Raw genomic sequence first — 72,089 nt, forward strand, 5'->3', positions numbered from 1 at the left:
AGGAAAACAGTTCTGATTTTGGCTTTGTGTTTTAACCTTGTGAAACTCCCACTTTTGCATTTTGATGGGAAAACCAGCCTTACTTCTTTTAAATTTTTTGAGGCTTTTAAATTCCCGGACTCAAATAAAATAGCAGAACAGCTAAAACAACACCACCTAAGACCAAAGTAAAATTTATATATTGCAAAATTTATATTTTGTAGACTCCATGTGCCCAAAGACAGTTGGATTTAGCAAATTGCTGTAAAATATACAAACTTGAGTTTTTAGTCATGATTTGTTCTATTACATCAATCATGCTTGCTCACCCAAGCTGGGCTGCAAGATTGACCCAGCACAATTACTTATTGCTACTTTCTTAAGGATGTTTTTGTCATTTGCAAGTTTTACTAACAATGATTCGATATCACTTTTCAGCTACTTGTGACTCAAGAAGATTAATTACACTGAATCAAGAGTATTTCTGTGAAAGACTTGTTATAAAATCTGCTAGTGGAGATCTCTAATTGAAGATAACAATTTTTAATAGTAGATCATAACCCTCTTACACTGAGATTATATTAAGTTTTATAGACTTGTTTGAAATGCATTGCTTTCTGTGTCATTAATTTAAAATATTTTTAAATTTTAGATGGTTTGGTCACTCAAAATAGATGTTTGCTTTGAACTTCTTTCTTCTAACTAATGGGTAAGTTTGCAACTTGATGATCAGATGCACAGAGATAACTGACATTTTTATTATCCCATAAAATTTTAATATGAATGGCAATAAACAGTCTAACTAGAAAGCTTATTGTTAATTTTAACCTGATTTGTGTCCTTTTAAGGACTATGGTTTTAGTGTCCTCTTTAATTTTTATAGTTTATGGTAGATTTTGGTAGTAGAGGTTAATTCCTCTGATAAAGAAAAAATAGCATGTGCAATAGAATGTATTTACAAAGATTAATTTTATTGCACAAATGATTAATCTCCTAAACTTTATGATGATAAATACCAAATAAAGTGCAGTGAGATACAGATTATTTCCTAGACTTTCAGAAATTCTTAGAATGATGAGAAATGGGAATGCATTGGCAATGAGTACTTGGTGATGTATGAGAATACCAACACTTTTCCAAGCACCTCTGAACCTCACCCAGTGCTTCTTGGACTGAAATTCCTGCATTACTAATGAGGGAACAAGGCAATTACAGAAGGAACACTGAAAGAGAAAAAAAAAAATTAAATGCTACTTAATTAAATGTTATTTTTGGGATAATCTTTTGATTCCTATGAAAATCATTTCATCAGGATTTGGAAGGAGGTTGTTGAAAACACCAGCATTGCAGAGCTGCAATCTTTTCAGGTTATATTAATAAAAATAAAGAAAGCTCTTGAAAGGATTTAATATCAAATTATGTATTTTGGTGCAGGTAATTACATACTAGTTTACATCTATCAAACACTTAACTATTCATTTTGATTCAGTGTCAAAATTCTGATTTGAATCAAGAAGTTCTGATGTTGCACCCTGAGTTTTTATCTTCCATCCCTTTCAGTGTGCAGATGCATTCAATGCTTCTGCAAATTGGACTCATAACTCTGAAGAGCACTGAGGGATTCTTGTGGCTTTTATGTTTTACTTGGTTCTCATTTTGTTTTGTTTTCTTTTCTTTTCCTGTCCATTCTCTCCAGGAAGAAAATTAATTTTTTTAAAATCAGTTAATTTAGAAATGGGCTGGGAAGCTACTGAATTGACAATTATAGTGTATTGTTACATTTTTTAATTTGAATAACAAACCATTTTTAATTCTTGGTGATGAATAAATGGTCATAGACTATTCTAAGCCAATGTCACAGCTCAGAGAAAACTACAGAGCTTGCTAAGGACTGGCTGACTGAAAATCCCAGTCTGTTATCTTTGTGAATTCAGGCTAGTACTGATTTTTCACTGAATTTTTGATAGGTCAAGTACAGTTGAGATGTGGACTGATTTTTTTTCACCGTATTATCCTACAGTGTGTTATTGTTTAGCAGCTTTTAAGCTAAAAATAAAAAACATTTCTCAATATACTGGAAAATAATATCTTAAAGTATTCAGAAAATACTTCAAATTATTAATTGTAGCATTTTTTAGACACAGTCAGAGAGCTTGACCATGGTGAGCTGTGTTTAGCCTAAAGCTGAACAAATATTAAGACACAGTGGCTTTATACCAATTGTGTCTTTTATGAATTCAAGGCTTTAGAAAAGGGCATTTTGGCTTCCTCACAACAGGTGCTGTGTAAAAGCAGGTTCAGAGCTGTTCAAATCACGTCTGTGGGATTTGAGAAGCTGTACAAGCCAGAGACCAGTAGTGACACTCGGCTGCTGCCTACATATCACAGGGGGATTTCTGAGACTCCTGGAGGTCATTGGTTTCCAGATGCTGAGCAAAGATGATGGCAAACAGGGACAGGCGAAGGTGGGTTTTCTACCCATCAGTTTCAACAAAGTCTAATTTTATTACATAAAATATATATCTGCTTTAACTAAAAACTTTATTTATTTATGACCCAGACAAATATGAATTGGAAAGTATCACATTCATGATTTCTCTCTGCTGCTTTTTATTAGTATAAAAGTAAATAAATGAACCTCAAAGAATCATAGAAGGAAACTTCTGTGCAAGTGACTTGCATTTGTTCATAAGAAACATCTCTATGATAATAAAAACTGTCAAAAATGTCTACCAGCTTCTTGCTTCATTGCCATCTCACTTTGCCAAAACAACATCCCAAAAAATTCACTCTAACCAGGGTTTAATGCAAGGTATCACTGACTGGAATGCCACAGAAAGGATCATGCTCTTTTTTGAGCCAGGCAGCTTACCAAGCTCACAGGATGCACACTGAACTGAGCAAGCTCTTTTTCTCGGGTGTTTCTGTTGGTTTTATCAAGCAAATGAGCAGAAAGCCTTATAAATTCTTTTTTATAATGCTCTAGCTGTGCAGATTCTATACAAGAAAAATCTCACATTCTTTAATATTGAAAAATTTCTTATAATACCTTTGCAGACACAAAGATCTCTATACAGTGAAGGAACTTAGTGCATTCTCTTTTAGCCAGTGCTACATTGCCTGTGGGAGGACCAGGAGGAGGTAATCTGTGTTCAGTCAGTCCTTTAGCCTAAAAATAATTGAAAATTAAATTAGAAAATACTTCTTCAGCTTCTGCAACATTGTGAAGAAGTAGGAAAAGTAAGACATGGTTTTGTAAATCCTCAACTATTTTGGAGTGCAGGAAGCACAAGTGAACTAGCATATTATTTAAAAAGGTGTTCCTGTAAAAGAGGGATAGCAAGAGAGCAAAATAAAATTGAGCATAACAGGGATGGAAGAGGCAGCTTACTGGAACCAATAAATAGTCTATGTAGGATAAATTTAAATTTAGTATATTAATATTAAACATTTTACAACACCATATCTGAATTTCACTTTATTTTTCCTTTAATCCATTTCCTATTACTTTTTTTCTTTTTTTTGTACAGTCTCTCTGAAAAGGGAAGAAAAACCCCAAAGTAAATAGTTGAATTATTTCTAACCAAATAACTTTTTATTAAGACTCAGGTTTCTAACTAAATTATTTCTTCTTCCCCACTTACTCTAAGTTAGGAGAAAATTGGTTGCTTGAGCTCCAGTTACAGGCCTGCGCTTAAGAAAGATCTGTATAATTCTTATACTTGCTGAGACAGCACAATATTGCCTTAGTCTCTGAAATGTCTCTGAGCTCAATTAATATTTTCCAGAATGGTATTGTCACCAGTGAATAGGGATTCCCAGTGCTGATTTGAGAAGAGACACACCAGGCACTTGGACACTCAAACTGAGAAAGTTACCAGTGCTCTACAGGGCCTGTGGAATCAGAACATTTGCAATGACTGGTGAGATTAATTTTAGATCAGAAGAGTTCCTTCTCCTGACAAAACAGCTTCCTGCAAGTGAACCTGAAATTTCAGTCTACAGCAACTCCAAGCACCTATCTGTTCCCCAGTGACCTTTTATATAATCTAACAGGATGGAATATGAAGAGAGGTTTTCCCTAAGGATCAGCATAAATTTCCTTCTACTTGCTTTCCTCCTGTTACTTATGCTTAGACTACTTCAGGCTATCCTAAACATTTCCACCTATTGATAACACCACCCCCAGTGAAACTTCTGGCTGGAGTTCACTCCTTTCCAGCTTCAGTGCAATCAAGGACAATGTGTGTGCTTGAACCCCCACAGCAAGAAGCCGATCTTTACCAATGGGGTAAAAAATGTGGCAAGAACCAGAAAGATTAAAAAACCCAACCAACCAACCAACCAACCAGCCAATCAACCACCCAACAAATAAACAAATCCAGCATCACCCCCACCAAATCACTTGCAGAATACCTGAGCATGGAAAAAAAAATAAAAATTACTGGAATAGACATGCATTCTTCCAAGTTTTTATGGAGACAATAAACCAAAAACTGGGAAATATGTTCTGATCATCTGTTTTAAGCAGACTCAAAGTACTTGCCTAGTAAAATTATTGCTTTATATAACAGTTTGTTCTTTTTGTTTTGATTAATAACTGTGCTAGTTTCTAGGCAGCAACACTTCCTACAGCTACATTGGAGAAAGCACATTTTTTGGAGCTGCTGTTACCTGCCAGTGAGAAAATGGTTGTCCTGCCAGTGCATTTTACAGAAAGCAATTAAATCTTGTTCTAAAATAGGAAGTATTTCATGTTGTTTTTAAACACGTAAGAATCTTTGAGCATCCTGTTCTTGTTTTTCTAATTCAATTGCATTACCGACCATGTGAATCTTCAGACAAGATAAATTGTCTTTGTTTGAAATAAATTTCCTATATAACACATATTCTCTCCACATATCTTTGGGAACACTCATATTTCCTCACAACTCCTTTTGGTAGCTCAGACAGCTTTTACAGCTTGATTTTTTTTTTTTTTTTTGGTCTCAGTGCAGTAGAAGCACATTGTGCACATGTCTTCTAGTGTTTAATCTTTTTCATTTACAGAGTTTGGTCACAGAACAAGGACTCATGAAAACAGAGCTTCAGTTCACAGGCATATAAACCAAAATGGCAGCATTCAGATAAGGAAACTGAAAGGACTTTGACTGCTGCAGAAGCTTGAATACTGTTGTGACTTTTCCTGTCTAAATCAAGCACAGAAAACTGGCACAGCTACTTTTGATCAAGAAGATGTGTTTGAAATGTGGTGGAAAAACACAACCCATAACCCACTGCTTCCACTTCTTCAGCTCTCATAGAGCTAGCAAATAAGAGTCAGACCAACATCTGCAACCAAGTACAAGCTGCTGGTCCAACCTATCTTTCAAAGAAATTGGATTAGGACAGAGGAACATTATGCTGGAGTTTCAACAATTTCTTCAAAATTTTTAGCTTGTCTTTGAAAAATAGGAAGGATTAGGAAAACCAAACAGCTAATTTTTAGGTCAATCTGCTTTGAATGCAAAAACTGGGAACCAAGTCTTTAAAAAATTATTTAAAGTCTACAGTAGCAAAGAAGGTGTGTTGATTTCCAATTGCCAAACTTCATGGGTAAAAATCTCATAAAAAACTGCATAGGATGCAAAATGCCAAAGTGGTAGTCAGATTTCAAGAGAGCTTCTGCCAGAGATTCATGTTCAATTGTATGAACTGGACACATGGATTTAGTTATATTATGTGAGAAGAGTTTGGAGCATGGAAATAGTACTTCTGTTAAAAGCCAAGAAATATAATGCCGAGGGACTAGGTAAAAAAAAAAAATCTTTCAAACTAAGGCAGAAACTGAAAGAAAAGATCACAGAGTTGTGGGATCTCCTGTCCTGTAATAAAATGAAAGCAAATTTCTCAAAGCGTTCATGAATAAATCCAGAATTTAGTGCCATATATCAAAAATAAATTACTACATTCTGTGTACAGAAAAGGTTAACAGCCAGTCTGCTACTATAAACTTATTTGGTTTTGTTTCTAAATCCTGTTATTGTGGGGTTTAGTTGTTGGCTTTGTTGTTTCTTGGTTTTGCATTTTTTCTTTTTGAGAAACTTCCTACAGCAGAGACAACCAGGCCAGAAACAACTCTATTAGCACAAAGCACATTCCAGCAAATGCCAAAGGCTTTTTCACTGAATACAGGGTGGAGAGGACACAGCCTTCCCACCCGAGAGCCAGCCAACACTTCAAGAGCTTCCACTGCCAGTTATGTATCAGCCCTGGGGTAGGTGGAGTCTATTTTTCACTTTTAACATCTTGCTTGTTGAGTTTGCATTTTGACTTTTATGCTTTGTGCCAACTCTTCCCTCAGTTTCCCAGCTTCTGGCTGCTGCTGCACCTCGATGGATGTCTCCTTATGCTTGTTCTTTCCCAAACTTTCTGTCCCTGGAGGAAGATGAGAGGTTCTCTCTGTTACTTTTCTCTTCTGCAGAACTTGCTAAGAGAGTGATTAGTTACTGTATTAGTTGATTATTGTTCAGATTGGTGCAGGCCAGAAAACACTTTTCTTGGGGACTTAAACTTGCTTATGATGTTATACACCCATTATTATTCTAATTCTTTGCAAAAGATCCTGAGCTGCTTGTTTTCAATCTATATGATCTACAGATTCTACCAGATGAGGTAATCGACTTTCTCGCCTATGCTTGCTCTGATCAGAATGAAAAAATCTTTGCTTGTGCCTTTCTTATTTCAATAAACAGTCATCCAAATTCTCCTTGCAGTTAGATCTCTGCTGTATTTCAGTATCAATGGGCTGAAAAGCATAAAGGGCAATGTAAACACATTGTTATAAACACATAAAATATTCCTAATGAGAACTTTTCATACTAGCAACCAAATTAGCTCTATGATCCTCCAGTCATACCACCTATGTCAGCAAATGCAGTTTCTCAATAATTTCATGCTTGCCTTTTTCCCTGAAATCATGGTCAAAGAACTAATTAAAAATGGTCAAAATATCAGGATCCTAAAAACGGCACTGTAAGACAAATCTGAGAAAATCTGGAGTTTTTAAGCTCTCAGTCAGATTCCTTCAGCCTGTCTGAGGTTCAAAAACAATGTTGTGTTTGATAAGAAATCCTAATGTTTGTCTGTGTATTCTTTCTTCATGCAGCTCTGGGCTCAGGACTTCTAAAAAAAGATGAAGACATGAAGACAATCAAACAAAAACAGGACTGGCAGTGCCCAGCAAAAGTCTGAGGAGCTGTGATGCAGTGTAGGAAAACTACAGAGCAAGTTTGAGTGATGACTTTAACCAACTCTATCTTTGACCTTTACTCAGTCTTTCTAATTATTGTGATTTTCTTTTGCTTTATTGTGGTTTTTCAAAATGTGTCTGCACTTTAAAAATGCTCTCCTTGCTTCAGTAGAAAGACTCAAAACAAACAAGCAAAAAAACTAAGCCAAAAGAGCAACCCCAAAGCTGGAAACTACATATTAGGAGTAGGAATGGCCAAACTCTTACTCCCAGCCCTGTGTTCAGAAGGGAGGAAGCAAACAAAGGCCGTGCTTCTGTGGCACTGCCAACACAAGCAGAGCCTGTCAGTGCCCACACACAGCCCAGGCAGTTCTGCACCAGCCTGGGCTGCCACTGAGCCCACGCTCCCTGGGAGCTGCTGCAGTGCTCTGCGCACCACGTCTGGACAGCCAGGCTGCCTTCCTGCAGGACAGGGCTCATGTCGAAGGGAAAGACAAACTTCTTTCAAACCAGCATTTCTGTATCAATGATTAAAAAAAAAAAAAACATAGAAAGTTTTTACTACTTCACTCAGAAGTAAAACACAGATGGGGAATGAAGAACCATTTTTGGTTTCTTTGGTGGAACATTGCTTTGTGATGTGAAAGCAGTACCTGCCAAAGAGGCTATCACTCACGTGTAGAAGTGAGCTGTACTGCAAAACTGAAAAATTAATTAAACCATTGTTTATTCAATTACATGCTCTGTCCCTGCTCTATCTAGATAAACAAGCTGAAAACTCTCAGCCTGAAGAGCCTGAAGCCTATTATCACCTCTTAAATTAAACATTTAGAAGGCCACATTCTATGAAAGGATATTTCCAAGGACCTATGGTACTTCTAAAACAGCACACCTAAAATATTTTGGCATTTTAAATAAAATTGCCTTGAAATTTTCAAGATCTGAAATGGGCCTAAAAATTAACTACTTCCATTTAATTTTTCCACCAAGTTTTATGTGGTAATTTTTTTTTTTTTTATATATAAACCAAGGGGAATCATCTAATAAAGAAGAGATAGTGTATTTGGCTTTGTAATATTTCCTTACCTGAGATCACAGACCATACCAAAGAGTGTGAAATTCCTCTCTGCCCCTCTACAGGTCACTGTGACTAGGTGTCATTCCAGAGCAGACTACTGGAATTTCACACATTATTCAATGGTGAAAGTAAGAAGGAGACTCAAGCCCAGGACCAAGAGCATTTACAATTAGAAGTTGTGAGAGGCAAAGCAGAAGCTTGAGCACAGAAACCACCTGGCAAGTGTCACTTTACAGTCCTGCATGTGCAGAAATGATTTTCAGATGTGATGAAGTTTACAGCACCACTGGAATCCAACACTTCACTACACAAGAAACTGGCAGCAAGAGCAGCTGCAGGACAGAATTCCATGGGCCAACTACACCTTTTTGGAGGGGGCAAAAAGAAGCTCATGTATTCAGAGGTTTAAACCAGAATATGATATGCATGTGTCATTGGGATATCCATTGGTTTAACAGCTTCAGCCATCAGCACTGAAGCCAGTGTTTTAAATTTATACTTGGCTCTTGGACAGAGACTTTATTAAAAGCCTAGCCAAGAAATAGTGAGAAAAGACGTTTACCACATAAAATTCTTTCTTTTTTTTAAGAGGCATCAAGCATAAAAGCCTATGGAAGAGTTCTCACCTTCTCACAAGGAAAAAATATTGTCCCTACTGAGTAACAAAATAAAAATAAAAGAACTTCAAAATTAGACAAGACTACCTACTTTTTCTGAGTAAGCAAAGAGAGTCAGTATGTGGAGTTTTATACTCATTCCACTGCACCCTTGTGTTATTTATTTATCTGTAAACAAACTCTTATTTTACACAATGCTGAAAGAAGAACAGCAATTTTCCCCATGAGTGGATAAAGGCCTCAGAATCAGACTCCCATTCCCAGTTTTTCTTCATTACTTATGTGATTTTTGCCATGAGGAAGAACACGGCATGTCTCTGTCCCAGAAACAGACTGGAGACTGACATGGGAAGGTTCAAGAAGGTTATTTATGCAAAATAACATTTTTCAAGTATAATGCACTCCTTGATTTAACACTGGATGCAATAATCTTTGCTGAGCAGTAAGAGTGCCAAAGCATCACAGAGCTGCTAATGTAGTCTGAAAAATAAGAGCTGATTTTTGCAACAGCAATGACAATACAAAGGCATGTCAGGACCCTGAGCCCAGAGTGAGTCACAGCATTTTTCCTCTGTGTCTTGTAGCAAGAGGACAGATCCTGGTCATAGCAGAGGCTGACTTGTTTAGCAGGGACTTTAGCAGCAGCTTTGGGCTGAGGCAGTGCCAGGGGAGCTGTGTCTGGGTGAGCAGGGAGGTCCCCAGAGCCATCACTGTTCCCTGGTCTCACAGGTGGCAGCACCAGAGTCTTGCCCTGCACCATCAGGCCCAGGGCCCAAGCTGTATTCAGCACAGGACATTTACCAGCTGCAGTTATTCTGTGTTTGAGAGTGAGTGTGTCTCTAGGCAGGTCACAGCCATCTGTGACTGGCTGCAGAGACATGTATGGTACCACTGCGCTTTGCACAGTGGGAAAGACAACGGGTTTGGCACTGGAGTGTCAGGAGGAAAAGGGTCATGGGTTAAGCTCAGGTGCACAGAGATATTTATTGTCATGCTTGAAACTGAGCACTGTTCAGATTACAGCTCGGACTTCACAGCACCAACACCCTTTGGTCCTTCTTGAACAGAGGAGGCAGAAATCTGACTTGGGTGATTAACTCATTTTATTAAAGTTTAGAAAAGAAAATAAGTACAAAGTCAAACGAAAAACCTCTGGCTGTGACTGAAACTAAGAATTCAATTGCCACCACTCTGCAAACTAAGCAGCCAGGGCTGTGCCCCCATGACTCCCGGGCAGCAGTGATGATCGGCCCTGGCACTTGAAGGCACTGTAAATCATCTGCCCAGGGCAATATTGTAGACCTCAATAGATCAGATTAGCCCTTACTGTCTTCAGAGTAGATTTACTAGGGCACTAATGGGTTTTTAGCCCTTCCATCTCACTCAGTGACACTTCTCCAGGAGTGTTATGCATATTTCTGGATAAATGGCAAACCATGCTGAGCAGTAACTGCTGTGCAGCAGATGTGAACTTGGTTTTCCTTGGTCTCTGCAGGTGCACTGCAGACTTCAACCAACAGCACATTGACAGCTGTCCTTACCTGGCTAGTGACTGCCCACAAATCTCAGTCTGATCAGAAGTTGGGCTGCATTTCTGGGAGGCCAAATATCTTCAGACATGATGCCCTCTAACTTCCCAATGGAGTACTGACAAGAAACAAAACACAAAACAGTCCCAGATTTCTACCTAAGCAGGCTTGCAGCCCAAGTCTATAAAGACTGAAATTTCTATAGCTCAAGTTAAGTCAGGCACAGTACATTGTAGACATGTACTACAAAAAACAACTAACTTTAAACAAGACCTGTTTTTGAAGGGGGAAAATGCAGTAAGAGAAATTTCACAGACAACCTGCCCAAGACCAGAGAACCAGTGTTTCTCTTCTCTACTACATCACCAGCCTGGCAACCTCAGCACTCTAGAGACACAAAAACTTCTTAAGAGGATGAATTTCCATCCCCCATTGTTTTATGTAATTTAGAATCTTAACTGTGACTTTCTTGCAGCTCTGCAGGCTGAGAGGGGCAAAAAGCTTTAATCCAAATATCAAAGTGCCCAAGGAGGTTTGTGTGTAAGCAGCAGAGCAGCTGCAAGCAGAGGGGTTTGCCAAGGCTGCAGGACTGAGGCTCCAGCAGGGAGGCAGAGGGGTCAGAGCTGCCTGCACAGGGCTGCACAGGCAGCTGTGCCACAGCCATCACACGTGGCCCTGGGGCCTGCAGGGCCAGCTTTATCCTCAACGCTTTGTAGGTTGATGCTCACCTCTTTTCCATGCTCCATTATTTTTTTGAATACTCTGCTTTCCACACAATGCTCTGGAACAATATTGATCCAGTGGTGGTGGGTTTTTTTCCAAAGGGGTAACCTTTGGGACTCTTTCTGGGTCTTGAATAACCTTTATCACCACCAGAGCAGCATAAAGAAGGGTTTATGATACAGGCTACTGACCTATTTTTGATATTTGTTTCTATAGAATGACCTTTTCTTTTCCTTGAAGTTTTACTCTACTTATTCCAACTATTCTCAAAGCATTGCACTAGAGATGAAAATAAAAATGGATGATGATAATAATAAAAGAAGATACGGCATCCCTAATTTCCATAAAGTGAAAAGAGTTAATTTTTTAGTCCTTTCCAAAAGAAGATAATCTCTCCTCTTTTATTCCAACTCTGACTGCTCTAAAAGACAGGGAGAAGGAAGACAGCAAGCAATGGATATAACCATCTACCTATTCTCTTCAATCTACTGCTCTGGGCATTCATTTAAATGTCAGGTTTGTTCTCTGCAATAAGTACCAAATTGCTTTTGTTGATTTTATCAGTAGATCTCACACTGTCTATTTATGAATGTGGTTTTTTTTCCATAACCAATGTTTAAAGAAAGAGCAGAAGTGTTCATATGTGCACATTCAGTTTTCTGAAGGTGAAAAATATTACTTTTGTTCTTGAATAGTTTTACCTTACTCTATTTGAGGTCAGTCCAATCCTCCTCTTTATAACTCCACTATAATCTTGGAGAGCTTAAAAGAACTCTTCAACTCTTTTAACTATTCCCTTGTGATTGAACTTTCATATAACCTGTTATTTTCTTGAGTTTGCTTTTTTATTTTCACAAAGGATTCTGAAATAAACCCCTGCCCAAAGCCCCTACATGAAAATCATTGAAAAGACAAGCAAAGTTGACCCCAATAACATTTACTTCTGTGGTTTGTGTAGCCCAAAGAAGCCTTACTTGGGAATTAACTTTTCTCTGATAACAATTGCAGCACATCCAGAGACTACACCTATCTAACAGCCTAACCTGCAAAAGTAATTATAAAACATCAAAATACTTAGCAAAATAATGCATTTATCCAACTTGTCCATTGCTTACAGAACAACATAGAGAAGTGACAAAATATTTCATTACTTTCTTATCTCTGTCCTTTAAACTTTTCTTGAGGTGTGTCTTTGTCCTGTGGAATGGGAAGCTTCCTGTTGGGAGCTAGGTATGAGCAGGTCTTTTGAATGCTGATGCCAGTCAGGGCTTTCAGCATCAGTCCTTGCTCTGCCCCTGATCATCCACCCAGCACTCTCTGTACCACAGCCCTCACTGCCCCTCCTGCAACACCAGTAACTCAGAGAGGCTCCAGTCATTCCAGTATCTCTTTTGAGAGACCCTCTCCAGAGCTGATTGCAGCACACAGACACAAAGCTACAAAATGATCCCTGCCTCAATTTAAGCTGTCAACACTGACTCAATTCAAAGCGGAGGGTGCCTTAGTTAAATTTGCACTGTCTGGCCATGAATTCTGGCTACATTGCTCTGTCCTTCCTGTTCACTTCAAGTGCTCCAGTTTGATCTAAAACAGGACAGAAGGAGGCAGTGATCCATCAGAGCATTTAAGCACTTCTTCAGTTTACAGTCCCTGCACTCTTCCATTGGAGTTAATGTTACACCTCTCCCTAGTAGAACTTCTGGGTATGACTTTGTCGTGCCTTTCCTTGAGTTTAAAGAGTTTTGACACCTGCTTCAATGCTCATGGGAATTGACAGAGAATGGTAACACCCAGCCACAAAATCCAGCCTGTTTTGCATGGTAGTTTTGAATACAAAGATACAGCAAAGAGCATGCAGGGGCCTTGATTTGGGCAGAACGAGTGTATCCTCTCTGAAGGAAATACATGAGATCAGAGTCCAATGGTTTTTCACCTCCCCATATCCATCCTACTAATTTCACATTGGTTTTGCTTTGCAGTCTAATAAATCACTGTTGGCTCTGTTGGCTGATGTAATGTCACTGTAATGCTCTGAGACAAGTGCTGGTGTGTAAGTTATGGAGATGAGAGTGTGTAGGCAAGCACTCATTAGCCTTAACTAATGATCCTCTAACAAAGTCACACACAATTGAGAGGAGCACAAGTTACTGAAGCCTTGAGGCTTATTGCACTGGGTTTTCAGAGAAAGGTTTTTTGTTTGTTTTGTTCTGATTGAGTGAAACTATTTTCTGCCTTCCTTGCTTTGTAAGAGGCCACAGACCCTGAGTATGTTCCTAAACTGAGCTGTGGTTTCTGGGAGACCTGACTTTTATGTGGAACAAAAGCCAGATTTGCCTGGGAGTGATCTGAGGCGCAGTCTCACTGTGCTGCAGCAGTAATAAAACAAGGTGATCCTGCAGAGATATACAGGTGTTCTCTTCTGAATATATGACTGATAGTCCCTAAAAGCTAAATGAAGTAGGTCTTTGTACTCTGAAAAACAATCAGTCCCCTGAAGACCTCAGGGGAAGCACAGATGAGCTTTGGTTTCTGCGGAGGCTGGGAAACACAACAGGTTATAGGGAGGGAGAGCATTGTGGAAAGCTGGCAGGAGCCACTCTCATCTTATGGAGATTGTTTCCCCTGCATTTCATGCTTAATTATAGAAATCTGTTTTCAGTGCTTGTTTAGGGAGCAGTTTTTTCTTTAGATACAGTGATTTTATCTACCTTCCCACTTGAGATGGGAGGATTGTAGCTATTTAATATTTGCATTTTATGATTACATGCTTTTTAAAATTCCTTTAAAAAAAATTCCTTACAAAAATGAATAGGTCAGGAAGAAGAGAGGGGGCAGCATCTTTTCTCAAAAGCTGCTGAGCCAGCTCAGGGTAAGAAGCTCCAGAGATTTCAGGGGCAGGGGAGCCAAGCTGGAAGCTATTTCCATTGTTTCCAGAGTTCATACAGTTTGTCTAAGCAGGTCTCCTTCAAAGCCCTGCTTGAATATGTCCAGGGCTGTAAAAACCTGGCCAGGCATGGAAGGCTGCAAAGCATTTCCAGGGAACTCTGTCATGGCAATGAAAACAGAGAAAAGCTAATGATGGCTCATAAAATCACTATTTTCAAAAGAAGCAAAAGTGAGAGGCCTCATGGAGTAGGATGTGAGTGCAAGAGAGCTGGACACAATTTCCAGCTTCACCAGGTGGGAATTCACTTAACCCATGTCCCAGTCTGTGCCTCCACCCATACACTGGGGATATAAATTCTACTTACTTGGACATTTTTGTTACCAGTGTGACTAACATTGCTAATTTACTGATTGCCATTCCTCAGAAGCACTGAGAAAAGGAGCTTAACTCTTTTAAACCTTTCCAGAAATCAAATCTCCCTTCCCCTCCACCTTCAGTTTGAAGCAATAGGGTGAGCAGGAGCCCTCTCAGAATAGTGGTGAATTCTCTCTGCTTTACTCATCCTCAGCACAGTAGGAGGAAAGAGAGAGTTCCCTGCTGAGCACATGAGGATGTGTGAGGAGAGGATGCATCTTCCTCTTTCTGTCTTATTAAATTAGAATTACACACATAAAATAATGTATTTTTTCCTGCCAAAATAGACTTGCTTTTCTCTAAGTATGGCAATAACATTCTGACCGTGGGGGAGTAAAAACACTGGTGTCTCTGAGGGAACAAGCAGGAGCACTTCAGAGCATAAGTTGTGCACAAAATGAGCCACCTCCAGAAAGCTGGATGACTTAGCACTACCCAGTGGATGTGTAGAATGATTAGGATGAAACACTGCCAGCATACATGGACTAACATACCAAGTAAACCACACACCAGCATAATAAATGAAACTTCAACATTAATAAAGTACATAAAGAAGTGTACCTCTAGCATTAGCAGGCAAATGCTATGTTCAATCTGGATTTCATTGAGGATTCATTTGAGAGTTTGAGTTAGAAAACTAATCATGACATCTCATCTTGATTGAATGACATTTTCTTGGTGTGTTCCTTTATGTGACTGGAAAGTTATATATTCTAGTTTAAAATCCTTGCTAATCAAGACAGTTTGTAGTAGAAAAGAAGGGGAATTTAAAATAAAGTTTCTTCTTGGAACAGTGGTTCTCTCAGAAAGTTCCTTCAGTGCCCTACACTTTAAACCATTGATGAAACCACAAAGTAGATCATGGAACAGCGGGGGTGACATCCTGCTCTAAGGAACTATTCCTGTAAACATTCATCACTGGGCAATGAGCCCAGAGTGTGAAAAGTACAGGAAAACTGTCCCCTGCACCCCCCATATTCCTGGTATGGCAAACTGCACCATTTTACTAAAATTACTGGGTTATATTTCTTACAAATACATAAACTAAAAATGAAATGCTAAAATCTTCCTTTTAAGGGGTGAAGGGAATAAATACAGTATCTGGCTGTCAAATCAAAAAGCCATAAAATCTCAGTGGAAATATAAATTGCCTGGTTTTGGCAACAAACCAACAGAATTGGAACATAATTTGAAAGTTGCAAAAGGGCCAAAACGAAATTGAATACCAGCTCTCCGGTAGCTTCAGTTTGGGATGGAGGAAGGCTCCTGGTGAGGACACACCTCCCTAGGCTAGCAAAGAGCTCCACTTGCTGGCAGATGCAGCCCCTGAGTTATTGCTTCCCACTTAATTAACCAAAGCAGAAATAAACAGCCATAAATCAATTGCTCAGCTCACCAAGCCAGAATAAAAGAATTATACTGCTTAAGAGTACCCAGTGACAGCTCACATACTTTCAAATATCCTTCCTGGTCTGCAGTGAAACTTTGAACAAGAACGTGGACAAAATGGAAAGCGGTTCTTAGGCAAGGTGGAGAAAAAGGTGAAGAGTGATACCAGAGCCGCTGGAGCCTTCCCACCAATCAAGCTCAGCTCTTGGCTGAGCTCCAGAACAAAAGTAAGGAAGACACTACCAGTTTTGACACTACCAGTTCTTTCTGTGAGCCTCAGGTCATTCTAGCCTGGTTCACTGACATTTTGTGGTGAGAAAATTAACGCAGATTATGCATAATCTCCCCATGCTTTCCGATATTTTAGTGCTCAATATACCAAATTTACAGCATGTTTTTTCTGAAGGCAGCATAATGCTGCACAAAAAGATGGTGCTCTCTATAAATTCTTTTGTAAATGGCCTTTATGAGTATTCGCCCACATCTTTATCATTCATTATAACACTATTCTTTTCACCTTTACGGCAAAATTGAATATGGCTGGAAATTTTTGCCCACAGCTCTTCAAAAGCACCTCATCAGCATTCACTCATGTGGATAAAATTATGTTTCATGGTGTACAAAAGGATATTTTGCACAAAATGAATGATCAAAAATGATTTTTCTGTATGCCAGAAGTGTGTATATATATACTAGTCTTCATATTAATTTAATTAAAAATTTAAATTTATTTTCAAATATCTAGTAGGATCCCATGGAATGACACAGTGACAGGGGACTATAGCACTTTTCTAGAAAGGAGATAAGAATGAAAAATGTTCAGGAGAAACAGAACAGGGACCAGAGTTTAACAAAAATATTATAAGGGGCATTTTGATTGCCATTTATATACCGTCAATTCAAATTACAAAAAGTAAATACAAAAACCTTGGCAGCAATGTTTCTTTGATGGATTTGACCAAGATCACTAGGAAGACATTCTGATTTTTTTCAGTTGGCCATCTAAATTTATTTGAGGGGGGGTTGTGTTTGTTTTTTTGTGGGGTTTTTTGGTGGTTTTTTTTGTTTGGTTGGTTTTTTGTTTGTTTGGGGTTTTTGTGTGGGTTTTTTTTTTTTTTGGTTTTGGGGGTTTTTTTGGTTTTTTTTTTTTTTTTTTTTTTTTTTTTTTTTTCTTTTTTTTTTTTTTTGTTTTTTTTTGTGGCAAGGTTTTTCAATCAATCAGTGGGGGACAGATTGTGACACATTGCCAATGCTTCACTCACTTTTTTCGCAGTCTGCTGCACCACAGGGACTGCTGATACACCTGTGGAATCTCTATCCTTTAACTCCATGCACACATAAGCAGATTATCCTGAATGAGACACTGGAATAGCAGTGCTCTCAGTGTCAGGAAGCATTTAATGTAGAGAAATTATTGTACACCAGAAGCAGTGGGAAGGGTTCAGCGAGTTCTGTTCCTCACCCTGCTGTGCTGAGCACTGCTCCTTTCCAAGGAAACCACCCCCTCTTCTGCTGATTGCCTGCAGGTCTCCACCATCATCATGGCCTGTCTTGTCTCTTTCAGGATTCAGGATTTGACTTTTCACACAAAGGGGCATTCTCACTATGCCAGAGATCAGAATCAATGCACACAGGTGGGAAAAGAGTAGTATCTCTGTTGTTTGGTCTGTTTAATTAACTCCTTGGCAATACTACCACAAATGGAAACCTAAATTTTTGGTACCTCAACTGGCTTCTGACATCACTTGCTTTCTAAAAATAGTTTTCAAGGAAAGATGCCTTTAGGAGTTAAGACTGAATCAGTGCATGCAGAAGCTCCTGCTGCATTGCTCAGTTATAAGGAAGAACAAGTTTCTTGAAGGAGAGAAAGTACAATAATTATGCATCTTTCACCACCAGACAGAAGCATTCTGGCAAGATAATAAGCAACAACATGAGATAGATAAGCTTCCTTTATTTGTAGACAGTGAATTGGGAGACAAGTTCAAATCTTTTTTTCCCTACCAAATATTACACAAACGGCCTCTAGAGGGATCCAGGTTATTGCTTTTCTGTTGAAATCCCTTAAGCTTGGTTGTCATTTTTATTGTTGGTTTTTTTTCTTTCCCCTCTGTTACTTTTCAACTAGTGAATCATTCATCTAGAAATAATGATGCAAACAATTTGCATTTAAACCACAGAGTTCATGACCAGGATGAAGGTTTTTTGAAAATCAAGAATTAAAAAACCGGGAGGGCAACGATCAAATTCAGTAAAGTCCAGGCTCAAACAAATAAGCTCTCAGCTTATATCACATTCAATAATAATAAAAAAAAAACAATTCCAAAGAAATGCCTAGGCATTCAGCTGCCTATGTGAAATGCAGCTGAACTGGTGAATCTGCAGAGTTAGGTTAGGAATGTGGTAAGACTTGGACTCAAGTTTCTGCAGAATGAGTCAGAATTTCCCACTTGAGTTCCTAGAGTTCTCACGAAAAAGTATATTGCTTCCAAGTTATTGAATCTGTCTTGGGCTTTGTTTGCCTGAATTACTTCACCTAGTTAGAATTTTCACAGCTAAGTTTTTAGTAAAGCAGGAGTCCCAAGTTAAACAAAGAGCAAGAATTTAATTCCATGATGTCTATATTCTACGCATTCTATACTCTGGATTCACCAAATAATGGGTTTAACAGGCAGCATCAAGCCAGCTTCAAAATTCAGTCTAGCAAGCTTTTTAATGAATGTGCTTCACATGTAATCAAATGTAAATAAAGGAGATGTAATGACCATAGGCATGTGGAAATGACTCTGTGTACAGGTATGAAGGGAAGTCAAAGACATGCTGCCACTCTGTTTGCAGCTTTGTTTTCAAGTTCATATTCTGCAAAAAGAGCATTTTCAGGGACCCTCAGGCATTCATAAAAATATTTGAACCAAACCACAAACTCAGCTAGCAAAACTCAACAAATTCAACCAGGCTTTAGATAAAAGAGAAAGACATAACCTATCTTTGGAGACACCAATGAGAGCTTTTGTCTCCAGCTCAAAAAGAATTTTGTGCAGTTAAAATCTCCTGCTGCTGATTTTTGGTTTAAATTTTAGTTTGCAATGAAAAAACAAAACATTTAATTAAAAATGCCAATGCCAATAAACTAGGGCAAAGTTGCCTTATGCTTTATTATGAACTTTGTATAAAATTAGAAATGCTACAGAATTAAATATTTAAGCTTCTTCTTGAGGGTAAAACAAGAAAACAAACAACGACAATCTGGAGTCTAAACTAACATTTCTTATTCCACCATCACTTCATTACACCTTCTATCCTTTAGTAATCCAGACCACAAAATACCTCTTGAATCAAAAAGCCTCAAAATTATTATTATAATATTTCAACAAAAAAAAATATAAAGTGTTTTTTCATTCATAGATTTAAAAAGAATCCCTTTCTAAAATGGAATTATTTCATTCATTGTACAACTTGTTACTTCCTCTCCCTGTAATTTTTTTATATAATCTATAAAAACAAACACAATTAGTTTTCCTCTAGCTGGAATTCACAAAAATATGGTTAGGTTTCTGTGGCATGGTTTTTGTTGGCTTTTTTACTCTCTAGAAATTGAATCCACATTTCTAATAAATACCTAATGCTTTATTTACAACTATATGGTGCTCTTGAATAGTTTGACAAGCAAATTCTACCTATTCCCATTCCACTGCATTTTCTCTCAAGACCCTAGGAGGAAAAGAATGGGTTTTATGTGATTTTTTTTTTTTTACTAATAAAACTCTTCTTAATGAGGTTCACCAGTGAGACTCATCTCACAGGTTGGGGCTACCTGTCAAAAACAACATCAAAAAATCCCCAAAACCAAAACAACCCAACAAAAAGAAACAAAAACCTAAACAAAACATAATAAGACTCCCCCAAAGAACCTCAAACAAAACAAAACAAAAGCCCCAACTAGCCAAAAAAAACACAAACACACAGAACAACCAAAAGAACCCCCCAAAATCAAAAAACAACAATTAAAAAAAAAATCAAACCAAAAAACAACTATTTAAAAAATCAAACCAAAAAACAACAATTAAAAAAACCAAACCAAAAAAACCCACAAACAAAAGACAGAAAGGAAGGAATCCTCAGATATTAAAAGGAGGATTTTTGCATTGAAAATAACAGCACAGTGCTCACAGAAGGCTACCAAGAATATTGCACAAGATTTTTGCTACTTTAGAGCAGTTACCCTTGCAGTGGGGCTTGGAAATTCCAGTCATGCTGGGTCTCTGCTGTGCTCAGTTCAGAGCTCCTGAATGCCACTCAAGCCAGCTCTATTTTCTCAGCTCCAGTGGGCTGTATCCCAGGGGTAAAGCTGCTGGACTTCTCTCATCACAGCCTAGCACAAAGCCACCTGGCTGGAAGAAAGAGAGGCTGCCAGATCACACCTGTTTAGGGGAAAAAAAAACCTTAAAGGTATTGTTGTTTATTCTCCAACCTGCAAACATAATCATGGAAAGAAAACTAAAGGAAAAATTACTGCTGCTATTGATATAATATTCAAATAGTGATGTCATTAAACAAGGAATAGAAGAACCAGATAAGGAATTCATGGGAACAGCAAAACCATTCCTCTTCAAGCTCAGAGTACACCCACTACAATTTTTAGTAGCACATCTGCTAATGAAACTCTAAATGCTTTGAACAGCAAGAACTAGTGGTGCTTGTCTTTAATTTTTGGAAAAATCTCTTGGCTCATTCATTTTTGGTTCAGTATTTGATATGCACTGTTACACAGGTTTTTAAAAATAAAACCAAGCAACTCCACAATATTACATGAAAAGAGAAAAACATTTCTTTTAGTGTTCCCTCACCAGAAGTAGTAGTACTTCTGGTAATTAAAGAGAGTATGTGTTACACTTTTAAAAACATGAGAAGCCATTTCTACATCCTCTTTACACATGAATATTGTTAGTAGCTCTGGTTTTTGGATGAAGCCTCTAGGAAACAGGTGCTCATTTTTTGCAATATTTCAGCATATCTGCTCTTTTGCCTAGATTCTTTTACCTTTTCACTGCCCATTTTTTTTCTCCTTACCTGTTCTTTGTTGCAGATTTTCCATCTTTAGATGAAACATGAGCAAAGCAAAAGTAAGTAAAAAAGCTGCAATTTTAAAACGCAATCAAGCCTGAACATAGAACCTTTCAGCAGAAGTCCAAGGTTGGTTTGTGATGGATGTAAATAATGCACAGAAGATGACCTTTCCTATTTACAGGAACTCTTTTCCTCTGATCTTTAACTAGATTCTGCCATGGAGTATAAAAATATCTATCTGAGAACAAATTCTCTTCCTATTTTTAATTTCTTTTCCCATGATCTTGGACTCACCTGTTGTAACTAATAAATTTCGATTGTCACTTTTTATCCCCCAAAACAGATGAACTCAGAATGTGTCAGGGGGGTGTAGATGACCAAATTGCTTCTTTTTAATTTGGTGTCAAGCCCTAGCAAACCCACAGTACTTCTTTGATATCCACACATATTTTGGATTTGCCAAACAAGGAACTGGGCTGAAGTTTGAAGAATAGGGTTTAACTTCTGACATTTAGTTTGATCACAGCAGAAACACAGGAAACTTTCCATTAAGAAGTTGGCACATGAATAATTGCCTAGAGAAAGCTTCAAATGAAGTCAGTGACTATTTTTTTACTCCAGTTCCTAGCATTGCTTTAAACAGCCTTGTAGCCAATCACAAGGATAACTGTTTCTCCTGCAAAGGGAGCACTAACACACATGAACAGCAACATTTATTGTCAACTTTTTAAGTTTGTTGTCAACCAGCTCAACCCACACAAATCTGTGTTACACCTTGTAATCCACACCAAAACCCTCTATGGCTTTCTGATTTTAGTGTTATTTAAAATGTTGAGATTTTTTTTGCTTGTTTGTTTGTTTTAGTGAAACAACAAATTCTGATTCTGGGTCCTCCCTTTTCCCATAGCCAGCTTTGGCTTAGCTCAACACTTTCCCAAAAAATGTACAAGAGCCTGGAAACAAAACATCCTGAAACCTATTTGTACTCAAGAATTTGGGTAAGACAAGTACAATTATAATAATATAAATTATTCTCTTTCAATTGCACTAAATTTGTAAGCAGGCTTTCCTATTCATGAAATTGTTTTATTTTGATATGACTTTTTCTAGTCAAGTAATTTCAGTTTTACAATGTTGGAAACATAAAATGATTTAGGCCTCCAGCCTCCTGCTGAGGCTCATGTGCCTTCTTGACACCAAAAGTCCGACTCTAGTAGAAGAGTGGAATTAAAGAAAGAAGAAAAATGAGCAACATAAAATGAAGTAAAACCTCCTTCTCTATGCCAGAAGTTGTTTTACTCAAGGAGAAACAAGCAAACCTGAAACTATTTCAGGTTGAAATAGTACCTGTCATACACATTTGTGATTTACCATCATGTTGTCCTCTATTCTCATGATACTGGGTGATTTCTTGCATAACTCCTTAACTATTAATGCATTGAAATCTTCATTGCACTACATTTTCTATTTCACCTGCTGACATTTTGTTTTCTTTGGCTTTGTTTTATCAGGAAAACAAGAGACAACATCTAGTAGACAAATTTCCACATACTAGGTAGGAATAGAAAGATTTTTTTCATAAGGAGTGTTCATGGAATTTTTCTGGAATATAGGGAAGCCCCAGGAAAACATTATTCTTGATTTAAGTGTTGTGATCTGAACAGCAGCCTTGACAATTTCAATTTAATTTCATCTCCAAGCAGCAGTGATTCTAGAAAACCTGCATGGGAAGTAAATTCAGAGAATTTACCTGACCCTGTTATTTGGGTCAGATGGACATGACAATGTTATTTTTCCATTGCATAGAAGAAAAAAATGACTTTATCTTCCCTACAGCACAGCATATGTTTGAAAAGGTACACTACCTCTCCCTCTTCTAACTAGCTATATATTTTCTTAAATTTGTAGAAATAACTTGCACAAAGATCTATTTTACTTCAGTTTAAATGAGTCAATTGCTTCAAAAGCAGGAGAATATAGACAAACACAGAGACACTGAGACAGAGTGAGGGAGAAGAAAGAGGGGAATCCCCTTAACATCAACACTGCTCAAGAACTGATTGTCTCAGAATAAAACCAGCCAAATTTTATTGCTTAAATTTCAAGAACCCAATTCAGATAAGATATTTTCTATAGCCACTAAATGATTGCAAAAGTACTTTTTTACTGGCTTGTCAGCAAGGCATTTCAATTTCTTGTAATCAAGATAGACTGTAAAAAACAATAGACTTGCATCAAGTAACAGGGGTTGAGAAGCAGGTTTTTCCTAATGATTAAGTCATAAAAAGTGCATGGGAGCATATGAAACCTTCAAGTTAGTCAATATACTTTCTTTCTCAATAAAAAAAAAAAAAAAACAAAACCTAAAAAAACAACCAACCAAAACAACAAAAATAAGCTGCTTAAAAATACTGTGAACAAAGTAGCATTTTGATCACTGAATTCAAAATAAAGAGATTTCATTCTTTCCTTCACTGGGACAACAGACAAATTTCAAGTGTTTTCTACGAAGCAGTGACTTCATGTCACTGACATGCATTATGATAATAAAACAAGAACAATTAAAGTAATATGATTTTATTAGGCAAAGATACAGCAATATAGCTACCCAAATGCCACATGGCTTTTTGACACATTCCCTGGCATGAAAAAGTGCATTGTTTTCTCTTTCTATAATGTACAACCTACATGTGCACACAATATATCTGGTATTCAGCTAATGTGTTTTCCTGAATAATAAAGCTCACTTGATTCTTACTGAGTTCACAGAGGTTTAAGGATTCCTACAGCCTGCATTGTTGTATTCGCCCGCCACAACAGTAGTTTGACCCTTAATATTACAATGGAAAAGGCTGCTGTAAAATTTTATATGCTCAGGGCTACATCTGCAGCTATACTACTTTATTGTTAATATTACTGCTCACAAGGTACCATAAAAAGAATTATTCTCAGCAGAAATATTTGCATGTGTTTATTTTTAGCTCCTGAACAGAAGAATACATCAGCAGAGATTGCTGTCGAGGCTGTTTCACTGACATCAATCAATTCTTGTCAGATGACAAAGCATCATGACCAGATGAAGCACCAGTGTAACCAATGGCTTTGATGGGTAGATGTATATTTAGTAACAAAAGACATGATGCTACAGCAAGAGCAAATGCTGCACAGAAAACACTTCAGTTTTTACTCTTCTATAGTGGATAAGAACATTATGTGGCTTCTATATCTTTTATTAAGGATTTAACTGAATCTCTATGGTTTCTATTTTTTCCTAAGTCAGCACTTTTAATTTAAAGAGGTCATTTGAATTCCTCCCCTAGGTGATATGATTTACCCTCAGGACTAGTTTGCATTTTTATTATCTTCTAAAATTATACTGAAAAAAAAAATGTGTTCAACCTGAGTTTGAACCACTGCCACAAAACTAAACTTAGCCACTTGAACTGACTGTGACTGGGATTTTAAAATTACGTAGTCCTTCCTGCAATAATAGTACTGTTCACTTGGGTGCACACAAAAATAAACAGAACATTCTTAATTAGCTCATCTGCAAGAAGTGCCTCCTAAGCATGTCTTTCCAAGCTCTGTTTATAATTGTGAAATTGTCATCCTAAGGGGAAAAACATAACTCTTTTCATGTTTCTACTATACAGTCTTAAGCTAATGACTTTGCACTTGGATTTATTAATTAACATGTTTTATATTCTTTGTACAAAAAACTTGCCCAAGACTCTGTAAGTCAGAATATAATATCTGAAGATTTAATGTCTTTAATTGTCTAAAAGGCCATGGTGATTATTTGGCTGAGCAACATAGGTCCGTATCTTAAAGACTTTTGGATGCTGCTGCAATTCCCACTGAAAAAAGGTTTATTTTAAGCAATCACACTGATTACCTCTACTTATATATTGAACTTGAGAGAGAAGCCTATAATTCTAAATTCCTTTTAGTATTAAGGTAAATCACTATCCAAGTTTTAATTGCATGACTCTCAAGAATATCTATTTCCCCATTAAAGAACATTTACTGGTTTTCAAGACAAAAAGAAAGTTTTAAAATTGAGACATTTAAGATTCAGAAAAGAAAGTCATATAGATAAGACCTTCATACCTTTTCAACAAATAAAATATCTTTCAAAATATGCCTTCAAAAATGTGCCATTTTCAAAATACAACACAAATCATACTGGTCAAAGATCAAATAAATTTTCTGGATATCAATATACCTTGGCTCAGTCCTACTGTCACAGTAGAAACAATAGCATTAGGTATGAACTGTACATAATCTAATGTGGTCATGGGCTTGATGAGCTGCAAATGGTATATGGAGTTGGAAAACCCCAGAAGACCTAGTGCTGCACTGGAAATGGACACTGTTGCCAGCACTATAACACAGGGAGTTAGAACAAGACAGGTGCATGTGTCTCATTTATAAATATGAGTTTTGGCAGGGTCTAAACACTCTCTTCATTAAAGTGAGTGAGAACCGTCTCCACTGAATTTAAAGAACTTACTGAATTTCAGAGATGGGTTGGAGTAAATAATTGAATTTAAGACTTCAGCTATTGCTTCTTTTTCAAATGTCTATTTTAAGTTCTTTGTTAGCATTATAAGTGCATTTTAAGAGGATTGCAAATGTAAAAAAACAATGTTCATGGAGTGTTTGAAATAACCACATATTTCTTAGCTGTTCTTCAATGTTAAAAATAAAAGTCAATACAAATGCTTCAGAAGGGAGGAAAAGAAACTAAGCATGATAAATATGCTTTTGCCAGTCTGCTTCCTTTCTCTGTGATGTGATGATTTCTCATAGAAATAATGTGTCTGAAAAGCCATATCTGTGTAGCATTGTATTTGATCAGTTTGATTGGTGTAGCATTACACCTGAAGGCTGATCAATATCAAATTACCTTGAACAAAGTCAAGTCTCCAGCACAGTTGGGCCATTGTATTGTGTTCAAGGTAAAGACATAATCTGCAAGCACAAACAAGCCTTTCTCATCTGCCACCTCACCACTGAACTTGTACTTTATTTTAATATGTGGCTTCAAATTTCGCTCTGTTATCCTAGAAAGAGGAAATACAAATCACAGACTTGCTTCAATGTTTTCCCATAACATGAATGCCACATGTCTGAAGAAGTCTTTTTTTCAATAAATAATGTTCATACCTGTCTGAGGTGTTTGTAAGAGCAGTTCAGCAGGTCACACTCGGGCACTGAAGGCCTCTGGAGCCTGCATGTGGCAGTTGCACGTCAGTCTGGCTGAAGGTAAATCGATGTACACCAAATTTTTCCAATATTAATTCAGCTGTTTAGTGCTTCTCCTCTGGATATTCCAAACTAAATTTTAACTGAAACTGATCCAAAATTGCAGGTCCTCCATGTGGGCTTCCCACACAACTCAGGGAGGTCGTTTTAGGAAATCACTGCTGTCAGCCCCCACAATAACTGTGTTTAAGAATATTCCATATATATAAGATATAAACACAGTCTTAAAAGAATTTTTTTACTGCTTTGCTAGAGTTTGGGTGTTCTGTATTTCACAGGACTAAGCCCATCACAGATATGTTTAATTATCCTGTTTCAGATTCAACTGTGTTATTAAGACAGACCTAGCAAGCTCTTGATGGATAGAAAAATCAATATGGGTGGTAGTTCCAGTCACTTGCTTTTTGCATATCTACTTCACAAGAAACAACACTGTCATACTAGAGTTTGACACAGTCATAGTCAAACAGACTTCCTGCTAGAATCCTAGATGATACAAACATGCCTTGAATATAAAGATTGAAATTCTAGTTATGCAAACAAGAGCTCTTCCAAAACCTGAGATTACATCTGGAGTGAAGACTGATTTATAATTAATTATGATTTAATTATTCAAAATCAGTCCTCATTCTATTTAAAACCCTACTAAAAATAGAAAATTACCTAATATTGAGGATTGTTATACACAAATATGTTATTTCGTTTCTTATTCTGCTTCCTTCTCACTCCCCCCTTTCTGAGTATGAAAATGTTGCACCGTTAGCAATGCAGGCTATCAAAGCCTTGGAGCCCAGCACAACTTGTTACAGACTTCAGCCTTCTAAAACCTATCATTTTTCAAGGAAAAAAGTCAGCAGTATTCCACTTGTTGGTTGAAGTTTATCCCATCAAACTGGATGTTCTGAAAGGTGAAGGTTAAGCTTTACTCTTGGTGATTTGAAGTCATTCCTCTTAGGAAAGACACGTGGCATAAACTGATCTCTGCAAGTGCCTGTGTCTCTGTTCTGTAGGAGTAGGATGGCCAGCAGAGAGAGCAGAACCTTCAGAAGGGGATTCTTCTCAGTTGAAGAGTCAGATTTCTACAGTAAGGTGAGATGAGACCAAACACCTCTCTCCTCCATAACGGCTAGCCCCAAGCTGGGGTTTCAGATATCAGATTTTTTTGTCAAAAATTTAGCTTGCCAGCAGTACTTGATACAGATGTGAATCTCAAAAAGTCCCTGAAGAAACAGGGTGTCTTCTCTGGATCCACATGAGAAATATTGCACACCTCCAAAAGTTACATATTGCCCATCAAGGGCCGTGCAGTGTGCACAGTCCCTGGCAGGTACACAGAATACATGAATTATTTGATTATATAACACCACCTCTTCCCAATACTCAAGCCTTAAAAATGAGGGTGGCCTCTCCCAAACCATCATCTAATTTCTGTGTATCTTGCCCTGTATTTTCATATCACTTTTACTGCTCTGCCCTTAAATATGAGGATTTAATAAAGACACTAGGTGAGGCTGGCCAATGTAGATATTCCTAATGGTATATTTTATCCCACAGATTAAATAAATAAATGAAACTAGGTCTTGGAGTTGCCAATGAGGTGACTGAAGCCTGCTATTGTGATTAAGGTGTCTTTCTTCCTCAAGCAACCTGGAGTTTGTTATACACAAGTCAAGCCATAAATCAGTAGATACTGGATGACTAAAAAGCTATAAAGAACATAAAATTATGTGGCTTCAACTTAAAGAATCACAAGCAGAGAGAAATTAGTGATGGAAGGCTTATTAAACTGCCTAGTTCAATCTCTGCCAAGATGGGAATATCGCCTGGAATCTATTTTACAGCACATTATCAAAAATTGTTTCCATATGTGATTCTGCTCTGGAAAGAGCCTATAAAAGTGGTCTGGTATAGTACCATTCTGACTGAATCTGTGATCTCTTTCACTTCCAGAGAGTTCAAAGAAATATCTTTTTCCTTTCAGTTGAAGACACCCACTCATTCAATCATACCCACTATCACTGAGAATAGATGTTCTGTGAGGCACCCTTGCCTTTATTTGCATTGTGTAACTCCACACTGTGCCTCGACTCGCTCCTCTTGCCTTAGGCACACTGTGATGCAGGGCAGAGGATGGAGGTAGCAGCAGAGGTAAATGCTTTATCAGAGATAAAGTGATACAGGCTCTTTGTATCACCTACATGTGCACTGAGACTTACAGCATTAATACTGGATCTTCTGTTCCTCTCCTATTTCTGAGCCCACAGTTTTTGAATCATGACCTAATGAGTTCTTCATCATTCTCAAGTTTCTTCTGATATTACTACTGAAATCATTCAAATATTACTACCACTCTCCCCAAGACACCTGTCTTTTACAGCGTGAGGTGAAGGAATGAGTCAGTTACCTGAATCCTGGAGCTGCTGGGATTATTCTTCTGCCTCATAGTAAGCTCGTTTGCTATTCATTTAGTGCCCCTTCATCTCTTTGACTCTAAGTGTGACCTTTTCATTTTTGTCTTTGATTTTATTCATAGCTCTTTTCTTTTTCCATTTCACAGTTTTAAACTCCCTTCTAGGACTGGAATATAATTTTGATTTCCTTGACTATAGTGACCAAACAGGCCACACTGTTTAACTGGATAAGATTTGTCTTTGTCAGTTCTGTAGGACTCATGCCAGGCTTTATTTAAGTGGTGCTCCTTGCATTGCTATCAGTGTCCATGCTTTGAGGTCAGATTCAGGCTGGGTGTGGGTGAGTGATGCTTATGCCTGCTGACAGCAAGGAGAGAACAATGCTCATTTGAGCACTGACTGGAACAGCTCAGCTGGAATCTTCTCAGGGTTTTCAGCCAATTAGCCATTTACATTTAATCTTTTTCCCCATTATTCATCAGATTCCTGTTCTTTGAAAGTTTTGCATATCCTAATTTTTATGCTAATTTCAAAAAGTCCTAACTCTAATGCCTTCAAACTTCTTTTTAATTATTCACATTCTCACCACTTCCAGAGGATGTCAGCAATTCTTTCACCATGACTTTAACAAAAATCATGGTTTTTTCCTCACTTTTCCACTTGCCTGTCAACATAACCCTTTCTGAGCCTCTTCAAAATGTCCTTATGCTGTTTCCACATTGCAGCAGGCAGGCAAGCACAAAGCATAACACAGACGTTTTCTGGAAACCTGACTTGGCCTCTCAGCTTGAAGCCTTCCTGCTGACAGCCTGCTCAGGCTCTCTGGTGCAGTGAGATGCTGGCAAATGTTTGATGTTCAGACCTGAGAGCCCTGAGAGATGCACTTCAGCTCACCTATATTTGTGTTTGTTGGGTCTCTACGACCAGTCAGGCTTAAAGATGCAGTGTAGGTATAATTGTCATTATTTGTAGCTTCCCTGTCACCAGAGCAGGGTTCACACCTCTTCAGTTCACTGCAATCATATTTCCTCACAATCACAACAGCATCTGTGGGGTTGGAGCACTTACAATCCCGCTTCACAGAAATCCTGCTTTGCAGAAATCCCACTTCACACTTTCCCACTGTTTTCTAGGCTGAAACTCATCTTGACTACTGCAGCTTTTTCTCTTCCTCTTTTATATTTTACTCTGCCTCATTTTTCATAATTTACAAGAGAAAAACTAACTTTGTCAGTCATTATTTTTGATGCTGGCTGTACTACAGCTTGAGGCTTCCAGATGCATTTCAGAGAGAGAGGGCAGTATTGACTGCAGCAGCCACAGCATTGAGCAAGACACCCTGGGAACCTCAGCTTTATTCTTACTTTGTCACAGTCTTGCTGAAGGACTGTGGCTATTACCTGAGCGCTCCTTCTGCTTTGGTTTCAGCACCTTTCATATAAAGATAGAATCACAGAATTCTGATTTAGGTTGGAAAAGACCTTTAAGATCATCAAGGCTGACTGTTAACTGCACACTGCCAAGTTGACCCCTAAATCATGTCCCTCAAGCACCACATCTACATGTCTTTTAAATACCTCCAGGAATGGCAACTCAACTACTTCCCTGGGCAGCCTGTTGCAGTGCTTGGCAGCCCTTTTTGGTGAAGAAGGCTTTCCTTATATGTAATCTAAACCCATGTGACGTAACTTGAGACCGTTTTCTCTTATCCTATCACTTGCACCTGTGAGAAGAGGCTGACACCACCACCCACCACTCCCTGCCCCACTCTCCCCATCTTGCTACACCCTCCTTTCAGGTAGTTGTAAAGAGCAATAATATCTCCTCTGATTCTCCTTCTCAACCACCCCAATTCCCTTCATTGCTCCTCATAAGTCTTGTTCTCCAGACCTTTCACCAGCTTTGTTGTCCTTCTCTGGACACTCTCCAGTGACTTAATGTGATTCTTCAAATAAGGGTCCCTAGACTGAACACAATACTCAAGATGTGCCCTCAGCAGTGCCAAGTGTATGGGGGGATGATCACTCTTCCTAATCTTCCAGGAACACTCCAGGAACCTCCTAGAGTGTTTCCTCTCTGCTGTGCTGTATTTCCAACAGACATCAGGTCAGCTGAAGTCCTGCAGGAGAACAAGGGCTAGCAATTGTGAAACTTCTCTCAGCTGCTTACAGAATTTTTCATCTACTTCTTGATCCTGGTTGGGTGATCTGAGATGAGTCCCACCATGATATCTGCCTTGTTGGCCTTCCTTCTGGCTCTCACCCATAAACACTCAGCCCTGTTGCCATCATCATCAAGCTCTAGACAATCAAAACACTCCCTAAAATACAGGGCTACCCGATGTCCTCTCCTTTCTTGCTTGTCCCTCTGAGGAGTTGCAGTACTCCAGCTGTGGGAACAATTCCACCACATTTCCATGATGGCAACTGTGTCACGGTGTTACTGCTGCACAAGGGCTTCCAGCTCCTCCTGTTTGTTCCCTGTGCTGCTTGCACTGGTGTACATCTACTTCACCTGGGCTGCTGATCCCATCCCTTCCTGAGGGGACAAATCCCAATTCCTGCATGACCATTCTCAAGTACTTCCATGGTTTCTAACATCAATAACCTTTGTGGTTTTGCTGCTGCGAGGATCTCCATCCCGCAGGCTTGCAGACCTTGCCAAAAAAGCCACCCTTCAATATTGCTGTGCTATGCCCAGGTTTTATCTCTAGGGAGCCTCCAGATTATCCCTTTTCCCCTTCAAATCTAGTTTGATCTCTTTCTGTGAGCCCTGCTAACACCTGTGCCAAAGAACCTTTTCCCCTTTGAGACAGATGTACCCCATCTATTGTGTTGTATAAACTGACCCATGGTCAAAAACCCCCAAAATTCTTCCAGTAGCACCAGGTTCGTAGCCAGATATTGATTTTACGGCATTTCATGTTTTTTCCCTCATCATGTCCTGCAACCAGAAGGATAGAAGAGAACACCAATTGCTCTCCTCAAGCCCGATGATACTGAATTCCTTTATAAAAAGCTTTCAGGCCAACTGAAAGGCTGAAGAGAAGAGAAATGCTCTGGAAGAGCAGTGGAAGAGAAATGCTATTATTGCTTGGCTGATGCAGTCCTTGCTATTTTCTCAGCACAATCACAGTAACAGAACTGTTGTACAGCCCCAGTGCCTGAAAGCTCACCTGCCTGTGGAGGAGGTTCCTCCTAAGCACAGGAGTGAAGAGCTTGGAGCCCCCCTAGGCTCTCTGGCATCTCACCAGCATGGCAATGGGTCTGCCAATACAGAAACTTTTTATTAACTTTCAGGTCTCCAAAATCTTTCTAGTCCAAGCATTTATTTACTTTTTATCCTGGAAGGGAAAATAAAAGTTGGATAATCTTCATGTTGCACATATGTGACTTTTGTCTCTGATCCAGTTACAATAGCAAACTCCTCCCGTTGTCCCACCCAAAAAGACTGGAAAATGTCCATTCTAATTCTTTTCCCTAGGCTATGCTGAGTGAATGTTCAGCTCTCTGAGGCTGGAGTGTACTGGTATAAATTTACTGTCATAGAGCCTCACTGCTGCTGATTGTTGCAGAACTACCACTGAGTAGTAAATGCTTCACTGCTCTGTTACCCGGGGGGGCTGAGCATTAACTACACTATTGAACAGCAAATGCTTATCATCCCCTATAATTCAAACTGTATAAATCACTGAAGAGAGACAATGTGCCTACAGGGAACTCACATGGTCTATAAAAATGTAAAAATCAGAACTATATTTAGCTGACAGAGCAATACTTAAAAAATAATAAAGTATTCAAAATATAATCTCAGACATTAAACTCATCTTCATTTCAATCTACCCAAACTTTGGTGGAGTTTAATCTCCTCTGCAAACATTTTCATCGTTAACAACATTTAAAAAAATAGGATTAAGAAATAAAAGCAATTACTCTTCTCTCTTCCCCATCCTCCAACCATTCATACAGCATATAGAACAACCCCTTTTAAGCCCATCCTTAGAGTAAAACCAAAATGCCAGCATTTTTTATTCACTGAGAAAAGCATTTCTACTTTGCTTAAAAAATAACAGAAGGCTTAAGATGCGTTGCTTGTAAACCATGTAACCACTGGAAGTGGAAGACACAGTTCCCTTTTGTCTAAAGACAGCTCTTCAAATGTAGGGCTTATGCAAAGTTCATTACACTGGGAAGAAAGGCACGTAAAAACATTCCTCCAAGGAACTGTACTGTGACTGAGGACATGAACTTTCATTCCTGTGTAAGTAAACACTTTATGTGAAGTGGACAAAAGGAGTTCCATTACTGTCAATGAATTACTCGTGGCTGTGAAGTTAAATACACATGAGCATTTGAAGCACCAGAGAACTTTATAAGAAGCTGGTGCTGCATATTCCTTAATGTGTACATAAAATCTGTTTTCTGGTTTGGCCTTAACCATGCAATAACCTCTGGAGAGGCTTCACCATGTATTCATAATGCAATTTACTGCAGAGCCAAGGCCTTCAATATATTCCATATTAAAAACCAAAACCATCCCCAAACACCTATCCATAGAGAAATAAAACATGGTAACCTTTAAATACACAGATGCAATTACAGGAAAAGACAAGGAACAAAACCAGAAAGATCTTGGGGGAGAAGTGGTATGGGACTTTCTGAGTCCCATATAACATTCAGAGAAATGATGAAAGAGAGGTTTGAGAGCAGAGTTGGAAAACGATTACAAGCACTCAATGTTTCAGAGAGGTCAGAACAAAATCAAATAAGGGTACTAAGCTTTATTCTTAATCCACTGACAGCTTAGTAGCATCCCATTAAGATCTATCCTTCTTGAAGATGTTCTAAGGAAACAAAGAACATTTTGATTTTTTAATCTTATGAAAGATGATGTCATCAACAACTTGTGTTTGTTCTTTTTTCCCTTTACAGAGAAAATACCTGTACTTGATCAGCATGTGTGTCCTACCACACTGTGTGAGCCTGAGCTAACCAAGAGTAATGAGGGATTTTAAATAGAAATATAACTAAATCATGCAAATATGTTTGAAACACTAAGAGAAATAACATGATGTTTGGCTTAATTAGACATTCAGAAAAGAGTTCTCCCAGCACACCAAGTCACGTAGATATAAGATTACTTTGTAAGAATGAAGCAAATAATGCCAATATACTTCAGATGTGCTATCAGGGCACCTCATCATCAAGAGGGGAGATAAGACCTTTCTGTATGTATTTGTAATGTGGCTTGAAAGTGTTGCTTTCAGTTGTCTTCAGATGAAGAGCTGATAATTGGCTCTAAATAAAATCAAGGAAGTTCAGAGAAAACCAATGAAATCTCTAAAGGCTATCTGGTCTTCTAAAGACTATGATTTCATACAATCCATGGCTTGATCTCCTATGGGATGTGTCCATCAGTGGGTCAACACTCAGAAGAGAGCAGAGCATACTAAGAAATTTTAGTGAAAAAATGCTTAATTTGTGATTAAGGGCAGAAAAATTAATGTGATGCAGCAGTAATTTAATATGCTGGCAAAATGAACACTTACAAGTAATCCTCCAAAAAGTACACCAGCTGCAGAACGCCAGATGAATTTAAGATGTTCATCCCAGAGGACCACTCAATGAAAATGAGCTCATGCTTCAGGATTTTCAGATCAGAGCCATATGCTGTACACTAACACATTTGCAATATTAGTACCTTGAAGTAAAATTCTTAGAGCATTATTGAATCTAATTTCCAATGCCCACAGTCAGTAAACTTCTCTCATTTCCCTATGGAGATAACCCTGTTGGATGAGCCTTACATGATGTTACTGTGGCACTAGGTTGAGAGTATATTCCATGTTTGACTAAACATTAGATATCCATAACTTCAGGTGATGAACATTTAATTGATTTTAAATTTTTTCTCCTGATGTTACTTATCAGTTGGTGGAAACTGCTGCAGTGCTAGGAGTGGAAATGGAGGGTGACATTTCACACCTGTGAGGGTCAGCTGGGCAGCCTGCAGTGCCCAGCATCTGTGGGAATGATGGCACGAGTGTGGGCCAGGTGCACACAGACCCTTCCTCTTCTGGCATGCCAGGAAGTCTCATGCATTAGAAACAGACCTTTTATTTTATTTAGTTTATTTGGACCCTAAACATTTTTAGCTTTCCATTGACAAAAAGTAAATATCTGTAAATATCTGTAAGTAAATAACAACAACAACAAAAGGCGTCTTAAAACTTAATCTAATTTGCCTTATGTTCAAGACCCACTATTACACTCCTCACGCTTATTATGTCTGACCTAAAAAGAATATTAAAAATCTTATTATTTTGTTGCTAGCTTTTCTACTTAATTATTACCACAACACGCAGGTAATCATTATGATAATTAATCAAGACTAAGACATAAATAGCTCACATAGGGGTTAATAATCAGATAATATCAGTAAGCACTGTTTCTGTATAATTAAGTCAAATGACATGATTTACACTGGTGCAAACCTACCTCCAGAATGCAACATTTAAGGATTTTACTGTCCTTTCAAACAGCTGTACATTTGCAAGCCTACAGTATCTGAATGTTGCTTAAATTCTAAACTTTTGACATTGACAAAATTTGAACTGAAGGGGGATATTTTTTTTTTCAAATTGTAGTCATCTATTTGCTATTGATGTTGGCTACCATTCATTAAATTTTCCTTTTTGATAGCCCACACATCAAAAAATCACAGAATGGCTGAGGTTGGAAGACATCTATGCAGATCTTGTCCAACCACCCCAGCTCAAGCAGGCCCTCTCTAATTGATCACCTCCAGAAACTCCATCACCTGTGCATCATAATATTCCTGTAGGAATACGTTAACTTCTAATGTGGCCAGTGACGAAACTCTCACTCATTTTCTAAAAACAATATATGATTTGTAACATAGAGACTTTCTTGTACCCACTCATAATTGGAAGGGTTAGTCACAATCCTTAATAGTTGTGTAAGCACCAGCAGTGCTACGTGTAAAACAACATAAGGCATTTCCAAATCACAAAACAGGAAGGAATGTTCCATAAAAGCAATGGTTTTCTCAAGCTATAGCCATTCAAGAAACAGCTAAGTATTTTAATATTAGTACTAAAATAACTTATATTGCTATCTCTAACTCAAACCTCTTTTTCAACTATGTGGAAGTAAAGGGTAGGATGCAAGAAACATTTACTAGATATAAATGCTATTTGAATGATTGCTTGAGAGGAATTCTGGAAGCTACTAACAATTTTGCAGTTTTGCTAAGGGCCAGATGTGAATCAGTATTTCTGAGACAAAACTTACTTCTTGAGTAGTCGTACTGATTGAAATAAGTTTTGGGGGAAGGGGTGGGTTTTCATTTACATACCTTCCTAACATGGGAAGATTTGCTAAAATATGTTTTAGGTTTATTTGTCTTTGCAATTTGTTATCCTTTGCTTCTCTTCTTTCTTTTCTCATTCAGCTTTCCCTAAATAATTTTGCTTTATCACTGTGATAGGATTGCACAGGCCTGAAAGCACAGAGTTGTATGGGTAAGAGAGGAGGGGCCACTTTCCCACAGGGAGGATTTCTTGCTTATTTAGGCACTCTTCCAACCTTTGGATGTTCCTATAAAGCTCTACCTTAATCTATTTAGTAATCTACAGGGTTGCAAAGTGAGTCAGATGCAGAATTCAGGTAAAAAATTCATGGAAATCCAAGGAGAGACAGGTTAAACAGAGCTTTAGGGCTTGCTATCCTCACAGCATCAACATGTACCGTTCATTCCACATGTAGGGCTTTACAGCTCTGGCTGCCAGTGACAGTAGCTTGGGACAATCTCCAGCAGCACATTTCAGGTGATAAGCTGGAAAGTCTTAAGGAAAGAAAAGCAGAGATCGCCACACATTGTCTCCTCTCCTCACATTTTTAGCTAGGTAAGATTGTTTAGACATTTAAGACCATTAAAAGCTAGTATAAACAAACTTAAATGAAATGTCACTTTTGGGGAGGGTCTTTATTCCTTCTCAGTACAGTGTCCAGGGGAATACAATGAGGATGATATTTTTTCCTGACAATTGTTGTACTGCCAGGGTACCAAGTATCCATGAGCTGGATAGTCAATATTCCTGGAGATAACTGCTTGAATGAAGTTGTATCCAGACTTTAATGCATACTTAAACTATTAGTGTCAGCCTTCCACCTTGCACTGAGGTAAAATATTCACTTACATAGGGCAGCACCTCAGCAACAAATGCCAGAAATTTTTCATTAGGACCTATGCCTCATGAGCTTTTTTAAGCACTTTTACAAACTTGTTTCCTTTTTCTACTCTGCATTTTTCTCTGTTACCCCATATTTTATTAATGCCAGTCTGCTTGAAAAGGGCACAGGGAAAAGCAAGCATTCTGCAGGGTAAATGGGAAAAGAAATGGACAGAAGCTTTTCTTAAAATGTCACTGCTCACAAAGAGCTTGTGGCAGCCCAGCGTTATATAAGGCTGAGTTTTAAAGAGGTGTAGTTAAATATGCCCTGATCTCTCTCATATTTCTAGCTTGCAATTTTAATCCTCCCCACACTGAATTTTAATTTAAAAGTATTTTAATCTGCAACTTGTTACAATCCCACGTCATGTTTTGTATGGACTTGGAGCAATGTTGTCCTGAATCAAGACAAAGTAGGAACATCATGGTTGTCAAAAGATGTATCTGACAGAGCCAGTTATTGCTTTAGCAAAAAACTTCAAAGTCCTCTGTGCACAGCCTGACCCATCACAAGAACCTGGTGTGATGGTATTTGGCACGCATATGTTGTTGGAGTGTCTTTTATTCTATTTTCACGTATTGTCCTTTGGGATCAGCACTCATGTTCTGAACACAGCTGCAATTGTCATCAGAGAAATGAAATTTAACATGAATGCAGCCCTGGCACCAGCAGCTTTATTCTAGATTTTATAGAAGAAACAGAATAAACTTGGAGACAGATAAAATACAAGAAAAACATACATATGCTGCTTTATATAATATATATGCTGTTTAGTCTAATAAAAATTATAGAAGGGATCTACATCACAATGTTTTGGAGTTTGTCTCCACACATTTTTAGTTAGTTAAGGTTGTTTAGACATTTCTAGAAAATTAAGAATGAATATAAAAAAGTATATGAAGTTCTATTAATATAATTTATTCTTCACTATAAAGTTTCATAAAAAAATACTTTTCAAGGCTTTCCTCCCTATAATGGATCTAAAATGTAGCTAAACCATACAGAAAAGAGTACATACTAGTATTGAGAATCTTCCAACTTTAAATAGTTTTCAGAGAAGAGGAGGTGATTATTTTCCAGTAAATTTTTGGTATAATCAGCTATTTCACACCTTCCTTTACACCAGAGTGCTTTGATAGCCTTTTCCAGCAGTCCTGAGGTCTGTGCCCCTCTGGAGTCAACACTTTGGTCTGTTCTGGGATACTGTGATGTCCTTCAGAAGAAATATATAGGCAGAGTTAAGGATGGAGTTTCCTTAGTACAAAATCCAAAGGGGGAGAGGAAGAATGGATTCTGGAGTGGGGCCATTAAGGGTTCTGTCCATGCCTGCACTGCTGCACTATTGAAGGCTTCCTCCCTCCTACCTCCCTTTAAAACCAGCTAATTCTTATATTTGGCTTAGAGCTTGAGTCTGTAAGTCAGAGGAGAAGATATCCAATGAGGCTTATTTGAATTGTCCCCAGTTTCCAGACTGGGAAATTCAGAGATTGAGACAACTCCAGCAGTAAGGGCTGAAAATGTTCCTGGCTTTTCATTCCTGTGCTTTGTTCATCATTTACATTCACCAGCACCAACAGAAGCCCTGTTCTAGTCGTCAATCTAAATCAGCTGTGCATCTGTCCCAGGAGGTCTGATTATATTTATCCAAAATAATAGAGAAGCAGAGAGATGACTGTAAAGAAAACTCTGAACTTCCCCACATAACAATTTAGATCTCAGATTAATGAGCTCTTAATTAATTGGGTCAGCCATAAATAGGGCTGTTTGCAAAGACAAGAATACATTAATCTGGAAAGATCATGTTGCTTGTATCACTGGGAAGTATCAGAGTATTTATAACCCAGTTTTGAGGATCAATTGTTTGCAGTCAGATTTCATCTGTTCCCTTTAAATATATTCAAACTAAAGAGTCCTCTGGAGGTTTCTTCCTTGTAGTCCACAACACAGAATAAATACTTTGGGTCAAGGCAGAACAGATTTTGTTTAAGTATCTCCTATGAAGAGTTGCAAAAACCAGTATTGATTTCTACATGTTTACTTCAGGAAAAAAGAAAAGCCTTTCCTGGTGCTGGAGGTCTAATGGATTATTACAGACAAGAGGAAAACTCCAAGAATCTGCTTCTTCAGTAGCTGTCTGATGAAAGAAAAAATGTTCTCCACAAGCCTGGGTGCACCTTAGAGATGTGTAGGGACCTCTGCATTGTATCCCATGCTGTTACAGCAGCCTTCCTTTTCTCAGCTCTTACAGGAACTCTGTACCATGCTGAGGAATAAATTATTTATTTGGGGACTTCTGCCTTGTCTGACTGAACCTACTATCCCAATGGACTTTGGGAGGTATAAACTACAGTAACTTAAAACGGATGTGATTTTACAGCTTTCCTTGTCTGAGCTTGTTATGGGAATATAGGAAACCTCAGCACTGTAACACTGTGAATTGAATTGCTTTACTCCCTAAAATACTCAGCACATGCTCTACATTCTGTCTTGTAGCCTCCTGACTCCTTGACCAGGTTGTTAGAGAATGAGAATTGAAGTGGCTTTCTAAGCCATTGAATTAGAAATAAACTGCATAACATACTGCTGTCTTCATCAGATTCCTGAAGGGTTTAAACCACATTGTTGTTGTCCTTATTTGATTTATGCAAATAAAATCCCTTAGCATAATATGTAATTAAAATAGGATAATTTATTCCATTAATCTTAATCTAAATACAATCCTGCTCTACTGTAAAAAAAAAAAACAAAAAAAAAACCCCAAAAAAAACAAACAAAAAAACAAACAAAAAAAAACCAAACCAAACCAAAACAAACCAAAACAAAAAAAAAACAAAAAACAAAAAAAAACCACAAAAACAAAAACAAACAAAAAAAACAAAACCAAAAAAAAACCAAAAAACAAACAAACAAACAAACAAAAAAACCCAAAAGCCCAGCTTAAAGCTCTACCTGAAAGTTTCATGTTTTGTGTTGGGATCACAGAGGAAATGGAAATGTGAAAACAGTCAAGAAATCCAATTAAGAACAGAGGAACTAAAACAGGCCAGTCTTAAAAAGTGCCAGAGAAAAGAATGGGTAGCTAAATCTGAGAAAACACCTCATCAAAAATAGTTTCATTATTTCTATCTATTTTTTTGCTATTTATAAAATATAAATTGGGAAATTCTTAAATATAAACCTTATTTAAATATATATATGTGGATAAACTTCTGTGAAGTCCATAGACATTGCAAACCACAAGTGAATGTTCACCAGATTACACTGGATGAGGCATTTGGACCAAGAGATGACTTTAATTTGGCATTAAATTTATTACTATATAATCTAAGCATTTATTAAATTTAAAATGCAAATATTAAAAAAATTCCACTTCAAAATACTTGCACTTTTGATATGGCTTGGAATATTTGAAATTCAGTTTAAACATCTCTAGTACAATCACAGAACAGAAAGTTTGTAGCAGAAATAGATGAGATGAAGGAAAACATTAAAATAGTTTTCAAAAGCAGAAAATCCAACCAAATTCAGACAAAAGAGTAATTAATCATAGAATCACAGCATAGTTTGGGTTGGAGGAGATCTTAAAGATCATCACCTTTTCCAACCCCCCTGCCACGGGCAGGGACACCTTCCACTGTCCCAGATTGCTCAGAACTCCACCCAACCTGGCCCTGAACACTTCCAGGGTTGGGGCATCCACAGCTTCGCTGGGTAACCTGTGCCAGGGCCTCAGCACTCTCACAGAATTTTTTCCTTTTATCTAATCTAAACCTACTCTCTTTCAGTTTGAAGCCATTCTCCATTGTCCTGTCACTACCTGCCCTCATAAAAAGTTCCTCTCCAGCTTTCTTGTAGCTCCTTCAGCTGTTGGAAGGGGCTCTAAGGTCTCCTTGGAGACTTGTCTTATCCAGGCTGAACAATTCCAGTTCTCTCAGCCTGTCTTATAGAGCAGGTGTTTTAGTCAAATAGTTTCACTTCTGGAAAATGCAATTTTGGGTTAATGGAATATTTTAAGTGTTCAATAGGCTTCTGTGTGACATATTTAAGTGATGAATCTTGATTTTACTTCTCATTTGAGGACCTTCAGTGCTGGAGCCACCCCTGGATTTTGTCACTCTCCTGAATTACTTCATTCTCATTCCAATATTGTCTTCTACAATTATTCCAATTGTAGAATGAAGTACACAAGACACCAAGGATGCCTTGCCAAGAAATCACTATTTTTGAAGCTATACCTATAATTTTTCCCCCTATAAATATGCACATAGTCAGGGGAGTGAGGAAAGCCCAAAATATTCATCACCATGTGATGCTGGCTGCTAGAAACAGAGAAAATGGTGCCTGTAACCTCTGGGGAGTCAGTTCATCATTAGATTAACCACCACTAAGGGCAGGCCATACATCACTGGAGACGACAGGCGCACTGTTGGCAATACAAGAATAATAAGCAGAACAACTTGCACTGTCACTGTGCGTGGGAATGGAGGAGAAGTCTTACAGATGCTGATGAGGAAGGGAAGGGTGAATAGTTAGTCATTACCTTGGGAGAAAAATTGTAAGCTACATTCTTATTCAGCAGACATGTCTTTGCTTATCAGGTTTATCTGCATTTACAGTACACTATGAGAACCAAATACATCAGTTACTCAATGTCTAAACACACTTTTCCAGCATGAAAAATATGGTCCCTATCCTGATAAGAGCTGCAATGCTTTTCTTTTAACCTTAGCTTTCTCTGCTTCAGTTTTAATGACAAATTGTTATCTACATGAAATGTTTTCCAGCTAAGCTCCTTAGCACAACATTGCTAGGGAATACTACAGCAGGAATCTCCCTGCTCCCCACAGGAGTGCTGCCTCAGGCACCTGGGGTTCAGTGTGACTGGAAAAGGCAACCAGCTGAAATCCTGTTCCACTCAATGGAGTTTAGAGTGTTCCAGGATAAAGTCCTTCAGAACAGTGGATGAGCAGCGAGTCAATTTTTTTTTTTTTTGTTTTAGTTAACAGAAGGGGAAAGTTTCATTTTGAGAGCTTCCCATGGAGAGCAGAGATTTATTTACAAGAGACAGTGCAGACTCCCATGGCACATAGTGTTCAGCATCCTCATCCTTAGTTTGGTTTCAGCCTATCTCTACCTTTTCCATTTGCTTCAAAGTTTCATTTGAAATTGAAATAAATTGAATTGAAATAAAAATACATATAGAGAGTCAACATAGGTCAACTCTTCCTTCTGCAAACTAGCAAGCTCTTTACTGTTAACATCTTGGCATCCCTGCCTCCCACGCAAAGCTGACAGATCTGTTTAGCACACCCAGTTCATGTTGGTCATGGAATGCACCAACAAATGAACAAAGAAATCTTTCTCTTTTTATGCCTTTTACTTGTGTCTGAAACAGAACTGCCTTCAAGCATCTCTTGTACTCCCTGTCTGCTAAACCTGTCTGTCTCATTTATAATGTACCAGAAGTTGTAATGCCGTAGCATGTGAGGCTCTAGGAACATTTCAAACCATTCTTTCCTTGGCTAAAGTCAATGCAACCTATAAAAAAATCTCTAGTTTTAGGAATGCAAATTAGCAAGTAAGTGCTTTTTCAGCAGAAGATCAGAACTAGAGATCAGAGTATGATTATTGACTTATGAATGTGAAAAAGTATATAAATTGTATGCATGACAGCAATCCTGTACTTAAAGGCTCATTACCAACTTAATATACCTAACAAACCATTCCACTTCTCATGTCTATAAATCCATGAACTTTTGAAAACAAGATATGTCTTCCTCTTTCTATAATGTCTCATCACTGCACTACTTAATCAGTAAACTTTACAGAATGGGGATAAAAATAAGCCAGAAAGGCACTAATTTGTTTTACAACCTTTCAAAATTTTGATTTTTGACAGAAAAAAAACCCATTTAGGTAAATCTGTTAGCACATTCATGTAATGCATCTAGAAAGTCGATTTTGATGCACTGGCAAAAACCTTCATCACTTGTCTACTTCATGCTGTTAGTGAATTCTCCAGGTCCAGGGTACATGAGAAATGTGATGCTCATGGTCTCTGTCCTGACTGATGCAGCTGAGCCTAGAGAAGGGTGATGGTGTCACCTGCCATGGTGGCAGGCCCCAGGGCACAGAGATAAATCCACAATAGCTCACACTTCATCTAGCCATAAGCTCTGCCCAGACAAATCCCCCACGCACTAACAAGGCTCGGCAAGGAGTGGTATCTGTTCTTTCTATTTCCATGTTCCCTCTCTCCTCCTGTGTAGTCTTCTGCACACTTTAATAGACAACTGGTCTTAAAAATGCAGCTCTGACTAAGTAAAATATACTGAATTAGTTCAATCACTTATCAATCAAGAAATTATGACTTACTGCTATGAATATTAATGAGAAAAAACAGGAGGAGCGTTAATGAAGATAGTGCAGACATATGTAATAAAAAACCAAATTTTGCAGTGTGAAAAATAAATGAGACCATTGGGTAACTGCTGAAGATTTAGTAAAATAAAAAGATTTCTTGTTTATATTTTTCTCAGTGTGGAGTGGCCTATGTTTTCAATTAATCCTAAAAATGAGAATAAGAAAAAAAAAAAAAAACCTTAGTATGTGTATTCTGAAGATAAAAACCCTCTTTAATTAGAACAGCATATTATTTATGTATCTAGATTTTAATTACACTCACTTGATATACTCACAATTATTTTCATTACAATCAAGCTTTTACTCTCTTCTTACTCCATTAAACTCTTACTATTCATGGAACGGAAAAAAAAAATAGTTCTGAACAAAATTATGGCACCAGGCATCCCTTAAATCTGAATTGAACCCTGTTTCTTTTCATAGGAATACTAATTTTTAAACGGACATTACACACTTCTAAAAGCTTGCATACAAGGACAGAGCCAGCCCATGGCCATTTCTCCTCTGTGTGGCTCCCAAGCACCCTCGTGAGGATGCTCTTTCCCAGCCTGACGCTGCCTCCCAGCAGGACTCTGCAGGAGCCCTCAGTGCTCCCAGCATGGGCTGGGTCCCTTGCTGGAATGGGAATGTCAGTGGGGCACCCACACAGGCCTGGCTCAGAGCAGCAGCAGGGCACAGCGATGTCCTCACCTCCTGGACCATCCCTCTGCACATGGAGGGACCTGGCAGCTCCTGCTGCACCCGGCGGCTCCAGGGGATCTCTGCTCTCCTCTGTTTGTCAGCAGCACCCCTGTGCCCCCAAGCCCATCTGAGCTCCCACAGGAAAAGTCACACCATGAGACACGTAGGAACATACCCTGGAGCTGGCTCCTCTGCTTTGGGGGTCAGCGTCTCTCCAGGGCCTTCAGAGCCACAAGTGTGGATGTGGATGTGACAGTCTGGTCGGAGAGAGGGAAAGCTAGACAAGCTTTCCCATGAGTTGGTCTGGGAGCTGGAGAGAAATAGTGATACTCAAATGGAAACTATCCACAGGCTGTGTTTTTTAACAAGCTGTTTTCCCATAAGGATATTTACCACAAGGGTGGTTTCTTAATTAGCCAGTGATGATGGTGTTTTGATTAAAGGACCAAGCAGGTCCACCTCTAGCAAAACTAAGGTATAAAAGAGGAGAGGATGAAATAAATGGGGCTTTTACCATTTGCCTTCTGAAACAACTCTGTGTCATCTCTGATTCAAGAGTGACGCACATCACAGAGTCTTTTACAAGAGAGTCTTACAATATTATAATTCTTATTCTGTTACCTTCAATCATCACGTTAGCTTAGGTACATTTTTCAGAAATGGTGCCTTGGCCATTGCCATCACTGTGACTGCTGAAACAAATCAAATGGAGCTTGACAGACCTCAGCATCAGACCTCAGCCAGGCAAAGTAGCTAAAAAATCTCAAAGCATGGATTTTCCCCACAACACTTCAATTCTTAGAAATAAACAAATGACAAATTCTTTAGTGTAGTAAGTCCCTTGTAGGTGCACAGTATTTAATAACTGCCTCCTTCAAGTCAGTTTGTTAAGCTTCCTGCATTTTTGAAACATCCAACAATCCTCTGAAAATGTGTAAGACATTTCTGAATCACTTTTCTTTTAGAAGTTATAACAAAAACTCTTAATTAATTTCATTAACTTTTATTAGCTTAGTTTTGCTTCACTGGAACATGTACTTATTCTCCATTTCTGAAGAAATTGAAAAATAAATAAAGGGGGGAAATATAATATAAAGTAAACTCACCAAAAACAATTACAAATAATCTTTGGACCACAAGTCTTTACTAAAATAATTAAAAATATTAAATATTTTTTCCTCAAAAAATTTGGTTCTTTCCAGCATTTTGGGTGTTGAATTATAAGTAACACATTTGCATTTTGTGCTGTTTTGTCATGTTAACCCATGTGGCCCACTGAAGTTCACTTTAACTACTCACAAAGATGATTTACTGCTAAGAAGTTGAATTAGTATAAAATGTTTTAGTGTGCATAATTTAAACATTTAATTGTATAAATAGTATTTTCTTCCTCAGGAAATTATATTCATCCCTCTTTCTTCCCCTTACAAAGAACCATGCTATTTTTACATGTTTATTTCTGTTCACTTACAAAGCAAATATTAAAAAGCAATTTAGGTAATGCCTTTCTCATAAACAGTTTGATTTAATTTTATTTAAACAAAATCTAACATTTCCACACAGAGAATATGCACTGTAAGAATTTAAACACAAGTTAAATAATAGAGTTGAAAGCTTTAACACACACACATATATAAAATATATTATATATGTTTTTAATTTATATACATACATACATATATATATATATATATATATATATATATATATATATATATATATATATAGTGGAGTTGTAAGGTTTTTTGAGAGTTAGGGAAATTCAGATCAAGATTGAGATTTTTAGCCTCTGCATCTTCCCAAAATACCAGGAAAGCATGCACCAGCAACTCTTATGTTTCAGCATCATAATATTCTTCAACTATTACACACACAGACACGCCAGAAATTTCATATATTCTTAATAACCAGGGATAATTCCGATCTGTGTTCACCCTGATGATCTTTCAGTTTTCACCAAATCACAGGTGTGCTGCTGCTGGGAGATCTTGGTCATCAGAAAATCTGACCCTTGTGATTATTCCACTACCAAGAGCTTTGCTGCTGGTTGGATAGATATGAGAGCTGCATGGGAAGAATGCTCACATTTTGTTCCCTATTTTTCTATCAGTTTATTTAGAACATAGCCCATAAGGACAGTCATAAATTTTGTAAGGTAATTCTCAGCAATAGCAGTTCAGGTGACTAAATTCTTAGCCAGATTTTATTCTGCCTAACTAAAATATATTAAAGCGCTTTTTTTCCCCCCCCATGTACATTCCTGGGTTACTCACCAATTTCTTAGAACACAGCCTGGCTAAGCTGCACGTGCTCTGTGTCAAACACAAATTAGAGCTATTGGACTTTGGCTTACAAGGTCAAGGCTACTTGTGGTTATGAGAAGTTCTAAGAGGCCCAGGAAAGTTCCCTGCCATCACAAACTGTGCCTTTTCTATTCTCTTGATTTCTGTATTAGAGAGCACCATCACCATGTGTCCTGTCTGCAAGACACAGCAATTATCACTGACTGAAACCTCACTGGCCTGGATGCTCACTGTTGTGAGTGGATACTGAGCAACTCTGTTTTGTCAGGAGGTCAAATAACTCTTTCATATTACTTATCCAGCAGGAGTGAAGGGATTTATTGTCCATCCATTTTGAAACACAAGTTCATGTGAAGAAAGGGATGGTGGCATTTTCCTCAACTTTCATAACCTATAGAAAACTCTTCACAGAAAACACACATAAGCAGTTTTTAGCACATTTTAAAGACAGGATATTTTTGAGGAAGAATTTCAGTCAGAGTTACCTTTAATGGCAGTATCTTGAAATCCAGCAGATTTTCTCTTCAGTACATACCTGCTGAACACAGCAGGGTTGACTTAAGCAAATCACCAAACCCCTTTATTGAGGGGATGTCCTTCACACTCAGTGGAGAAGGTTTTAAAGATGATTCACAACAGCAGCACACTGACATGGTCACTCCCAAAAGAGTTTTGTCTCCGAAATCACCCATCATCTGTGCTGATTAGGGCAGGCTTAGGATCTTTGGCAATCTCTTGCATCTCTGGGTAGATGTAAATCAAAAGACCACATAAGCATATAAGCATTACCAAAAGTCCAGGATACAGTGCAACATATTAAGTCCAAGAATCCATTTCATCGAATTTATCTCAATGCTAAAATTTTCAAACTGAATTCAAAAATCTGTTCCTGTGTATTTATAATAAATATCTGTGAAGTATCAACATTTTCCTACTACAGACGGCACACTGTGCTTTTTTAGCTTTCTGCATCTACATCTTCCAGGGAAAGATTTGCTCAATAGTTCTCTCACTGAAAATATCCAAGAGACAATGATATTTTAAGATATTATTAATTGTGTATAAATTTTAATTCCTCTGAAATATACTGCCTTAATAAGGGGGAATTATTGCATTTTACAGACAGAAGAGAAAGTGAAATAATTGGAGTTTTCTGTTTCAGTATCCCTACTCCTCTGTATTAATTCAGTTTGACTGTTGGTGGAGTTAAAATTTCATTATAGAGTGAGTTATTAGTTCTAATAAGTTATTACTGAAACATTATTTCTAGTTTGAAATCATGTTTAAGTGATGTACCTTACAAGCTTAACTTTCAAGGGCTAAACCATCAGGGAAAAATGTTAAAAAAATAAGTCATTGTACTGGGAGGTTAAAACTGGTTCTTGGCACAGCCTGAGCAAGGGCTTGTCTGTAGGCTGGTGAGGATGGGAGGCAGACTGACCAGGGGTGTCTGAGTGGCAGCTGCCTTTCTGCTTCTTGTGAAGGGGCAGAAATGTGCCAGGTGGATGTTCTGGCACTGGACAGCAAACCCTGTCCCTCCTGTGAGCCAGGGCTGGGCACTGCAGGGAAAAGTGAAGCTTTTTTCATCTGTTCCACACACACAAATTAAAAGATACTTAGCACACAAATGTTAATACAAGTGAGTACACTCATTTCCTTTCGCTTCAAAGTGTGTGTCTGGTACTATCTGCAGTCTAGTCCATATAATTTAGAGGATCTGACATCTATTGCCCTGATCTCATTTATCACCAGCCCATCTTCATTTTAGAAGCACAGATACTCAGTGAACAATTTTTACTGTAAAATTGAATTTGTTTCCTGTGACAGTGTAGGCTTGCTGAATTTATGATTCAGTATTGAACATCCTTCACCTTGGAAGTAGTTCTCCTGCTGTAAAAACGAGGCATCTCTCTCCTGAGGACAGTATAACATCATGATACAGATGCCCATCCTGTTAGACAAGGTCGTGCCAGGAGAAACTAAACTTAATTTTCTGAGACTTTACAACACTTAGCCCTATATTTCACTTTACAAGGATAAATACTGGGAAATACTTTATCCCAATGTAACAACTGTCCTTTTGCTCAGGAGAACAAAAAACGTTTGATGTTCAGTTCAAAATGGCTGAGAGAAGGAAAATACAAAAGGCGTGCTGAAGACATGTTACTTTTCTATCTGATGGTTGTTGCCTTTGTCTTTACATCACAGAAAATAACCAAATTATCTCACCTGGATTTTGGACACAGACTCTTCATTATGTGTGGGTACTTCATTCAAGACTCTATTTTTTTACTTTCTCAAATCCTTTGTCACTGGGTTCACTGCTTTGCTCTCACCTTATTTTAACCACTGCAATTACTGTCAAGTTCTCAAATAAAACTACCACTAAATTGGTCTTAATTAATTCATGTTACACAGAAGCAGGGACATCTTGGTATTTCCATCTTGTCTTCAGATTTCCACAACCTCTTTCAAGTCTGCAAATAGTATAATTTTTTTTAAGTACTTCACAGCACTTCACACACTTCTGAGATAACAAAGTTCTGCACTAACTCGACCCCTTTGTCATGCAGGGGACAGCAGCTACAGAAGCACTGATGGGTCCATCTGGCTCCATCTCTGAAGTGCAACCCAAGAGGTTGCAACTCTTCATTTTCCAAGAAGGAAACAAACCTCTTTCACATCATGCCTTGCCTTCCTCCCCTATTTCACCTCATCATTATATGTAGGGTCCCCAACCAGCCACAGCTCAGCTCCTCCATGCAAGAAAACAGAAACCAACATCCTGATCTGCTGCACCTTTTGTAGCTCATTTTCCTTCTCTAGAGAAACTGCTGCTACCAGCTGTTCAAGGTGCTCAGTAATTTTCCAGCCAAAGTAAACACCTACAGGCTGTAATTACAGCCTGTCAAAAACCCTCTCAGCCTGAAGGAACTGAGATGCCAGACTAAAGCTGCTCAGATCTGTCTGGATCCTTTTACAACCCCAAAAAGGAAACCAGTTCACAGCTGGGGAAATATTTTCCCAATTATAATTTAAATTAGAGTCTGTGTGTTCTGCATTTGAATGAACTCTCCTGGGAGAGCAGCTGGATTCTGCTGTACTTGAGAGATTTTATAGAAGAATTAGTTAAATATTTTTTTAAAAAATATGTATATTAAAAAAAAAAAAAAAGAAACAAACAACCCCAAACCAACAAAAGCAAAAAAAGCCCAAACCAAAACAAAACAAAAAAAAAAAACCAATTATCAAAAACCCCACATTCTCATGCTTTGTAAATTACAGCTCTTTATCTATTTTGCATTGCTCTAGATCATCATTCATAGCACTTTCCTGGACCACAGCAACAATATTGAGGAAAAAATGAATGGTGTTTGATGCTCAGGTTTATTCTCACTTTTGAATTTATTAACTTCTGTGGTTGCAAGGAACATTAGAGGATCATGGACCAAATGTTCCACAGCATAAACTTCCAGCAAATCATCAGAAAACTTTCAAAGGCTTAGACCAAAGTGTAAAGCCTCTTTTTAACAAAGAAGCTGACAGCCTGATGTGCTCTTGATGTGTTTATTCTTCAGCTCTAAGAATGTGCATCCTTGGAGGGACGCTGCTTGATTATGCTGTCGTATCACAAGGTATTACAAGCAGTGAACCTGCATTTATCTGGGAGAAATAAAAGATCATTGTACTAAGAGCTCAACTCTTCTCAGATATTTTGGGTTTTTTCCCCTTCCCCAAGCAGTTCAAATCCTATAGGACCTAACCTCTGATTTTGATTCCTTTTCTACTGCTGTGTATTCCTCCCTTACTAAGAACAAATCACAAGAAGAAGCTATTTTGAAAATGGCTTGGACATGTTTTAGCCAACAAATCCAGTGTAATCAGCAGGCTTGGATTCCCAAAGTTAAAGGTTTATTTTAGAACAGCATGCCATGTTTAATCAGTTTCCCTAATGCTGCACAGTTCTATCTGCTTTGACAAGAATATGTTGATCATATTACAGAATGATTACTGTTAATGGAGATCTTTTAGACAAGATTAGATTTTGCTTCTGTCCAGATGCCTCAAAGAACGTTATTAGTTTTTGGTGTCATATTTTTGTAATATTAATATCATCAGCTTATGGGCTTGCTCATGTGCTATAACTGCAGCAATTTATCTGACAGTTAAGCTGTCAGGACCATGCAGCATTTAACCCAGTGAGCATTGCTGCAATCTGGATCAAATTAGGCACTGCCCACACAATCTTATCATAGCTGTGAGGTGACCAATGAATATTCCAATGAGCCCCCCCATCTCTGAGGTTCAGAAATTTGCATTGTGGAGCTCAATAGCTGTTTCTAAGAAAGCTGATTACTTCATGGAAATATCCCTAACAACGAATCTGCATACTTTTAAAGGAATGTAGGTTGGGGTTTTTTTCCACATAAATCAGCAAAATGGGATTCAGAGCTGTGCTGTTTTCACAGCTAATTAATGTGACACTGTAGCCTATTAGTATAACAGCTGTGGTGATAGTAGGTTTTCTATATACATACAGAAAGAATAAATTACTTGACTATAAGGCACTTTTCTGTCCTTCTTTCAAAGTTACTGAAGATGTACAAGGGCCTTGTATGACCTGTATTTACTGGTTAAAGAAAATAATAATTATTGAAACTAAGAAGTATAAAGACAAGTTTTAATACATTTGGACTTACAATATCAACTAAGCAATACCATTGCCCTTAAGTTCAATACATACTGATATGCACTCTGATGGCATGCTTCATCCCTTTTGATAATATGCCTTTAAAAACCATGTCCTTTAGGGTCCAATGGACCATGAAATAGTGTCTACAAAAGTACCAGTAGTGCCAATGCTGAGACAAACATTCATTTTGGCTGTCAGCTTTAAGGACTGCAGAAGAAATGAAGCACATTTATTATATACTGATGTATTCTGACTAGATAATCCTTTTCAGTTGTAGGCACTATAAAGACAAGTGCAGATTACTGTGGGGAACATTTAAAAAAATTGGGATGTGCTGAAACAGTTGAGCTTCCAATTTCACAGTTGGGTAATTTGCCTTATAAACTTGTATTTAAAGGAAAAGTTTTACTGGCAATGAAGTACTCTAAATAAACAATCTATAATTTGAAAATTAGCCAGTTGGAGATACTTACACAGAAATGGTATCTACTAATGCTACATTAATTAATTAATGTTGGAATTTATATTTCTGTGCTGCTGGCATTGTCAGGGTTTTTTCTTACATAACCATTGTCATTCAGTTCTGTAAAATTTTATTCCTTTGTCACCATTTTACTGCATTTTGATTGCATCCTTATTTCTGTACAGACAAAGCAATGCATCCTGGACAGCAACAGAACCTCAGGATTCAGAAAAAAAATACTTAAATCATAGTATTTTCAGGATTCAGTACTGGGACCAGTAGTATTTTAAAAAAATATATTATTTAGATTACTAGATTTGGGTTGGGTTTAATCAAATTTCTAGACAAGACATTCATAAAGAGTTTAGGTAGGAGTGGTTCCTTTGAAACACACTAGAGGCCTAAGAAAATGCATTTTACCTTCAAAAAATATTAAAGGCAGTTTCTGTAAGCAAAGTTTAGATGCTGGACTACAGATAGAGAAGTCACTGTAGATCTGTAAGGAAGGATGCTTGCACCATGTGGGGCTTTGGTCTGCAAACTTAATAGACAAGAAAATCAATTACTCTGCCATATTATTCTTCAATGCTTATGATATATTTTGGCAATGTGCAAGACATAAATATCTCAAAAGATATTGATCCACATTATTTTAATCTCTACTAAAGCAGATAGTATTAGAAAAAAGTCAATATTATGACAGGCAGCTTAAACCTTTTCGACTTTTAACAGAAATATAAATTTCCTGACTGTATACTTTCACAGTTTCATAACACCCAGTTGGCAGCAGCAACAAATATATCTGAGATTGTAACTATGACTGCAATGAAACAAAAATTAACCCTTTTATAGTAAAGAAACTTTGCTCTAAATTTACTTATTATATTTATTAAAACTCACGTTGTAATTAGGGGGTCGTATCAAAGAAAACAATGGGAAATTTTAGGCTGAGGTCTGGCCATTCTGTGTAGCACTGGGTAGTGCCCAGTACAAGCATTTGTAAAATAAACTTGTTTTTTACTAGTTGTGGTGTGAAGAGAAACACAGAGAAAACAATCTGCTTGGGCTACACCTGAACAAAACTGCTACTTTTGTTTCCTACCCAAATTTACTAGTTAAAAACACACTGAAAGCTGACAAATTATCTTGTTCTGTTAAAATACTTTTTCCAAATTCTGACTCCTTAGGCAACAAATTTAGTTAAATATTATTTTGAAATGCCACAGCAAAATGAAAACTTGAAACACACGGTTTAAGAATGTCAAAACAAAATCTAATTTTCTGTTGTCAAAAAAAAATCTATTTTATTTCCTGTTACTGAACATTATTCTTACCTTTGTTAGTATCAGGCTGAAAAGCCATTGAAATTATTTCGAGTATGGAGCTTGAAATGGAGTTTTGTGAAAAATTTTAGCTTCACTAGCTGTTGAAATAAATCTACTTAGCCGGTCTGTTTTTCTGTATAGCATGTTCTCTCAGCCAGGAAAATCTCCATGATGTTTATTTTCTGTCCCGCTCTCTGCATGTCATGAAGCATATGTTGTAGGAGACTGATTGCATCTCAGACTGACAGCTGCTCTGCTCTTCCAGCTCTCTGTCATAAAGGAAGATTGCTGCCATTTAAGCAAAGAAATTCTTCAGTAATATGCTTGGACACTTGCCTTTAGAACTTAACCATTATAAACTCTGGGGTTCAGTTTGCCTGAAAACAGCATTCTGATTTCCTAATAGGCTTCTCTGTCAAAAATTCTAATCCATATTAATCTAAATTCTTCTGGGAAACTGTATCCTATGCCACTCAATTTATAAATTAATTCCCTCCACTCATTTTATTTGCAACCCTTCTGGCAAAGCTGGAGCTGCAGAGAACACACTGTGTTAGAACACACATGAACAGGATCAGATTCCTCACTTGACATCACACAGCCTGTTCAGGGGGAACTCTTTATGAACCATTTCCTTCTCATCAGAATTGTAGAATGGGCTTGGAACAGAGCAGGGCATCTCCTAGGTGACCTATGGACAGCCCTCTACACAGGTTCATATTACTTAATATTTCATATGAACTCTGAATTGCAGGTGTTACGGTGCTGTGATTGCAGCAATTAAAACAATTAATGTTGGAAGAGGTATCATTAAGTTATTGAAATACACCATGTTTGTTATTTGCAGAACATATGGCTTTTTGACAAGGTGAAAGAAGCAAAAGGGCAACTGCAACATATTAAAGTGACCAATCAGATCAGAAGTCAGTCAGATGCCTCTTAGGAGAACTGTAAAATTATTACCATATAAATCAATATAGAAACTGGTGGGGGTTTTGCTTTATTTAATTTACTTTTTTATTATTTTTGTGAGTGTATTTCATTAGAATCACACCCTTGGGTGTTTGTATGGGTCACAACAAATGTATTGCAAAATGAAACAAAACATTGTCTTTAGTAAGCCAAGATCTTCATCTTGACATTTCCTAGACTGGGAAGGTGACCCAAGGAATTCAAACACAAGTGGTTATCAGAAACCACCAGGTGAAACAAAATGCTGTAAGGTGACTAACTCTTTCCCTGCTATGAGGTGACAACAGATATGGCTTCCAATAATCAAGGTACAAAAGAAGAAGCATTTCCTGTTTCACACAGATTGGCAGATACTGGTATCAATATGACAAATGAGGAAGAATATCACTGCAGAACATCTCAGCAATGACCAGCACACAATTACTCTAATTAGTGCCAAATTTCTTCAGTAACCTTAAGTTCTCTCCTCTAGAACCTGTATTACCTTTCCAAACTTTAGATTATAAGTTTATAATCCTGCTTTATTTTTTTAAATTATTATTCCCTTTTATTAAGGCAGTTGCATTCTCCTCTGGTGATCCAAGTAATTTTTTGCCACAGGCTGGAAATTCCCATCAGTAACCATTTTGTTTCTGTCTATGCACTGTCCATCTGGAAATACATTCTCCATGCTTGTGCTAGGAATGAAAAGTATTGGAAGCAGACATGATATTTCTGTCAAGGTTTCTTGAGAAGAGTTATGCAAATATATATAGGTTATAGGTATCAACAAAAGAAGTTCAGAAAACCTTAATTTGCTAAGCTGTCTAACTGGAATACAGCTTTAGTATTAAACTTTTAAACTTTTTTTTTTTTTAGCCCTGGCCTATTCTGAATGTTCAGTGTATTCAGCCACCTCAATGCTGCATCATTGCTGCATCATTGCTGCATCAACAATGAATTAAAAATTATGAAATTCTAGACCGCTTATAGAAGGAAATAGAGCAATTTATCAACATTTTCATTTTGTTAAAAAAAACTGAGAAATATATAGCTGGAATAAAAGCAAGATAGGTAGTCATAAGATTGTTTAAGTTGTGGTCTATAGGCCACAATTCATTGATATTTACTTTCTTCATAAACAGCTGTAAAGTACACAGAGGTTTTTTCCCAGGCTTCAGACTGACACATAAAACCTGCCTGTCTTTGCACAAAACTAACTCAAATTTTAGAATGCATTAAATGAACTCATGTTTTCAAAAGATTAAGTTAATATTTGTGAAAATTATTTTTAAAGAGATCAAATTGATCTATAATTTTGTCCATGTTGATACAATGGATTTTTATTAAAACAGTAAGACAATAATAAATGAAGCTTAAAACCAGAAGAAGAAAGCCAGTGATTTGAAAACTAGGAAACAGTTTGGTTTGCAAATCAATTCTACTCCTGCTGAAATAAACAGGGTTCTGTCATTGTATTCACTGAAAATAAGATTCTATTGCTTATTTGGGAGTAACATTTTGAGATTCCTACAATTTACAGGGAAAGAAAAACCGTTTGGGAGATATTAACTTTCATTCATGAATTCAAGATGCTTCATTATGAAACATGTATGTCTAATACACACATATGTAATGAATATAGGGATATATTGATTTACATGATAATATGAAGACATAAACAAATACTTTAATGGACAGAAGCAGAAAGAAACCAATTAGGGTATATTGGGTCTTGAAATTGATTTTATTCTGGGTTGGGTTTTTGGCACAGTTACTGACACTGATTATTTCTGACTCCAAAGGTGAGACTTCCACTGTGTCCTTTTCCTGCTGGTCATACTGCATAACAATTGCTGCAATAGTGGTATGGAAGCTGTCATTTATATACAGCCAAGTTTTCCAAAGGAGTACCGTTTTTATGCTTATATTACCAATTTCTTTACTTGCTAGTTTCTGGCTATGAGTACTTGCCTTTTTACAGTAATGTTCATCATTTAACAGCTTCAAAACCTGACTGTTCATGCAAATAAAGCAAAAGGGTTTTGGCTTTTGATGTCAAATGATACAACTGCTCTTATGATAAGCACAGACTTTCAGCCCTGTTGCCTGTCTAAAAGGCAAACACTTTCCCTTATACTGCCACATCAAAAGCTCCTCTGTACATTACAATGAAGCCTAAACCCAAGCCAATCAAAAATGATCTCAGTTCAGTGGAAGAATCCATGTGATCTGGAAAAGAAATTCCTTTTTGGAATTTCAACCATTCTTTGACAGTGAAAACTTCTGTAATTCAGTAGGAATTCAAAAAGAATTCCTCTTTCCACATACTTAGGAACACATGAAAATGCTGGAACAAAATACCATATTGCCTTCTGAGAAGCATCTGATATTTAATTGAATATCTTGGGGTGGACTAATGCTGATGTATCTGTGGTACAAGAGGGACTCTAAATGCCTCTCATGTGTATCAAACATCACAAAATTCTGTAGCAAGAGTAAAATAAGAGCCTGGTATCCAATGAACCTCTCAGTCCAGTAAACAAAATTTTGTGACAGTCCCAAAATTCTTCCCTCAGCCAAACACATGGCAAGGGAACATCTGACATACCAGCTGACAGAATGAAACTGCTCTGAGATGACACGGAAAATCAGAATTTTACAGCTACTGCCCATGCTGGCACATACTCAGTCAAGTGTATTTTGTGAAACTGGAATGTGGTAATAAAAAAAGTGTTTGCAAACCATAGCAATTTCTGAGGACCTCAAGAACACGCTGTCAGGACAGCATGTATTAAGAAATATGACCATGACAATGCAAGATCCAAAGGAGAAAATGGCATCCTTTCAATTACTGGAAACTGTTTTCTCCTTTAGAAGATTAATCAATTTTCAATTTAGGTTGGGTTTTTAGGTTTGGTTTTTTTTTTTTTTTTTTAGTACAGTGTCTGAGTATGCAATATTGAATAATGCAAGAATAAAAAATTGTGTCTGAAAATAATTAAATGGTCTATCTTTACCTTGAGGTGTAATTTTCTACTGAATTGAGGTTCTTAAGATAAACTTTAATCTCTCAACTCTTTATTTGTCATTGACAAGGAGAAGCAAGGAAAGAACAATAAATCCCTCTTTGTAGATGTAGGATAAAATGAAAATACTCCAGTATTTACCTTACATAACCAAAGACGAACTTCAATTCCTTAGGACCCATTTGCAGAACCTCTCCCCCTTACTTACCATGCATCTGTCTAAAATTAATTTTTAGGCTAGCTTAGAAAAATGCTTCCTACATGAAAGATATTAAAAACTTTGTCTGGATTGTACAAGGAACACTAAGAGGGTTTTTTTTTTTTTTTTCCCATTATCAGTGTTAAACAGAATGAACACATTTCAGAGATACTTGGGTGGGTATTTACAAAGACAAATCTGCACTGTGACTTGTAAATCCATGTTTACCTTGTGCAGAGGGCAGACAGATCCATCAGCATCCCCTGTTTGTTAGGCTCTGAATTGGTTTGAGTACCTGGATACTGATAGCTTCCATTATAAAAATACCTCACAGTCATTTCAGTCTTGCCTGTCAAGCAGAGCAGCACCCTCAGCTTGCAGGCAAGGAAATGGAGCCTGAGATTACATGTGATTTACTCAAGGTCAGAGGGGAAATCTGCATTAATGCTGAACTCAAGTTTTGAGCCCTAAAATCCAACTAATTCAACCATTATACTATCCTTTAGATATGCAGGCTATAACGTTGAGCACATCCCCATGGTGCTTTCTGAATTAGAGTGAGAACCCTCAATCTCTTGCATGCACATATGCTGCAAGAAAAAACTGTAAGGAAAGTTGTTGGATGAGATGAAATATTTAAGTGTGCACTCAGGCACATCAAACTTAAAAAATATAATAGTCTCTCCATACTCCACAGACTCTTGGGTACAAGACTTCATTAAATTCTGCAGGCTTGGGACAGGGGCTGAATGGATTCTGTAAGGAGAATTACAACTCAGCTGACAATTAAAGCTAGGCAATAAGTTGCAGTGTCCTTCTGATCTATCCAATTTTACCAAACCTGTGAATTTCTTTCTTATTAATTTGAGGTGAGTCAGGACCTTGAGGAAAACATAGTGGGTTTTTTACAGTGTATTTAACTACAACTCTGTCTTCAATTCTTTCTTGGTGCCCTCAGTTTTCCTTGCAGTTTTAGCAAAAAGGATAATTTTCCTTTTTCAGTACTTTACTGGGCAGCAAACTCTTGGATAGTTTCTCTATAAATCTGCCCAAATTCTACAGAAATGTTTTGCTTTCCTGGACTTTGTGGCCAGACTCCTATTTTTACTGATATTTTCCATCACTAGCTATCATGGAAAAGACGTAAGGCTGGAGAAGGCGCTCACTTTGCCTTTGTGGAAAACCTTAAATACGCCTATAATGCCTCTGGCTTAAACCTCAGAGCTCTGTTGTAGGAGTGGCAATGCTTTTCCCTCCCTTGAAGGAACTTGAGGCAGATTCTTTCCAGCCCAGCACTGCTGCCAGAGCAGGGAGCTGGATGTGACAGCAGACTGTCCTCCAGTGGAGAGGACCAGAACTAACAGTCCTGCAAGTCCTGCATCCTGCACAGTAAAACTTTTCTGTCCAATGTACAAACCCCAAGCTTTCACGGCAGAAAACTGTACATTTTATTCTGTATCTCATTCTATTCCTCTGCAAACTGCCAAATTGAAAGGGCCTGCAGCAGATGGATCACTGACAGAGTTGCAGGGATCATTTAATTAAATGGTGCCCATTCAGCATTCAGGAATGTGAAACTTCACAGATGGATTTTCATTACACAGAAACATGGAAGATGTCAATGACATGCCATGTCTCTATTATCTGTTAATGTAGAATGAATAAATTTAATTTAAAAATATAAACATCTTTGAAAGGATATGTTTAAGTCTTCTTTTGTTAACTGTAAAAAAAAAAGACGATACTAACTTTCAGGCAAGTACAAGCTCCTTCTCAGTTCATTTGATCTTCTCAGAAACAGAGGTAATCATGAAAATTTTAACACTGTAATTGCTGTTGCCTTACAGAAGCACCTGAGACCTACTCTTTCAATTTAGACATCCTTTTTGCACATTGATAATAATTTCCAATAATCTCATTCCATTAGAAAGAGGTTGCTTATTATTTATTTTTTATTCTGACACATGACTTTCAAGAAAAACAGGGGTCTTTACCAAGTTGATTAATATTTTTTATCGTGAATCCCAACTAATTACCATATAAGGGCTTCAGTCTGGCTTCTAACAAACAGAAGTCACAAAGCCATTGCTACAGGGAAGAAAAGGATACTGTGAGACAGGTGCTCTATAAAGCATGTCAAGTGTCTTTGTGGAGCACAAAGCATTCTAATATGTTAAGATCAGGAATACTGCCTTCAAATAATCAGCCAACTCCAAAACCAAAAAGGTCATCAGTTAGAAATATTTCATGTGTTTTATCATCTTTCTGTGATAAAGAAGTGGGAGACAACTACTTCAGGAATTGTGTTAAAACCATTACTCAATCTATTACAAAACTATTGATGCAGTAATGTGTCATTAGTGGCAATTAGTGAGAGGTTAAATGCTGCATGGTACAGTGATATTGTGCATTAATTGGAAACCATTTATGAGAAAGAAAATTCTTATGAAATTAGGTTAGTATTTCAAAATAACTAGTCTCTCCTTGAAAAGAAGAGGCCCTTGATAGAACTCCTTGAAAAGAAGAGGTATATTTTTGGTGATTTTATTTCTTTTTTACCAATCTAATTTTATATATTCTATGTTTAAGCTTGCAGAATAGAGTGGAAGCAGACTTGCAAGAATGAGGCACTCCAGTGATCTAAGAGAGAGAAGGAAGAGCAATTCACTCTGAGACAAGTGGATGGGTGACCAGAGTAAGACTGAACTACTCAGCTGGGATCTGACTCATGACAGTCTTCAAGCAGATGCCTTTTATTGCCCTCAGACAGATGTCTTTTATTTCCATTCTGTATCTATAAAGGAGAGTAGGTAGTAAAAATAATCTGAAAAAAATTTTATAAGATGCTCAGGACTGTGCACATACCTGAATAGATATTGCAAGCAGAAAAAGCCTGTAAATGCACTTCAGAGGATAATTCCTTCTGATCAGAGAACTGTGTGATGAGAGAAGTGAAGCCCTTAGACAGGGGAGAGCCCAGCAGACTGACACAGTGATGTCCTGCAGCCTGTGTGCCAGGGCACTGCAGAGCAGAGCAGACTGCCTGGCACAGTGCAGTCAGTCCCTGCATAAGGACTGAGCACAGCCCTTATGGGGCTGATAAAACACCTCCAGTCCAGCACTTTGGTCCAAAGTGGACAAGGAGGGGATATATGTGAAACAGAAATATTTTTCACAGAATGCTTCCACAAGGGTGAACTGAAGTTTCCTAAACTGAAAGACTAATCTGAATGATGAGCAAATCACACCTGTGTCAGACCTAACAAGGCTGGTGTCATTATTCCTTGTCAAAAAGGGACTGCAGGGTTATTAGCCCAAGATGAGCCTAAAATGGGCCCAACCTTAGCCCAGGATGTTGCCCCAGCACCTGGGATGTTCACCCTAACAGCACCAAGGTCTCACAGAAATAACAGAGCTCCCACAAAACTGGACATGGCAATAATCAACATGTATCACATCCTAGCTTGTAAAATAGGGACAATACTGATGCTGTACCTGACTGATATGAGGTCCCTCAATGTCAGAAACTACAAAGAAATTACAGAAATTGGATTTTTTTTCTTTTTGGCAGTATAAAAAAGGTAAATAATCCTTTAAGAATGTTATAACATTCAAGTGATGAATCATGTCATGGACCTGCTTCACCTACATTCCACCTGCTGTTCTGCCTCTCTGTGCAGCTTGGAACAAGTTGTGCCAGAATACCTCAAAAAGAGAAACAAACAAACCTCCCCCTTCAATTGTCATCAGCTGAGAGAGGATTTTCTACTTTGGACTCCTTGTTTAGAATTTCACCACCAGTGTGCCTGTGTTCCAAGAACAGCTTTTTTACATTTTATGGAAATATTGAAGACTGCACAGTTAGAAAGGTGCCCCACCCCCCAAAATATATATTATGTGTCACATGAGGAAGACACATTTTATTGGATGTCTAATAATGTGCTAAAGGTTCTGTCTTTCATGAGTAATTTGGTTATCAAAACCGAAAGGTCACAAGATATTTGCTTTCACATATAACCTGTGCCAACTCTAAATATAGATGTATGTACAAAGTGAGGAAATTTATGGGCTATGTCCTATATGACAAATCTGCTTTTTCAGGGTAGTCTGAATACAACTTTCTGATAGAGCTCATTTGAGCACTGTGAGTGGGATCCCAGGCTGGAATAAAGAAAATTGTTTGTATAAATTCCGTGGCTCACCTGATTGTGTGCTGGACATTTAAGGCAGGATGCTGGAAATTTCCTGGGTTGCTAATCCAGTCAGCCATATCTGGAGAAGTGGTTCCCAGGTGTTCTGTCAGCTGAGAGGCAGAGATTCTTTCCTATTCCTCACCTCGTAACCTCTCTCCCTCTCTCTCCCTCTCTCTCCTGTGCAGACCAGGCACTGTTGCCCTCTGGCCCCATTCCTCCTGCAGCAGCAGCTCTTGCAATGAACACAGGAGAGGAACATCCTGACCCTGAGAGTGCCCACACCAAGAGCTCTGTGACACTCAGAGCCTTTGCACATTCAGTGAGGGCCTGTCCATGTTAATTAGTGAGCAAAAAGGCACCAATGGACAATCAACTCATGGCAGTCCTCAAAGGCAGGTGTACTTGAGAGGTTTCTCAGCAACTACTCTGCCTTTTCTCTCAACTTTATTTTTTTCTTTTTTTTTTAATCAAAGGTGGGGATTCAGTCAAAGATCTTTACAAAAAACCCAATCAAACCACTTCTCAGAGCTTAAAATGTATGAGCCAATTTAAGAACATTTTATACTGATATATATATACATGCAACCTACAAGTATGTTACTTGCACAGAGATGTGTCATGACAGATCTGAGATGTTAGGAAGAAGTTTTCCAGACTTTTGAAATTTTCCAAGAGCTCTGTTGAGAATTCCTCTTGGTCCCTATTAGTTTACAACTGCATTAAATGGTGTTACTATCTAGCTCCTTTGAAAAAAACCACATTATCCTTTAAATAAATTATATATGAATTTATCTTTGTGACTTCTGTTGGGTTTGTAGGTTTTCATCATTTTTGTCCACTAACTCTGAATTTGAAGTTATTCACTTATTACTATAACATCTTTTTTAAGTTGCAAAATTTGGTGTATTTTCTTCAGACTTGACATATATCAAGCACTACCACTTTTACACCAGTTGCTGCACCTCTCTGCCATCCATATCCTGCCAAATATAAAAGAGGTAGATAAACATGGAAGATGAAAATGAAATGGGAACAGATGGGCCCATCTGCAATTATACCTCTGAAAAGACTGAGAGCCTCATAGAGATTTATAAACCTTCTGGAGTCCAGACATTTGGTGATCTCATAAAATTATCCTGAAAGTGTTTTAAATAAGTAATTGAAAATAACAATTTTATGTGGCATAAAGGAAACTTCTCAAATCAACACTGTACCAACAAAGAGAAAACAATTCAGAGCTCGAAAGCTTTTGCAAATGTACACAACTTGAGTAAGAAAATGTAAGATTCCAGAAAAGGTGTTCTTCCCCTTTTTCAGCCAAGCAAAAAAAATATTTTTAAACAAATGTGACAAGAGGACCTGACTAACAATGATTCTGGTCCAGCTGATCAGGTCTGTCCTTAGGATGTGTCAGTTACCAGTTTTTCTCTATAAGAAGGTCCATAACTTTTATTGGTCTGGTAAAATTTGCTCCATCAAATCTGTGAGGTTCTATTTTTAGACTAAATAAAACTGAGCAAGTACTCTGCCATCCTCCTCCTCCTCTGCTTCTCCCTTTAAGTCTTGGTTTTCTTCTGGGTGTGTTAAAGAAGCAGTAAAGCATGAGGTGGTTTTGTCCCTACAAAGATATACCTGTTTATCTGTTACATGCTCAGCACCTTGGTGAGGATGAAGCTAGAGCTAATGGCATCAACAATTCAGGGAATATCTCCCCACTTTCACGAAAGTTTAGGGCACTGATTTTCTACAGCCTGCTCAGTTGTGATGGCTTTCTTTCTAAAATATCCCTTTTTCTAAGCAGGTTCTCAAACAGCCTAGACAGGGATGACTTCAGTTTGTAAAGTATTGGCCATGAAATAAGAACAGAAGTATTAAATAATATAATTTGTATAAACTGAATTTAAAATAGCAAGCTCTAGCTCTATGAAATTTCATACAGCAAGGACTTATATCTCCAAGGCAGTCATGGGTAATGGATTGATTCACAAAAATCCGAGTCAATTTTCTAGGAATCTAGTAAGAAAATTAAAGCCCATGCCTTTGAATATTATGAGCTGGAGCAGTTGAACTGAAAAAAATTCAGGAAATTTCATCAGCTGGCTTCTAAACTGTGTGAGATGTAGGAGATGCTCAAAATGGAATTGTTTCAAGGACAGAGATCCATCCTATTCAAACAATAAGCTTGAAATGTTTTCAAGCAATAGAAAAAAATAATTTTGAGAAGGAATTTTTCTAGGAAACATGACTACAAAACACTACCACACAATAAATGGTAACAGAGAGACTGCTTCTTTATGCTGTATTAACATTTGCAGCAACACATTTTTATGCTTTGCCCAGCATTAACCAAAGTTTTGACCTCAAAGTCATTAAAAAACCTTGAGACTTTATAAGGAAAAGGAAAAACAGGACCCAAACCTCAGCGCCACCAAGAGAAAATGAGAAAGGAACAATCCTGCTGTGAAACAATGACTTTTATCCAATTTGTCCAAAACTGCTTTTTCATTCAGCCATGGAAAGAGCTTTTCGGGCTAAAAATCCCCCAAATTAACTTAGTCTGCAAGAAATAGCATTTTAAAGAGAGAGAGAAGGTTACAGGTTTTCCCAAATCAATGTCTAAAACTTGTTCTGAGAGACAGAATTAATACAAGCGCATTGTTTTGCTTTGCTCTTTCCCATTAAGTCATAGGTGGAGAGGACCTGATTTCCTAAAAACAACTTGAAAGAAATTCCAATATTAGCAGTATGTAGTGTTTTTGGAAGGCTGTGTTCAGCAGCCTTCTGGGATAAGAATTTCACAGAAATTTATAAAACAGTATAAGATTTAGAACTGGAGTCAAAAAAACACCATAAATAATCATTATTTGTTTCTGCTCATCTGTTTTAATTCTGTAAATATAATTCTAATATCATTGCCTCAGGCTCAGTGTTCAAGCTGCAAGCTGGGTTCCATTTCAAGGTGTTCTCAGACGAATAGCAATGCTTCCAAATCAACAAAAGAAGCACAGTGTAAATGCCACACAGTCCTTTCATCCTGAATACAAACCAGCAGAACTTGAATCCATTAGGACATGGTGAAAATAAACCCCAACATTTTAGTCTGAAACCAATAAACTCAACTGATTTCTGTATTTTTGCTGCCATTTAAAAATTGATTTAAGTAAAGACAGGAAAGTCTCTTTTCTAAAAACTGATTTGTTGTGATAATTTTCAAATTTCCTCACCAACTGGAGGTCTATTTTGGCTTTATTTTCTGTTCAGGTATTTTGGAAAAGGGACCAATAAAGTTCATCTAATTTAAGTCTAAATACCCATCTCATAAAATATATGATTATCTGGGGAGAAAGAGTAGAATGAGGAGGTGACAAAGCATAGGGAACTTAAATTCAATTATTGTAATCTATTTTCATGATAATTTAGTTAATTTCTTAAAGAGACACATTTGGATCTGAAAAGGCATAAAAGAACTAAGAGAGAAAGTCTGGAAATTGAAGCTCCATCTAGAAAATTCTACATAATTTTACCATGAAGAGATAAAAAATATTTAGAATATTTTGTATAATGGAATAGATTTTCAGGACTTCATATTTTTAATTCTTAATTTTTAGGTAGATGTTGTGACACTGATACCATAAGTATTTAACCTGTAGTATAATAGACAGACTCAATGATTACAGCAGACTCTACAGCTTGAAACTGATGAATTTGTTAGGATAAATGATTTTGAGATTAGGTCAAGAAGGAAAGTTTTAGTGCAAAATAGTAAAAATGTACCTACTTCATCTTGAATCAGCTGTAGGTGTGAAAAATTACTTGTTTCTCTAGGCAAAATTTTAAGCAAATATTTTGGTAGCTATGCAGAATTTGCAACCATTATTTTTTTCTCTGTTGTATCAACAGTGGTGAGGTTCCAAATCTTGTTTTCTTTCCAGTACTTCTGCCATCCTCTCAGCTGGTACAGATCTCCGTTCTTGCCCCCTTCACTTGTGCTTCCCAGGAACAAAACTGAAAACTAGTTCACTGAATCCTTGCAAACCACGTTGTGATCCAATCATTTTTATTTCTATAATGCTGAATCATGCAGGGAGCCTCCCATGCAGCATTTATTTGCAGCAAGGGAAATTCTATAAAGTTGCACAGGTATTTGAGCTCTGAGGTTATTCAAAGCACAGTGGAATTAAAATTACTCTCTGCCACAGAATGCTTCAGTAACTGAGGTATGGAAAAAGGGAGAGGAAATTGAAAAGATGGAAATGCAAGGGGTATTTAGGGCTGAGGCTACCACCTCAAGAGTAAGACAAAATGAACATAGATAGATAAGGTCAAAATGCAGTTTGATATTTCTGTGCAGCTTAAATGACAAAGAAAAAGGATTTATTTGAACTTTTTTCCTTCCAATTCTCTATAAAGTATTCTCTTCCAAAGAACCAGATGGCATAGGTTTAGCAAGTGGAAGTGTTTAGCAAGTTTAGCAAGGGGATATATATGAATGCACTTTAAGGTGCTGCAACTTCCCTGCCACCAGCAATGCCTCCACACAGCCTGCAGGGAACATTAGTTTTCTCTTAAAAACACACACATATATATCCTGCATATTAAATTTATAAACCTCATTTTAATTGCATTTTTACATGTAACTTTTCCTTAAACAGAAGGTAAAACCACTTAGTAAGTCGAGGAAGACTGGTAAAGGGTCAGGGAAGCCTGGAAATGTTCTGCTTCTCCTGCCATTTGCATGTGCTCTGCGTGGATAAGAGGACTCTTTGTACCACACCACTTGAAGGATCACAGAGTTCTCTCACAGGTACCACTGACACCCTCCCAGATAATGCCAGGAACCAGGGATGCAGTAAAAGGAATAACAGAAGATTTCCTCCTTTCTCACAGTCAGTGCACTTCCCACCAGCTTGCTTTTTCTTAAAGTAAATACAACCCTGATTTTCTCTTTCCCCTGTGCAGAACATGTGTCCTTTAACTCAGGAAAGGAAATGAGAAGGTTATCTCTGAGCCTGGCATACCACAGGCCAGCCTGTCTGACTTACAAGGTCAGAAGATTCAAAAAGGGAGGTTTTTCTTCTCTTTTTTTTTTCTGAAACTAAATGGAGTGATAAGTGCTTACTTGATTAAGCCAGTGGATAAGAACATCTATTGTAATTCTTTCCTCTCTTTTCATTTCTTCCTTTGGCTCCACGAGATAAGAATGGAGAACTTTTAGCCTGGCATTGATCCAAGCTTTGAAAGGACTTGCTGATTATGGATAATGTTCTTATTCAAATGAGCAGTCCTCTTGAAGCAAATACTAATGTTGCCTGACTGTAGTGAACAGAATTTCATGTGATATTTTAAATGAATTTTTATCACATGAAAATATATTTATATATTCCAGTCTTTAATCTGACTGGATTTTACCATTGACTTCTGCTAAAGAATAATCTATACCACATGAAATCATCAAGTTAGATACAGTTAAATATCTTTCCCTCAGAAGTATGCTTCCATAAAGAAAATATAAACAGTCACGGTAAAGGACAAGAAAATTAGGAATTTCAACTTTCATATTAAATGCATTTATAGGCTAATTAAAAATTTATAGTCTAAATACAAATATATTTAAATTCTCCCTCTAAATTTTCTCCTTGACAACAAAAAGTCCCAGCACATCTAGCAATTTCATATACACAAATAATTTCATCATCTTTATGTCCTTCCTTTAAAGCTTTTAAATTCCAAAATAAGCCTTCTGAGATGGAGAGACATCAGAAAAGTACAAGGCATTCACAGGGTTGATGAACAATGTATTTATGCAGAGATATAGGATTTGTTTATTTTCTATTCTTTCCCTAATAATTCTTAAAAGGTGATTTCTTCTGGACACTCACCAAACACCGAGCTGATGCTTTTCACCAGCACTGTCTGTAACTATCCCAAGGGCTTGCTCTTGATAATTAACAATCCCAGAGATCATAATTTTATATGTGGAGCTCAAGCAATTTTCTTCCTCTGAGTCACTTTACATTTATTTACACTGAATTTCACCATTTTAGTGCCCAGTTACCAGTCTTAGGAAATCCTTCTGTAATTATTCTTGATCATTCTACCTTAAATCTCTAACAGTGAATAAAACCACAGCACTGCCAAGGTCACTGACAAACATGTTGAAATGTGGTCAATACATGTTTTTTTCCAAGTTTAGGAATCAGAATCCAAAATTAACAATGGAGCATAGTCTCTTATAAATGCATCTACATCTAAAAGGTGAGATAGGAAATAATATAATAATCACAATAGCTATAGAACAATAATGAGTTAGATATAGGTTGATTTGATACAAAACAAAGTGAAATGTCTAAAAACATTTGAAATATTTTAAAAATTTAGAAAGAGAAAGTAATTAAAAATGTTTAACAAAAAACTCTATTCTTTTGCAAGAGTACAACCCAAATTTGCTGCTTAAAATATCTTCTAAATAGTTCTGGGATAATTTAAGAATGATTCCATATTTTCATCTTCTTCATAATATGTAATTCAAATAAAGGCAATGCAAATTCACTGCCTATGCTGGAATAGCTGGATCTGTATTTTGCTATTGGGTCAAAAATTTTTGATCGATGCAAAATGGTTGCTAGTTCTTCACAAGAATACTCACTTTTAGCCCTTTAAATGTATCCTGTAGCTGCAACGTTACTGGATGTTCAATTGGCACATTTGAATTAAGATAAATAAATGATAACTTGTATAACACACAATGTGTGGTTGTGTGGCTGCATATACAAGTACTTCTAATGCCCCTTAGGAATGAAGATATAACCAAGTTTTGACTTGAGTAAGACCACATATATATACTCGTTGATAGCTGTTTTTTTGGTTTTTTTTGTATTTAACAAAAATCTTTGTTTTCACAAAAATTCAGTCAAAAATTCTTTAAATGAGAAATGCAAGTTAATTTACAGAAATCTGAGTCCTTATGCAGTTTAAAAAAAGAGGGAATGTTATTTCAAGGAGCAGCTGAAAATTTTTTCCATGAATACATTATTATTCAGGGGCAAAAACCTTCAGGCTTTTTGAAAGTTTGAATATTTGAGAGGAGTAAAATACTGGATTATTCAAAGCTTAAGAGTTCATTGCTTCAGCTTTCTCAAAATGATGGTGCTTTTGATGAGTAAGACCCAACTGCTGACAATTTATTGACAAAACCATTGTTTGTTCCTAACCTAACAAAATAATTCAATCACAAACCACAGTGAAATTATTTACTCAAAGCAGGAACATATGAAAGTTATTCTCATTTACCTCAGTATAGTTGAAATCCTTTATTCAATGTATTTGATAGGACCTTGAACTTTTTTCTCAGTTCAACAATTATAAAAAAATTTCCCACACAAGTGAGATCCCATAATAAACAAATTTAATTCTTTTGGGTAGTTTTTGAAGCTATCTTACATAGTTCTTAAAGTCAGCTAAGGGTTCAGAGCTGTCAACCTGAAAACCACTTGAGTCCCCAAGTCAATGCCTGTGACTGTGGCTCGTCCCAGTCAGAGGCTGAGGGACAGCCAGGACAGCAACAGCTCAAATGTCCATCCCTCTCTACAGCACCTCCAGAACTCACACATGGCTGGAGTCCAAAATTCTTAATATGAGAACAAAGTGAAGCAACCCCACTGGATATAAAGATATAAAAAGTATTTTTTTCAATGACAGGTCATACACCCTAAAGCTGAGTAAGGTTATGAATATAAAATATACTTAGTGTGAACTTCAAATCCTTTGCTAGGAGGTAAAAATGAGACAAAAATGGGGCTGATGACATTTCAGTCAGACGAGATGGGAATGGGATAGCAGCTTTGAAAGTTGAGAGAGAACTCAAGGAATGCAGAAGAGTCAGTATAACACAGTATTTCAAACAGATTATTTTCAGAGCTGAATCAGGCTTTAAAGATACAAAAGTAACTACAAACCTTCCTTATCTTTCATAGAAAACAATCTCTTCCTAGTCCATGAGGCTATGCAGATCTTTGCATTTCTTTTATTGAAATTCATGAAATTCAAGGTGTATTTCTAAGGATTTGGCAGGTTGGGTATAGCAGTCTCAGCATACATTGGGTCTGGAGCACCTCAGCTCAGCATGCACTTTGCAAGCAGCTGAGGAGGGACTGTCCTGTGGTCCTGTGCACCCCATCCAGATGTCCTGTGCCATCGCCCCTCCCTCTTGACAGGAAGCCTATCATGGAACAAATCTTGGAAGTAGCCCTGACTTTCCCAACAAATCTTCTCTAGCTGTTATAAGCATCCCAACTAGTCACAAATTAGATGGATTCATATGTATTTTCAGCATTACTGCCAGGACATAGAATTTCAACTAAAACCAGTGATTACCTGGTGGACATTTCTATTTATATAAACACCAGTCAAATCAGCTCTGCAATAGTTACCAAGTAGCTCCTATTGTCCAATAAAATCCCTTGGAAGGGGTGATCCTCAAATGAATATTTACATCTTCCACACTGCATGTACAGAACTGGATGTATAACAAGAAATTCCTATAAATAATGTCCACATGTCAGGTTTTGCTGCTCTCAATTTTACTGGTCTTCTTTCTTCTAAGAGAACATGCACCAATTCACACAAATGCTGCAAGAAATTTATCTATAACTTAGAACATAATTGAGCACTAAGAATATTTTTGTCTGCTACTGACCTCATAAACTCTATCCATAACTGATGACCAGCATGCCTCTCTACTTGTAAACTCTCACAAAATATATACATCACCTACTTTCTTTTTCTTTTTGAGAAATTCCTCATAATAATTTGCCACAGGGAAAAACAAAGAAACAAAAATTGATGTTTTTATGCCTATTCAAAATACACAGTTTTGTGGAGTCAGTAAAAAAGTGCACATCTGACCTTCTGTCTTATACAGCACAGAAACTAAAGTGATTTCCACGAAGCACAAGCAGAAATTGAAGACCCCAACACCCGAAATAAATTTAGCAGACTCCATTTCCCAGCCTGATTTCTTTCAGATGTGTTCCATGGTTAACTGCTTTGGTACTGGCTCTGACTGAGGGCTCTCCTCCAGTGGGGGCATTTTCAGAAATATTCTCTTCCTTTCTGATATCTGGTAAAGAATTTATGTCAACGTTCATCTGTTCCCCCAAGGAAGGCACTGATGGAGTGTCTCTCCTCTGACTGATCAGCTGCTCAAATGCTGAGATTAACTCAGGACACTGAGGGAACTTCCTTCTGTTAAACCCATTCTGCAATTAGGCAACAGTTTCAAAAACTGTAGACACATACTGAAAAATCCTCCAGAGAAATGAAAACATTGGTGAGCAATCTAAACTAGTGCTGCTTCTTTTACTTATAGATTGTACCATAGTGTGTGTCAGTGGTTGCAAAAACTATTTCTTGAATCTTAGAATTCCAAGCACTCTTGAAATGCCTTTCTTTGGTACCTAAACAAGTCACCCAGATCAAACAGAATTCCATTTCTCAGACAACCCAGAGGTCCTTAAGCAAATACATGTGTGGCTACACACAAACGTGTGCAAAAGTGTTTGCATTTAAATGCAGAATGATCTATTAAGAACTTCCATTTCCAAATCCTTTTGGAAGTCAATCTCTAAACTTTCCATTACTTCTTTCCAGTAAGTTCCCAGTCTCTGCTGCATTTACTGGTAAAGGCAGCATTCAATCATGTTGATATTGCACAAGTACTGCACTGTGCATCAGACAGATATATTACCTGTGCATGCATATGAAAATATTAATGTGAAGAGTATTATTAAAGTTCACAGAAAAGAGTTTATATCTTTTTGTAATACTGCATACTAAATACTCTTATAGTGCACCACACATATAAAATCATTTATAAAGGTCTAAGAAAAGTAGAATGGGGCAATTTGAGCTGTAGAAACAGTAGAAGATTTTTTGCTTCTTACACTCTACACAAGGATAAAACCTTTGAAATAAATATTAGCATTTAGGTTACATGACATTGCAAGGATATCATGAAGGGGTTTTTGTTTGTTTTTGTTTTTCTAATGTGGGCAGTAGGGCTGAAGCAGATGGCAAGGGTTTTTTCTCCTAATTTTCCTTGCTGCCTTGCCTTGATTGCAGCAATAGCAACTACATTGATGTACAATGATACACTTGACATCCTCACATTAATATTTGGTGACTCTGCTCATTTTCCCCAAGGCCTGCTGGGTAAATCCCCTGAGGTCAGTTATTTTTATAGAGGCTCTCAGCAGGAGGGAGGGCTCTCCACACCCTCTTTCAAATTCACAGTGTGCTGGCACACCACAGCTGTTTTCCCAGACATGGGACAATAATCAGCACTGCAGGATCTTCTGCAAAAATCAGAAAGACATTCTAGCTCTCCCCAGAAGCCCAAGCAAAAGGTACCCACTGCATGGATCTGAACCTCCACCCATCTTTTCTGCTGCCAAAAGAGTTCAGAAAAATGTCCAAGTCTAACCTGAATCTGGCAACTGTTAAAGACAAACAAAAGTACTGACCATGACACCAATATCAGCTGTGGTTTCTTTAATTTGAAACCAAGTAAAAAAATTCCCTGAATACCTCACCTACAGGACAAAGGGGGCAAAGCTATAGAGCCAGGACTAGCTGAAATGTTTGTTCAGGTAAGGCCAAAGACTCCTTCATATTGGTTATCAGTTCTGCTTTTATATTTTAGCTTTTGATTTTTTTATTACTGGTGTATGACTGGGCTGAGAGTTCACATCTGAATTAGAAAAGCACCAGACGTAGGAGTTACTGCATCAAGGTATCAGCAATGTTTCTCTGTTATGTCCTGTGGTCACGGGAGTTTAATACATCAGATGGTGACTGTGAAGCATCTAAGACATACCTACCTCCCTAAGAAAAAAAAAAGGGAGAAAAAATATAACAGACGCATGTGTTCCCATGTATGCAAAGAAATTAACAACCAATAAGGGAAATAAAAGCAAGAGTGATT

General features: G+C 37.6%; 1 long non-coding RNA gene across 2 annotated transcripts; it reads right to left on the reverse strand.

The window, feature by feature from the left end:
- Positions 1-960: 960 nt before the first annotated feature.
- Positions 961-53,153, reverse strand: LOC128812392 (uncharacterized). Of its 2 annotated transcripts, XR_008438696.1 has the most exons (5): positions 52,746-53,153; positions 46,741-46,998; positions 44,128-44,262; positions 3,029-3,148; positions 961-1,202 (listed from the first exon to the last, which is right to left on the reverse strand). It is a non-coding gene; the product is annotated as an uncharacterized LOC128812392 (long non-coding RNA). The 2 variants fall into 2 exon arrangements; XR_008438697.1 differs by lacking the exons at positions 961-1,202; positions 3,029-3,148 and adding an exon at positions 17,054-20,268.
- Positions 53,154-72,089: the final 18,936 nt, after the last annotated feature.

Source organism: Vidua macroura, chromosome 10, assembly GCF_024509145.1.
Source record: "Vidua macroura isolate BioBank_ID:100142 chromosome 10, ASM2450914v1, whole genome shotgun sequence".
NCBI classification, from domain to species: domain Eukaryota; kingdom Metazoa; phylum Chordata; class Aves; order Passeriformes; family Viduidae; genus Vidua; species Vidua macroura.